Source organism: Acartia tonsa, chromosome 11, assembly GCF_053477335.1.
Source record: "Acartia tonsa isolate MP-2025a chromosome 11, ASM5347733v1, whole genome shotgun sequence".
NCBI classification, from domain to species: domain Eukaryota; kingdom Metazoa; phylum Arthropoda; class Copepoda; order Calanoida; family Acartiidae; genus Acartia; species Acartia tonsa.
The window spans coordinates 5,514,957-5,587,045 of record NC_137270.1 but is presented as its reverse complement, the minus strand read 5'-3'; the positions used below and the strand labels follow the sequence as shown (position 1 = coordinate 5,587,045).

The following is a 72,089-nucleotide window of genomic DNA, read 5'->3' as shown; positions in this document are numbered from 1 at the left end:
GTCGGAGTTCTCGGCTAGGAAGAAAATTCAAGACAGACACTGACTCTGCTGCGAGAATCCTAGTCGCTTGGACGGACAAACGGACAGGACGCGGCCGCTTACCTAACGCGACGGTTTTCAAACGAATGGCCGGCCCTTGGGAATTACAAAGCGGTCCCTTGACATTTCGAGTCCAAACATTTTTGCGCTCAAAATCTACTTTTGCTTTGTGCTTAAAAGAAAGTTGCGCAACATATGACTCGACGGAATCTGGTTTAAGTTCTAAAAAATCTCGTGAATGGTGCACATTACCATTAGCAAAATTATCTTCAGCTTTACATAATTCTTTAACAGTGGGTTTACAAACATTTAAGGCACTACTATAGCTACTTATTTCTGCGTTCAACTCCTTGAAGGCTCGTAATGAAACACTTATCTGAGGGTTGGGGGGCGAGTGCTCCCCCGGCGGTTTTCCAGACCGCCTTTCGTCTTCTGAGGCACTTGCAGTCTCGGAGTCGATGGATTGTACAAGCGGAACTCTCGTTTTCTTCACGACTAATGCCGCCTGCACTGGTGATGAATAATCCAGGATCCTGCGGATCTCCTCGACCCACTTGCACCCAAGGTTGATGGGGGTACGAAGCTCAGGTATAACCAAGGCTTCCTTGATGTAGCTAGGACAGTCATCTCCCAATATGACACTGATGTTGTAAACGCGGCCGATGACGTCCATATCTCCGCCATTCGCCGCTGTTCCTACTGTTAAATCGCAAGGAACGATCGGCAGCTGTAACTTCCGGGCTAACTCCTCATTTACGGCGACTCCTTCGTGCAATTTATTACCGGTATCGATGAGACCGTAGGTCCGCACGGTCGGTCCTTTTGCACGCAGGCTGATCTTAACCATGGCCCGGGCACCTCGTCGTCCTTGCATCTGGTTGAGGGTGGTAGGGTCTACAGCTGCTGAGGAACTCCGCCCTACCGACGGGAGCCCTCTCTGCCATTTTTTGAATTCTGGCTTCTGTGGCCAACTGCTTCCAGACAGTTGACATCTCCATAATATTGCGCTTGGTCGTCATCACCTACGCCACTGTCGTTGTCTCCAGGGTCATTGGCACGCATCTCTCGCACGGCATTGTGGGCACGGTCTTGCTGCTGCCTGCAGCGTCCATTACCGCTGGCGTTCTTCTCCTGGTTCCTCTTGCGCACGTTCGCCAGCCTGTCCTCAGGGATAGTACACGTCTTCTGCCAATGGCCAGGCGTGCCACACCGCCGACAGTTACCTTTCGGCTTGTCTTTGGTGGCACCGCCCGTACCTTTACTCGCTTGCTGCTTTTTCTTAGGACAATTACGCGAGTAATGGCCATTCTGGTTGCAATTGTAGCACTTGACGCTACTGTTCCCATCTCCGACGGCGTTGACCTCCATGTCCTCCGTGCCATCGTTACGATAGACAACACAGTTAGACGTTGCGAGGCCATCCATGGAAGTGTCCTCAGCATCTCCATGGTGAATGAGCTGACGTTGCGTGGCAATTTCATTCATGATGGTGGCGCGTAAAACGGCCATGCTGGTGATTCCAGGTAACTGGCAAAAAACTCTTTTCCGTACCTCTCGATGGCGTAGACCAAGGGTTACCTCTTTTCGGAACTGTTGAGGGTTGCGGTTGTCCGGGGAATAGGCTTTCAACCACATCTGCTCTTTCTTAGCAAGGTAAGTCTGGGGAATCTCGTTCTTGCCTTGCGACAACTGCTTATACGCATCCTTGTTGATGTCTGAATCCGAAGGTGCCAAAAAGATGGCGTCCAGCCTCTCCATGACTTGGTCATAGCTGAGCGCATCTTGGTTGTCGGCGACTTCTCTGGCCATCTGGAACGCTTCCCCTTCGAGACTCTGGATGTATTGGCCCTTCCTGCCCTCCTGATCCGATGAATGGTGGCGAGCAATTTTAAACGCATCCTCCATTCTCGTCTTGTGACCGTCCCAGTCCTCTCCTGCACGGTTACAAAAATGAGGGAAATTCTGTTTGTTAAGCTTCCTACGCTGGTTTTCCAACCAGGTATTGCCCAACGCAATGAGCTGAGCCTGCTCATTTGGCGCTCCTTCCAGCTGAGCTGTTGGATTGCCCGCTGCAAATTCAACTGTTCTAGGTCGGCAGCTTGCGCCATCGTTGAAAATTAACGAAAGTTCTTCAAAATTTAAAGAAAACTTTACCAAATTGGTGCTCCAAGCGTCAGAATGGTCCCACACTGGTCTCCAAACACAGTATTTCTCGTCCTTTCTGGCCTCAGTTCTCATACAAACTGTCTGGTTGCACACGATCGTCTGAAATTACCGTAGTTCCTCGGGGTAATTTCCACGTAAATCTCCTGTTGAGCACTTAGTTGATCCAAACACAGCTGTCACCAGTTTCGCTGTAACGGATCGGACGTTCTTGTTGTCTTTTTAAAAACCATGATAGCCTGCCTCGAGCGGTGTGACGGCACTACTCGTTGAGTTGGTAACGTTGCGGCTGAGAGAATACAAGAGCGAAGCGACTCGTTCCCTTTGTTGAACGTCTCCGATACGCAAAGAACACAACTATTCACGAGTACCCACAGGGGATTTATAAGTTTCTGGATAATTAATGGCAGCTAGTAATAGCTGCATAAAAATTAGGAGTTAATACTCTACTAACAACTGTTTCTGCGGAACTGATATATTTTTAATAGACAAACATAGTTTACACAAATTAATGAATACATATATACATATAGGAAAATTACAGAGTATTGGAGGGCGTTTCTGATCATACAGGGATGGCTAGGGATACACGTAGGTCTGCACATGACATTTAAGCAGGCCGGAGTGTATGTTGAGTTTCCCGAATAGTCACGTTCAGTTGTGCCGGGGAAATCTCCGTGATGCATTGAGGATGCCGTCCCTGGATATCTGGAGCCTTTCTAATAAAAGTACAAAAGTTAGATATCTCCTAAAAACCTACACGCGTAGACTCAAAAGGTCAAATGTACAAATTTATACTGCGCATAAATATGTATTTTGATTTCTTGGAAAATTTCCAGAGCTCACATGATAAAATCATACAATTTCACAGAATATAAAAAGTACTAATGTTTCAAAATTTTAACTCAAGATCCGTCATTTGTGGGCTTAAAAATGCAAATAAAAGTAAAATCAAAAGAGAAAAATAAATGCTTTAAAATGCTACTAATTTCATAAAAATCTGTCCACTCGTTTAGGATATCGAAAATGTCATTCTGCTGTATTTTATAAGTTTCTCAAGTAAGCCCCACTACACAACCCTTTAATTGGACGACCTATGTCTGAAAATCAGGGGTGTATAATCTGCAAATTTGACCCTGCTAGGGGGGTGGGGGGGGGGGGGGGGGTAAAAGAAATAAAAAAATATGTGGTTGGGGGAAATAAAATGAACATAATCATTTTTCTCCCCTATTTGGAATAAACAAAAACTAAAAGAATAGTTGAGAGGGGGGATAATATGAATAAAATAAAGAGTTTTAAAAATATTTTTTCATTTTATCTCCTTCCTGCTGAAAACAACTAGGAGGGGAAACAAAATAAAAAATTTTGCAGCAGGGGAAAAAAATAATCTTGTGCAAAATATACACCCCTGCTGAAAATCCTAATAACCAAGGTTGTAAGTTTCTTGGCCCAGGCATTCCCCCTTCTCTAACGATTTTTGCCAAAAGTGGGTATCAAAAAATAGGTATCATACTATCAATTTAATCATGTAAACAATAACCATTAGATCAATTAATCCCATAATAAATTAATTGACCGATCAGTCAATCGTTCGAACTCAATCAATTGAATTTTAAATATATAAATTATCAATTTTAATATTTTGACGTGTTAATCTCCAAAGATATTTTTCCTTGTATTAATTTTTATGTCTATCTATCTATACTTATTGGCATATGATAAGATGAGTTTACTTCAAGCCTGGATGAGATAGTATGTTGTGTGACAAACTTTATGGAAATATTGAACTACAGCCTCAACTTTTACTTCTATTGCATCTTTAACAAGGAACAACAAACTCAATAGAATAAATATATCAGAAATAGATTGATACAAGGCAAATGAATTAAATATATTTTATCCTATATACTAATATTTTATGGGTCCGAATTTTAGGTTTAAAATTTATGAAAAGAGGGCTATGAGTATCAGCTTCCCTCGTTGACTGACTCCTTTCATAAGAAATGTTGTATACTTATATTAAAGTGCCCCTAGAATCAAAGCTAAAATAGTATATTATTGTATATGCTAGATAACATACCTATGATTTCTTAATTTATGGTAAATCTACTAATTTACTAAATATAAATATTAAAACATAAAAAGGTTTTTATAAATCTTGTGTCTTGTTTTTATCATAATTATAATACCTCTATTTTATGTAAAATTTTTGAACTTATATTTCTTCATCAAGGCTTTTCAAAGTCATGTTTGGAAATATTTACTTAAATTTACAACAGGCAGGGTCGCAAATAGGATATCTAGGGAGTTCTTTTTACAATTAGGTTTGGTGAATATTGATAAACTCTCAAACCCACTCAAAAAAACCCTTTTAAGTTTTAACTTTGATTTATTCATTTTTATGGAATACAGTTACTGGTTACAACAGTTCATTACATTTTACATGGTTACATTTTCCTTGTTCAGAATCCCCCCCCCCCCCTTTTATTTATTGAATGAAATAAAAATAAGTGTTAGGGGAGAGTTTTAATTTTGTTTTATTCTGTAACTCAGGATAGATAAACTTTGGTGGTTCAGAAAACAAACTTCCTGCCAAACATCTTCAATTTTTTTTCTCAAAATATTTGACAGAAATTAAATAGAGGTAGAAAAATGACAAAAGTTAATAACTTTATTACTTTAGTAATGTTTCAGCGATCTATATATTGACAATATGGCATTCAATAAATTTAGTCATGGATGAAATTTTATCGAGATATGACATATTTTAAACACATTTTTTTGAGTTTGCTTGCGGTCAGGACATTCAAAATACCGTGGAGCAAATGTTTGATGAACTAAAAAGAAAACTCAGAGCTCTGTGGTGTATCTCTAGTTATTAAAGTGTTTTCTCCAGGGCTCGGCAGCCGCGCTTCATAAGCGTCTAAGCCTTAAAATTTAAATTTTTGAAATTAAAAAATGTTGATTTTCTTAAGGCTTACCGGCGGCTTCCGAGCAGCTTCCGAGTACTGATTTTCTTCTATGTATATTGTACATATGAATATTTTTTATGATTACAAATATTGTTAATAAAAAATTGATAAATTAAACATACAAAAATCAAAGCTAAAAAGTAAATACATGAAGATATTGTAAGATGCCTGTACAAAATTTTAGAAGCAGGGCTTTCCTATATTTACGTTCGGTTATTACAAATGTAGCAAATACCACTGATCGTGATTCTTTGGCTATGGTCAATTTATTGAAAATTGTTGCTCTATCGCTTATGGGACCTAGGATAATGAATCAACATCACTTTCATGGCGCAACCTTTGTCTGGAAGTCCTTACTGTGCGCATTGTAATGAGTTGCTAATGTTAGTCCACCTTTTTCTATCACTATTATAGGTCACTTTTTCCTCCAGAGTTCCATAGATTCTCCCTCCCCGACGCCAAGCGGACACACATTAGTAGCAATTAGTGAATAAGGCCAGGGATCTTAAGGGACCAGATAATGTCTGATAATTTGATGTACATCCCCAATGATGATACATAAAATTACCCCTTCTGTAGATTACAATTTGCGGTTAAACTATTTGAACACTCAACTTAATAAACCAAATTTACAAAAGTCCTCAAAGTTGCTAAGCCAACAAATAACAAAAGTATTGTAAAACTTTGGGGACTAGTGTAATAAGCAGCACATTTTTATAAACAATTAGAGAGAATTTATAGTAAATTTTTTTTCATATATTCAAATTTATCATTTTTTTTATAGTTGAATCTATCCTTGAAAGGGTATGGATTCTGTCTGATTTATTATTGCAGATATAGGCACCAATCTCGGTATTCATTCACTCCAACAAATTCTTATGAATCAGAAGCCATGATTTAGCAAATAAATTTGAAATTGATTAAAATTTAAACATTTGTGTGGCGTGATCTTGGCGTATAACTTGTTTTGTGCTTTAACTCAAGATAAGTGGGTGAGAAGTATTTTTATTTTACCTTGTTCCTTGAGGAATTTGATAAATAATCAGTAAAGTTTTATTTGAGTTGATATGTATAATATAATTAAGTTTATATTGAGCAGAAAAAAGATCTACTTTTAAATAGCAATAGTCCTTTCTGTTTAAAAAAAAACAAGGATGACAACATCCATTAAAGCGAAGCGCTGAAACTGTATGACAAATAAACATTAACACTTGAGTAAAGTGTCAGAACTGAATAAACAGAATATAAATGTATTAAAGTCGAACGAAACAAATTTGTAAGTAGATCTGTTGTAAACTTCTTAAAAACATGGTATTGTTTAAGGACATACTTACATTTTAGGAACTTGATTATAGAGATGCTTTGCTTATATCAAAGTACTTTTTTATCCTAGGAATCAGAACTCCACAAATCAGACCAATCGGATAGTTTAATCACATAAAAATTTGTTGTTAAAAAAGTTAAAAAGCAACATGTTTAAAATGAACGTACGGGCTTTCTAGTAACGATTATAGAGTTGTTTCGCTTTCTTACTTCTACCTAACTCTTATAGGAATCATCATACAAAGTTTAAATTAAAGTTTAGGACAATTCTAACATGCCTAAATTAACGAAAAGAACTATCCGTTACGGACGTAGGACCCTTTTTAATTATAGAAAAGCTCCGCTTTTAAAAATACGAATACCATTAAAAATAAAAATTGGTATGCATATATGATGTTGTATTTAAAATTATCAAGAATTATTATAGTATAGTAGAAAAGTTTTTAATTGTCGTCTTCCAGTGTTATTATTTTTAATTAATTATAACCTTAAAATAAAACTTTGATTGTGTATCACTAAATATAAAGTAAGAGGATCTAGACCGCTGAACCAATATGGTTCTCTTTTACACTATAGCTGAGAAGGCTAATGACTACTAAGGGGAGGTTATCCCAACCATTCTAAGAGAAATCACCCCAAAAAAATGTCTCCCCCCCCAAAAAAAATAATTTTACATTTATAAAAAATGAAATTAAAAATGGTGGGGGGATGGGGGGGGGGCTGTAGACTCCCGCTAGTAGATTAATTAACAACAACAATATCCAAAAAATAAAGTTAAATCAAATTAATTAGAAAAAGAGACGGGCTCTTATCGACAATTGTAGAGAACCAATGTAATGTGTATTGCATATTGCCATTCTTGTTAAAGAGGGGTGTGTCTTTGGTTACAATTTTCTTTCTTTGTTACTTTCAGGGATCTAAAGGAATAAGGGATAAATTGATGTGAATCTCCAATGATGATACACAAAATTAAACCCTCTGTAGATTACAATTAATGGTTGAAACGTTTGGACACTCAACTCAATGAACCAACCAATCATATTTCAATAAAAATCCCCAAAGTTGTTAAGCCAACAAATAAGAACACGTTATAATAAAACATTTGGGACTAGTGTAATAGAAGGATTTATTGTCTTCTTCCTTCCTGGTTACTTTACATAAATAAATGGGAATTCAACTATCATGCACATAGCGCGGTGGTGTTAATACCTTACAGCAAAATTTTCGATATATGTCAATAACTTTATCTTGCCGAAACATTTGGGAAGGCTCTTCATCCCAGAATAGGATTAATCAAAAATAATAATTGAACAACAGCGTTAGAAAGTAAAAATAAATTTTGCTGTTGATACAAGGACGATAGAATACAATTGTAAATGTGAGGCTATTTGTCAGAAACTTTTTTAGAAAAATGTGGCTGCATATAGATGGATACATGTAAAAAATACAAATAAATTGGTGTGAATATAGCTAAAACTATGTTAAGTCTCATGCCTTTAGTCCCTATTAAAAGATTGTAAGCAAGGCTTTAAACGCTACACGTTTCTGGCGCATAAACACCCATAATGTAGAAAATATTTGCTTTTAAGAAATGAAAAGAAACATCATCTCTAGATGATTAATTTGTTGGCAATTTCCTCCATCTTAATGCATCACTGAATTATTGTCTTTTTTTTAGTAGCGAAGCTACTCTGTAGCTCACAATACCGGTTCGTCCTGTTGATATGTATATTCAGCGAAATAACTTTCCCCTGCTGTTATAAAAAATAACTAGCAGCTATGCCCCTAGAGGCCTCTAGTTGCACTTCAAATGTTTTTTTGTTAAATTTGAAATATCTAATTTGAAAAATGATTTGCATTCAAGTATCTACGCAAAAGCGAGAATATTTTTTAAAAATTATTTTTTTTTGTGATTTCTCTTGGGAGGGTTGTGGTATAGTTATAAACCTTCTCGGTACCTATGAAAACCCGATCCTTTGGTACAGACAGACAAACAAACAAACATACTGTTACTTTATTTTAATTTGATTTTATTTTTCCTTACATTTTCTTTTAGGGTTGTAAGTAGCGAACCTACTCTATAATTCACTTTGTCTAACCGTCAGTCAGCCAGTCCGTCCATCCGTAAAGATATGGGGGAAACATGATTTTCTCGGCTCCTATTCAAGATAGACAGCCGCAATTTTTAGTGAAGATTTCCATTATATATGCCCACTTAATATATAAATTGTTTTGTCCATCTGTCTGTTATTAGGGGTGCTAGATCGATTCCTAGATTTTTTTTGTGATTTTCTCAACTCCTTTTCTAGTTAGATGGCTGAATTTTTCAGGGATTAATCAATTTTACATTCTACATATTTTCACCAAGTTTTAATAAGATTTGGGGGGCTAGATCGATTCATGGATTTTCAGGTGTCATGTGTCTGATTGTAGCATTTATGGTTGTTGTCATCCATTGTAAACTTTTAAAACAAGCACTTTCCATACATGCCGAGAAGAACTTAGAAGCCTACACGCGGTGCATCTGTCAGTCCCACAAGATTGCAAAGTTCTTCGTCCACTCCACACTCTCTCAACATATCAGGAGACGTCACCAAGCCTTCATATCAACACCTTATGAAGTTTTTTCTCGCCTTACTCAACATTCTGTCCTGCTAGCCTAATCAAAATTCTACTTTTAATGGCTGGTATAGAACCTAATCCTGGTCCAACTAATCCTAACTGTCCGGTCTGTAAGAAAATCGTCAATTGGAAAACCAAATCAGTTTTTTGTACAAAATGCAAGGCTTGGTGTCATGTCAGGAAAAAGGATAACTGCAGTGGACTGAAGAACCACCGTGACTATAACAACACCTGGAAATGCCCGCCATGTCTACAACAACAGAATATCATACAGCCTGAACCGGAATTTATAGATTTCAAAATTCTTCTATTTAACTGCAATGGGTTAAGAAATAAAGTAACAGAAATTTTAAACTGGATGAAAAAAAAGGAAATAAAAATCGCTGCCTTTCAAGAAACTAAATTAAGTGAAAAAGTTCAACTAAACGATCTTGGGGATTTTATTTTAATAAGAAAAGACAGGCTGAAAGATACTGGTGGAGGAGTAGCTTTCCTCATTCATAAGAACATCAGTTTTCAAATCCTACCCAACATAAATGACGAACATGCCGAGTATCAAGCAATTAAAATTAACAACATCCAGATTATCAACCTATACATACCACCCACCGGAAGTTGTGCAGCTGGTTACACACCATCTCTCTCCAAATTTCTACCTACATCTGATGCAATAGTTGTTGGAGATCTTAATGCACACGACACCCTTTGGAACTCCTCTATTCAAGATCCCAGAGGCGCCGTTTTTGCTGAAGAAATTGGCAACTCTGACTTTGGAGTTCTAAATACAGAAAAAGCAACCAAAGTCCCCACAAACGGTCAGCCTACATAACCAGATGTTAGCCTGGCCAGCTTCTCCTTACTACCTGTATGTGACTGGGACACTGAGACAACTTTCGGATCTGACCATTTACCGGTAATCATATCTGTTTCAGCTAGAATAGAAAAATCATTAAGTGAAAAGAAAACCTTCACAAACTTCAACAAAGCTAAATGGAATGATTACACAAAATTAACTGAAGAGGAATTTTCCAAATATCCTGAACCAACAGATGTTTATGCTGCAGAAATTAAATTCAGAAAAATTATCAACAAAGTTTCAAAAATCTGCATCCCCTCAGGAAGAATAAAGGAGGTTTACCCTGGAATTCCAACTGAGGCTGCCAGAAAAATGGAACTTAGAGATACACTCAGAACATCAAATCCTACCTCTGAAGAAATTTCAAGGTTAAATAACGAAATTAGCTCCCTTATTTTTGAACATAAAAAAGAAAAATGGAAAAAAACCGTTGAAGAAATAGCCCCAAATTCATCAAAACTTTTCAAACTTATCAAACAGTTAAATGGAAAAAATAGCGTTTCTGGTAATCAACCCATCAAATTCAAAGGTAAATACATATCCTGCCCAGCTAAAATTGCCAACAACTTTAACAAACAATACTCTGCAGTTGTACATCACAAAAGCTCCAGATTTAGCAGAATTGTAAGAGATAACATCATGAAAAATAACCTGGAGACTCCAGAACTTCACACAGACGAAGCTACCAAAGAGGCCATTAAGAATAGCAAGGCCTCCAAAGCACTAGGCCCAGATAAAATGTCAAATCTTCATCTTAAACATTTGGGACCTTTTGGTATTAACTACCTTACCAAAATTTTTAATTTGTCTGTGTCCTCCAGCCAGATTCCAGCAATCTGGAAAAAATCACTTATTGTTCCTCTGCCTAAACCTGGAAAAGACCACAGTGAATCCACATCCTACCATCCTGTTTCTCTGCTCTGCCCTGCTATTAAGATTTTAGAACGACTCATCCTCCCAACTCTTGATGAACACCTTGAAGTACCATCTTTTCAACATGGTTTCAGGAAAAACCACTCAACTGTCACTGCTCTTCACGATTTTAACAAAGCTGTCACAGATGGCTTTAACCTAAATCCGCCGCCTGACAGAACAGTTTTGGTACAGCTTGATTTATCCAAGGCATTTGATATGGTTAACCATGATAAGCTAATCAATGGACTCAATGAAACATCACTACCGAGCCACATCAAGAGATGGCTAAACTGTTATCTCAGAGGAAGACAGTCCTGTGTTCAATTTAGGAATAAGAAATCATCCTCCAGAAATGTCCGTACTGGAGTCCCTCAAGGAGCTGTCTTATCTCCACTTCTTTTCAGTTTTTACCTGGCCAAAATTCCTCTCCCTCCCAAAGGAATTGAAATTGTGCAATATGCAGACGACATTTCTATATATGCGTCTGGAACTAATATAGATGCCTTAACTAGTCAGATTAATGTTTACTTGGAAACCCTACTTAATTTTCTGGAAGAAAGGGAACTGCTAGTATCACCAGAAAAATCCACAGTAACACTATTTTCGCCGGATACCAAAGATTATAAAATTCACCCTAAAGTCTTTCTCAGAAATCAACTTGTCAGATTAGAAAACAAACCAAAGTTATTAGGAGTTACTTTTGATACATTACATAAATTTTGCCATCATATCCAAAATGCAATTGATAATGCTAAGAAAAAAATCAATATTCTGAAATGCTTAGCTGGCACCAACTGGGGCTGCGATAAAAAAAACAATAATTAACACCTATAAATCAATCTGCAGAAGTGTATTGGAATATGGCTGCCAGATTTGGGCTCCTATAATTTCTCCCCATCTCTGGAATAAACTACAAATAATTCAAAATCAAGCACTGAAAATTGCCACTGGATGCCTAAAAATTGCGAATTTGGACCACATCCACCATGAGACCAAGGTTCTACCTATTCAACCCCACGCCACGCTACTGACCAAACAGTTCTTGCTAACCAACCATCTACCTGGACACCCTGGACAAAAACATCTTGACAGACCACCACCACCAAGAAATATGAAGAAAACCATCCTTCACTATAAAGACGACATTCAACAATGCCTACCAGTAGTTGATAAACCCAGCCACAAAGCTGGACTAAAACATCTACACACAACAACAGTAAACAGAACTATTGCCAATTATGCTGATAATAGAGTTCTGAAACGGAAAGCACCACCTCTAAATACAGAGGAAGAAAGTCTGCCCAGGAAAGTCCGTACAGAATTATCCAGACTTCGGTCTGGATTTAGTAGAAATCTGAATGACTACAGAAACAGACTTGATCCAACCATACCTAATACCTGCCCACTCTGCAATAACTCTCCACATGACGTAACTCATCTCTTCAACTGCCCAAACAATCCAACAACATTTACCCCCACAGATCTGTGGAATAAGCCTAAAGAAGTGGCTTCATTCCTGCAACTTAATAACGAGACTTGATGACAATCCTGATACAAGAGAGAACGTGGCTACAATCATCATCATCATCATACATTTTATGGATTGCATTTTACGCCTGACGAGTAAATGTCATTTTATTTTATTAATATTAATTCTACCAAATTATTTGCAAAAATGTCTCTTTCTAATTTACTTTTATTTACAAATAGAATCGCATTTTCGGCAGGGATCTTAAGTGATAAGACTATGGCCGATAAATTGATGCAAATCCCCAATTATGATAGATAAAATTAGTGGTCAAAACGTTTTGACACTTAAATTAATGAACCAACGAATCAAATGTATTACAAGTCCCCAAAGTTGTTTAGGCAACGAATAATAAAACGTTAATATAAAGCTTTTGGGACTAGAGTAATAAGCAACCTAATGTCCCCTTCCTCCCTGATCTTCAAGCATCCCATAAGAGTTTTGTGAGAAGGGGCAAAAATAGTCGATAAGAATGTAAAGGGATATATTGATAGACGTACAGACAAGCCCCAGTTATAAAGTAGCTGCGCTACTAAAAACAAAATTCTTGGTAACTCCAAAATAACGAATTGTCTCTTTGTCCTATAGATAAAGATTTACAACTTCAGATATAGAACAATAGAATTTTGATTCCTAATGTTATTTGTCATACAGTGTTACAGTAGAATACATAGCTGAGCTATTATTTTATTGTAATGTAGTACTACCTCGATAAACGTCTTAGGAAACCATACAAAATGAGCATTTTTTTTGCAGAAATCTAAACATTTTTGGCAAGAAGTAAAAATACCTAACCCAATCAGTAGGCGTCTAGGCTTTAACAAGGACATTTATGTTTATCAGAGGTACAGCTTGCAAAACAATTAAAAATGAATTGAATTAAGGAGAACTTTTCATTACACAGTGCTACCAAAAGGACAGTAAACTGTAATAGATCTAAAACTACTAGGATACCATGGTAAAAGGTTGCTAATTTACTTAGAGAAAGAATGTCTGTTTGCGAATTCATTCTTAAATTTTTACAGTTGTTATGACTGGGATTTCTAAAGTATTTTCGTCGCAGAGGAGGAATTGAAGAGCAGAAATGAATAAAACGCATTGAGTCAGATATAGATTTTTCCAAATATAAACAAAGCTTTTCTATTGACACCTACATTTCATCAAATTTAAGGGTTAAGGATTATATAGAAATTTTAAGAGCAGTTAAAGTTTATACATTGAAACCGCTTTTTTTTGCCAGCCGCGTCTGTAAACCGCAGTCCAACCATGCAAGTAATACAATCTGCAGAAAAAGTTGATTACGTTAGACGGCTGCCGCAGCCGTAAGTAAATGAATAATCAAATAGACTTTATTCAAAATTCAAAGTCACGATACAGTAAAAGTGTCGAACTATGACGTCAGAAAAAATTAACAATTAACCAATGAGAGGCCGCTATATATTTTACCATTGTAAATACTGGCTTCTCATTGGTTAATTGTTATTTTTTTCTGACGTCATAGTTCGACACTTTTACTGTTTTCCAAAGTCACTGCCGATTTTGTATTAACCTTGAGGATAATACTAACGACTGCACCCCTAGTTCACTACCCACTCTAAATAAATTGTTCAATAAACTTATTCCAACCCTTAAAAATTGTACTTTTTTGTGCAGAAAAGAAAATTGTAGGTGAATCAGAAGTAAATAATTTTGCTTAATAAGACGAAGACCAAACTGCATAACTTTTGCACCACTTTTGACGTCATATTCTCCAACTTCTTTCTCATCCTCCTCATTTTATGACATTACAGAAATAAAAAGTGACACAAAAGTTATGCAGTTTGGTCTTCGTCCTTAGTAATCAATCAACGATTTCTAAGCGGCAATGATTAAAATTATTGCTACTTCTTTGTTGATATTTTTTAGCTTTGAATGAAATTGATTTTTGGCTAGGTCTACAAATTCCTGAAACAAATAAAATTTGGTCAAGTTGTTTTATATTTATGAGATTATAATACTTTTTTTTGTAAGTTGGCTTTGCATCAGATAAAAATATGTGCATTTGTAGATATCCTGATGCATTTTATATATATACTAGCGGTTTCGCCCCTAGCCTCTAGGGGCTTTGCCCCAAGAGGTGATAAAAAAGGACAAAGGAAATCTTCAGCAAAAAAAATGGAGGGGATTTTGTTTTTTTGGGGGGTTTGGGCCCCGGTGTCCCAACCCCTTAGAAAGTAGCCTAAAACCACCACAGGACCAGTAGGTATATTCCCTGAAGAGTAGAATCCGATCGGTTCAGTGGTTACCGAGATCTTAAGGGACGAACAGACATACATACATCATTCTACTTTGTATTATAGATTAATGTGGTTTCAATTCTTGGGAATCCCTTTTATAATAGGCTTTGAGGGTGTCATCAACCCTGTTAAGTTAATTTTGGAAGGCTTTTCCTTATTTTGCTTCCTAAAGGTTTTCACCCTTCTTACAAATCATTGTGCACGCCACTGATGAACTAACATTGTTAATTAAATAATATACTCAAAGATTAATTTATGAATTTAAATTTTTATTCTCGATTCTTTACGATATTCTTGTATTCCTAGTTAAGATTCAGCCTTGGAATTGTACTTAAAGACGCGACGTGAAGACACGGATTGGACAAGTGATGCAGTAAAATAACCATTTCTAAAACGAAGAATTTAATACATTGAATTGGTCCTTAAATTCCATTATATATAAATAAAACATCCCTACCAACCATCTCCGCATTGATGTATAGGTTAAATTTTACTCTTTGAAGATGATAAAAGTCCCTTCACAGATTATGACGTCATACGAAAGAATAGCCAATGAGAGCCCAGCATAAATTTTATACTGACCAATCATTAGCTATTCTATCGTATGACGTCATAATATAAGGAGGGACTTTAATCGTCTCCTTTTCTTTTAACAAAATTACTAATTGAACAGAAAAAAGACAAATTTTTAAAAATTTACAAAATTAGTTAAGATACCATTTATTGTGTGTCATAATTTCCACCAAATGTATCAAAGTTATAAAGGACCCAAAGTATTCGAAAGCTAATTTGGGTACTTTTGTAGAATCATGATTGATTAGTTCCAATCAAATAGTGTCCAAACTTTTTCATCAATATTCTTTCTCTACAGAAGTGATAATGTTGTTTATCATCTTTTGGCTATAAAATGTTAAACGCCAATTGGCTTAACAATAACATCTAAAAAGTAATATACTAAAATTATAATAGCTATTGTGTTTTTTTGCTGATTTGCATGATGTTTCAGATATATGGTAAATGCAGATGTAATGACACACCGCCATTTTTACTGACAGAAGACCAGAATAGAAGGCACACCCTGTGAATCCCCAAATCAAAAATACCAAAAATTATGAGTAATAAAACTTAAGGTTAAGATTATAATTAACAAACATAAAAAAGATACAACAAAAGAACTATACCAAAACTATCAACTATTTGTTTGGGCGAGTTTTAAGTTATAGAAATTAATTTTCATTTCTGCAAGATGAATATTTTAGAAACAAGAATGAGATAGATAATTTCGTATTTTTATTTCATAATATTTAATTAGTAAAAAAGATAAATTCAAAAATATGCCAAAATTATTTAATAGAAGATTACTATTATTTTAAGGCATCCGCCGAAATTTTTTTGAAAGTGTTAATATGTTTGTAAATCTTATTTGTTTGACAACTAAGGACTTTTATTCAATTTGATTGGTTGGTTTAATAAGCTGAGTGCTCAAACGTTTGATCCACTATTTGTAATCTAGAGAAAGGATACCTTTGTTTATCAACATTGGGGATGTACATTGATTTATCAAGGATTGTCTTTAGACAATTGAGTCGCAAGTATGAAAATAAATGAGTTGCTACACTCCTAAGAATTGAATCTCATTTGATGCATTAAACAGCATTTAATCATTCATAGAAAATTTATTATGCAGCTTAGAAAGCAATCACCAAGGATGATAATGTCAAAACGTAGCGCTAACTACTGACTGGTAGACCCAAGTAAAAGAGTAGCTGCGCTGCGAAAACAAAATTTTTTTGAAAATGAAACCATGTAGGTAAAGTGTATGACAATGTTTTGTTTTTCCTGTAGAATATACTTTTGAATACGCTCCTAGAGGCCTCTAGGGGGCCTTGAGGTGTTGATGAAAAGCCGACCTCCCCCTCCCCCCCCCCCAACTTTCAATTGTAGCTTTAAAAGAAAAATCGCCTAAAGGGACTTTTTGTGATTTCTCTTGGGATGGTGGTTTTACCTTCCCCTAAAATAGCTATAACCCTACCCCGTACATATAAGAAGCTACACTGCAAAGGAGAACCATATCAATTCAGCGGTTAGCGAGATCTTTCGGTGCAGACAGACTAACAGAGATCCTGAGATTTAATTATTAGAATATATATCCATCTCACTAAAAAAATGCATGAACCATGTTCAACGTCAAGTTTTAGTAACCTTACAAGTATTTAAAGGGACACTCGTATTTACTTTTGCATATTATTTTGTTGTTATTGAATATTACCAAAAAAATGAATTCAGGACCAACACTTAGCTTCTTTGAAGTATTAAATTAACATTCCGAAAGGTATTTTTAATAAGCAATAAAAAACACTCTGTAAAATAAGCTTTATATAGGGACGTTTGATTTTAAAATAATTAACAAATTGATTAATTTTAACTTATTTAATTTTTTTGTTTATAAAGTTTCACTTGACACAATGTAATAATAATAATCTTTCTAATGGAAAATGTCGAATTTGGGTCAATTCAGCATATGTTGTAGAATAGTTATTTCTCGTATCGTATTATAAACTGCTTTCCGCGGATATAGAATGTACAATTATAAGATTAAAACTAATTTTTTAGCCCCGTGGTGCCGAAGGCACCGGCTAAAAAAACTGGTTTAAATCTTATGATTGTACATTTTTATATTCGTAGAAAACTGGATATAATACGATGCTAGACATAGTTTTTTTCGTATGGATGAGAACCGGTTCCTATCCACCGGATTCGAATGAATACGAGAAATAATTTTAATATCTTAATTGCTTGATGTATAAAAAAATTCAAAATAGTGTTCTTTAAAACGTCAAGAGTTTTACCAACAATTTTGTATTATCTTTCTTCGTATACAGTATCTGTTATAAGTGTCTAAAGTGTATGCCAAGAGATTTAATACCATGGTGAAATGTACCTTCAATATCCAATTCAATTAAAAATGACAATACCTTCAACCTCCCAACACGACATCCCATAAACTAGATCTTGTGGAGTTGTTTCTAGCATTCTAACATTTGAAGCGAACTGGAATACATAAAGCTGCGCCCTAACATCTAGGGGCATTATATTCGTAGGAGTAGGAAAGTGCAGAAAAAATGCATAAAACCATCCCTAATTATAGTCCTATAGTAAGCTTCCCAAAATGGAGAACTAGAGATAATCAGTTCAGTATTTATCATTATGTTAAGTTAAAGTAAAAAGTTTGGTTATTGACTGCGGGGTAATCATTTACATTTACCTATCCTAAAATAACCTATCAAAAGCTAGTGTGAAAATACAACTATACCACTTAAGAGGCGATGGCAAGAAACCAACAATCATATAATTAGCATGGATGAATGCTGAACATGAATATTTCTTTGAGAGGCAATATATTGGTGCATATTACCAACAACGGGAAAATGTTTGATCTTAAGTCAGACATAGATTCATGTTTGCCATTGATCTGACATTTGGGATTTCTAAACTAAAAATCCAGGAACAAGAACAAGTTTTTTTTACAAGTGAGGTATCTAGAGCATGACAGACAAACATCTATAAACAAATTTTGTATTTCAATATTCTTTCTAAAATAATTAGTGCAACTTTAACGAAGCTCTTTATAGTGCTTATAAAAATGACCAATGATAGGTCAATACACAGACTTAATTATCCATGCCAGGCCAGTATAAATTTACCTGACCAATGGTAGGCCAGTATGCCATCATTATTTTTTATAGGATATATAAAAAGCTCCGTTTATTTTCAACAAAATATGAAACAAAATTTCTATTATAAAAGAGTTAAATAAATGGAGTGGGGACAAAACACCTAATCTAAAAAAACCTAATTTTAAGTATATCTTAAAACTGTTGTTAAATATATTAAACCGGCTACGCCCCCTAGAGGCCTCTAGGGGCGATTGCAGTGCAGAGGGAAATTCAAATAAGTCTTTGGGGGGAGGGGGGGGGGATTGAGGGTTCATGACCCCCCCCCCCCTCCAGAATTTCAAAGGTTGAAGGACAAGGAAACAAGTGAATTTTAATTTCTTTTGGTTTCTTTCCTAACCATCCCCCATTTTTGTTCTAGTTTGATAAAGAAAGATTGAAGAAATATTAAAAAACGGAGGGGGGGGGGGATTTTTTCAAAGGGTGATTTCTCATTGGAAGGTGTTGGTAACCTCCCCAAAACCTTCCCAACCCTATATAAACCATCCCATGACATACGGGAAGCTTCATTGTAAAAATGCAGGGGCGTCCAAGCTTTTTTTTTGGGGGGGGTAAAATTTTTTAATGGGGGGGTAATTCGTTTTTTGGGGGGTAAAATGGCGCGCGAAGCGTGCCGCAAATTTTTTTTACCCACCCCAAAATTTTTACCCAGGGGGTAAAATTAGCTTGGGGGGGGGGGGGTAATTACCCCCCCTGAAATCTGGGTAAAATTTCTGGGGGGAGGGTAAATTAAATTTTATTAAATATTTAGTATTAAAAATGCGCGCGAAGCGCACATACATTTTTTTTGTTAGAGATTTTTTATTTTGGGGGGGGGATATTTAGTCTAAGGTTGGGCCAGATAGTTTTTTGGCCGGATACCGGATATCCGGCTGATTTCAAATGCCGGATATCCGGATAACCGGCCAAATTACTGGCGTCTTATTATATAAAACTGGCGGCTACGCCCTTAGAGGCCTCTAGGGGCACTTGAGGGGGGGGGAGTTAAATTTGATAACCATTTTTTTTATTTCAGATTTAAGAAAAAAAGAAAAAAATTGGGGGGTGGAATTTTTTTTAGGGGGGGGGGGCTGAGGCCCCCTTATTTTTATGTTTAGTTGAAAAGTAATATTTTTTTGGAGGGAGTATTTTTTTCTAGAGGCGATTTCTCTTGGGAGAGTGGTGGTACCCTCCCCCAAAATAGTTATAAACCTTCACAGGGACTATGAGAAGCTACCCTGTTTAGGAGAACCCAATCGGTTTAGCGGTTAGCGAGATCCTTCAGTACAGACAAACAGATAGACATCCTGTTACTTTATTATAAGGATTCAGGTTGAAACTTAAAAATTATGTAACTATTAAATGATCTTTCTTCTAAGCAATTAATCTAATAAACTATTCCTACCCTCAATCCTGTTGGAGGATTGGCGGGGAGGTGGCATTGTACGCATGCCCCCCCCTGTGCATTTTCTGTGTATAAAAGGTCCAGAGCTATAATTAAGTGACTTTCGAAAAATGGATATGACACATTGTTGAAATTGCTGAGAGTTGGATTTTTTGAATACCTCATTCCTGGCGGGCACAGGATGCCAGCAAACCTGGCAAGGTCATTCAGGTAAAAAGTAAAAACATTTTTTTAAACTTAAACAAAGCATTTCATGTTATCAAATACTTAAATATTCTATAGTCGTACATCCTCATTTGAAATATAGGTGTTCAAGTCGATTTCAGGTTCCAGGTATAGTCCTGCAAGTCCTAAACCTCCAGGTCTCTAGAAATCTTAAAACGGTTCATGTGACATCAATTTTTTACTTGGCGACTTCAAATTTTAAACTTGGGCTTTTTATATGTCTTCATGACGTATTACAATTTCATAAAATCCGTTGCTGTTTACCTGCCGACCGCAAGTTGCGGCTGGCAGCTGCCAAGTACTGCTGCCCCCGCCAAAATTTATGTTTTGAGATTTCTAATATAAAAAAAGATAAGATAAACATATTCAGAAAAAATTGTTCTTCTAGCTTCAATAATGAGAAAATTACAGCCATTTATAATTTAAAAAGCAGAAATTTTTGTTGTAAAATATAAAATATTATATCGCCGGATATCCGGCCGGATAGTTTCAATATCCGGTATCTGGCCTTACCGGATATTCGGCCCAACCCTAGTATATACCCCCTTAAATTGATTGTTGGGGGTAAATACCCCCTCCTAAATGGTTGGGGTAAATCTTAAATGGGGGAAGTAAAATACAAAAATTTTGGGGGTGCCTACGACACCTCCAAATTCGTTTGGGGGGGGGGGTAATCCCCACTTTACCCCCCCACCCTTGGACGTCTATGTAAAAATGAACCATATTGGTTCATCGACTAGCAAGATCCTTTAGCAATAACAATCAGCCAATTGGATTAATGTTATCAAAATTTTAGGTATATTTTAGTGAAAATATTTGATATTTTAGAATTAGGCATTTCTAAATTAGGCGTTTAGATAGTTTAAAATTAGGTGTTTTTAAATTAGGCATTTTTAAAATTAGACATTTTTAAAATTAGTTATTTTTAGTAAGGCATTTTTAGTTAGGCGTTTTTAAATTAGGCATTTATAAATTAGGTGTTTTTAAATTAGGTGTTTTTAACGTAGGTGTTTTTAACATTAGGTATTTTTAAACTTAGGTGTTTTTAGTTAGGCATTTTTAGTTAGACATTTTTAAATTAGGTGTTTTGTCCCCACTCCAAATAAATCATCTTGCTTTTTTATACTTTTTAAACAGAGAGGCAACAGTGACTAAACAAAATTTCATCAAAATTGCATTTTAAATAAAATATTTTTAAGTTATCATTTCCTGTTTTTGCATCAAATATATAATCTTAAAAGAAAAAGTTTTTTTTTTGTATTATTTTGGTCTGAAACGAAAATATGGTAATAGCTTACAAGAAACCAGTTGTGAATTAACAACCCCCTCAGGGGACGCCCAAGCTTTTCATTTCAAGTTTGGGAAAATGAGGGGTTGCAAAGGTTTAAGGGAAATAATCTAACGTAATTTGATAAATTTTGAGAGGTGTAAAAACTCTTTTACAAACAAACAGACAAAAATAATACAAAAAAATTCTTCTTTCTGTACTTTGTGTCATAAGGCGGAAAATTTATTATTTAACATTTACAGCCTCTTCTACAGCTGCGGCTGCCGGTCCTTGACCATTTCTTTTTTATATACATAGATGTATTAAGATGTGATAGAGATAGACCACGAAACAAAGAGACAGAGAAAAAATAACAATTAAAATTGATGGCTGAGCTTTTATCTATGAGTCATCCTTGTTTTTCTAAGAAGCAGTGTGTTTTTTTTAGGTTGAATACCTTGTGGGTTTTACTTTTCTTTATGTAAGAAATCATGAATTAAGGGATATTGCCAATGAAAATTCCTTTTTTATTTGTTGATAATAAAATAATATTTGAAAAGAATTAATACAAACTTGTGCGGTATAGACTTTCTCCACAAGTAGCGTAGCAACAAGAAGAACAAAAAATTAAAATATTTTCATTAAAAAGAAAATAGGTATAATACATAAAGAAACTGTATTAAAAAATGCTGGTATTACTCTATTCTAAACCTACGTTACGTCATATAGATATCTAAATGCTTGCTTATTTTTTTCAAGCCATATCCCTTATTTCTGGTTCTTAAGCCGGCTACGCGCAAAGATTTCAAATCTTTACATAGGCAATTTCTAAAACAATTCTGTAAAAGTAAAATAACAGCATAAAATCAGTTTAGCTAACACAAAATTGGTATGTAATGAAAAATCCTGGAACCCAAATGTAAGTGTCTATATATCTAAGCGTTGGTGTACTTAGGGCTCAGTAGGCCGGAAACCTTCAAACATGAAACATCTTTCAGGCACATATATAATATTAAAATCGTTCAAAAAATCATTTTGTGAAAAAGGAAATTTGGAAGATTTGTTCTTGGTCATTTGTGATATCTATAAAAAAAAACTTTTCTATGAAAAGGTTCTGTTTGTTTATACGTCGGGAATAGGTTTATTGCAACAATAATCTATCAAAAATAGCATAACTTTTACTAACATATGGATTTGATAGTATTTGAACTTGCCATAATACCAACATAACTCAAATAATATTATGGCTTCAAATACATGGTGATATTAAAACTAAAATTTTTTCAACAGGATCTTATAAATGAATTATCTGTTTATCATAAAACTTGGTATTATTGTTCATCGTTCGATTTGTCAAAATCCTTTAGAAAATCTACTCAATAATTTTGTGTAACTGAAAAGTCTGTAAGTCCATTTATAGGCTTTTTTAAATGCAAGTATGATTTAATGATGTTAGTTTTGATTGACGCAATATGCAGCGCAGCAAACAAATTTATAATAATGACATTCCATTTAAAATTTTAAAATTGTTCTCTTTGTTGAAAATCCAGCTATTAGTTTTTACATTTAATTAGTCACGGAAAATCCAAATTATGTTTCATTTTTAAGATTCAAAAGGAAAATGATGTAATTTTTTAACTGACTTAATTATTACATTTGTTAATTAGTGAGCCAATATTTTAAGGAAATCCCATTATATATTGTTTAACAAATCCTCAGATAACAAAAAAATCATAGACGTCCAAGGGGGGGGGGGGTAATGGGGCGATTACCCCCCCCCCCCCCCCCAACGATTTTGTGGGCACCCCAAATTTTTTTTCATTTTACCCACCCCAAGCAAATTATACCCTCGGGGTAAAAATTTTGGGTTCGCGAGCCATTTTACCCCCCCAAAAAGCTAATTACCCCCCCCCCAAAAAAAAAAAAGCTTGAACGTCTAAGAAAAGAATATATGATTATCATAAACTTTTCTTTAATTCTGTCCATCCGTCGGCCAAATTTAGGGGAAACGTGATTTTCTTGGCAATTATTTGATATAGATGGCTGAACTTTTCTGCTATGAGCACTTTTAAAATTCACCTAGTCCGTTAATTTGGAGGTAAAGCTCTGGTGTTTTCAATTTAAATATTCTCTTCTGCTATAAAGATTGATGTTTATTTAAAAGGGTTTCTGACCAATGCACGCCTACTTAAGTCACATTTATTATTAAAACTGCTTTTAATCAAGGAGGGAGGGGAGATTGGGCTGTTTATTACACTAGAACCCAAAGTTTATAAAAACGTTTTCTTTCTTATTGGTTAAATTATCAAATTTGGGACCTTTAACTGAATTTTGATAGGTTGGTTCATAAAGTTGAGTGTCCGAACATTTCAACCACAATTTGTAATCCACAGAAGAAGTAATTTTTTTTGTATCATCATGAACATCAATTTATTGGCTATTATATTGTAATTTTAAACTAAATTTCTCTTAAAAATCTTGATTATTTAATTTTCTTATTTTACTTTTAGTTTTTTTAAAGTATTACCACATTTGCTAAAATCAATTATATTAGCAAGTTCTTTGCAGTCTATGTATTTTTTACCTTGGTTTAGCTGCGCCTTTTATAATGTACAATACTGTCTAAGTATAATAATGAAAAATAATCATTCTTTAAAATTTCATAAAATTTATAAAGTGAAGCAAAATTGTACATGTGTGATTTGATATGTTCGTTCAAGTAGAAATTGAACGCACATAAAATAATTTCTTTTTTTGTTGTCAAGATTTCAAAGAATTTATAATAAATATTTAACTCAATAATTAAATGATCTTTTAAGATACTGATGTAGATTGTTATATTGTTGGATGTTAATACTTTTTAAAAGGAATATCTTTTACATTCCAATTCCAAGCAAAATATTAGCTTTGCTGAGCTTATAAATCCAATAAAAGAACTTTTTTCTCTTCTCATTTTACCCTACTATTAAAGTAAAAGAGTAGACAAAAAGGGTCTCCACCACTTGGGCCAGGTTGTTGTCTTGATTACACATTTATACATATACATTTATTTTATCCTACAAATAAAAATACTGGTTCTAGTTATGAATTCATCAACAAAAACCATCTTAACTTTCAAATTGCGCAAAGTGAATTATTTCCATACTTTTTTACAATTATTCTGGCTTTGGGGGATTTCCTAAAGAAGCAGAAAACGCATCCGGGTGACGGGTATAGAGCAACCAACTAAAAGTAATAATGTATAGATTTGTAATTGATCATTCCTATGAAAAGAATTGGATGCTTTTTAGGGGCGAGAGTGGAACTCAAAATGCTTAGTCAAGCAAATAACTTTCATTTGTTCTAAAGTAAATTGGGTTGTGGTGGTTTTCAATGAGCATTTTTTTTACCTTATGTAAGGTTAGGTTATATTGGTTACAGGGTAGCCCAGCAGAATAGATTTCATACAAAATTTAAAAAAGAGGAGTAAGTTTTAAATAATCATTTATTTTGAAATTCGAAAAAAAGAATCATAATATAAACTTATCGTATATTATTATAGACAGTTGCTCGCAGATAGGAAAAATGTTGGATGTTCATTTTCATCTTGATGTAAATTTGTTTGTTGTTAAATTGACAGGAACCGTAATTTGAAAGCATCACCAAGGCGTGAGTTGTGGTTAGACATAACAATATTTCTTACAGAGAAGCTTTTATATAATATAATGGATCCGTTGATTTTTCGCCGTTTGCCCTAAAATTGACATGTTGAGCATGGTAACTTTTTTCAAAATATATCAAAATAAGAGAGGTGTGAGGTTTTTCCTTTGTTTGTTTTTGACTCTAGGCGAGGTTAGGTAAGCTTATATTGGTAACTAGGTAGCCCCTTTGGGTCAGGGCCCACTCATATTCTTGATTTTGACAATTTTCCTTTAAATGGGTGTAGGCAAAGGTGAAAAAAGTATTTATACCTTGTGATTGCTACTACTTATCATTAGAAAAAAGGTTGTCAATCATTAGTAGTTTTCTAGGTTCGTGTTTATGGATTTTGTCATCTTGTCAACTTGTAATAAAAAAACAAGGATGATTATATTTTTGGTAATGTAGTTAGTTTCAGCTCAATTTTTAGATTGGGATTGTTGAAATTTTAGCCGTCTATCTTTATTAGGACCGGAGAAAATCACGTTTTTCCCAGAACGTTATATTCGTACAAACAGACAGACAAATATTTTGAATCATTGGGTATTAAATGACTTTAAAAAGAAAAAGAAAATAAGTTTCACATATACAATGACATATTTAAAAAAAAAATATTTCCTAATTTGGATTTTAAAATGTACTAATTTTGGAAATGCTACACTTTTTGAAAATGAGTTATTGCTTTAAAAATGAAAAATGTACAAATTTAGGAGTGGTTTATTTATTTGTTTTTATGGCAGGAAAATCATGTTTCTAATATCTAATACCAAAAGTAGCACTTTTAAATAGGAATCGGCAGTCGCGCATTTTTAAAGCGGCTTGAGTTAAAGTAAAGTTAGAATCACCATGGCTTTTTATCTAAATTCAATAACTATTTCGTACAAAATTTTACAAAATCAGAAGCCTGGATAAAATATAATTTAGCCGACGGAATATTGGCTTTTTGGGCGGCTGCGCGGTTGTCGAGCTCGCGCCTTAACTTATAATGATTACGTCCGGTTTCATACTTTTTATTGCTAAATGTTGTCAAGTCATCTTTCAAAAATGATATGGTTGTTAATTATCCTTTTCAAAGATTCTTTTCGGCAACATTTTTAATTAAGAATTTGCAACATTTAATTACCCCTTTGATTGGCAGAATTTCACACATAAGAATTGGAGGAAGATTAAATCATTGAACAATATTTCAAAATGTTGTTACTTATACAGTGTGTTTTTTTTTATGAGAACTTTTTTAAAAGCAATTTTACCCCACTTATAGTTATCAGAATTTAATGATTAATGGCTTATTTTCTTTGTTTTTTAAGGCAATTAATAGAACAACAAAAAAATATTTCAGTTTTTAGTTAAAAAGTACAGTAAAATCTAAATTTCAAAACTTAGGTGTCAACATATAAAAATGGTTTTAGCGCATTTTTCTTAAAAAAATGGATTTTCTGTAGTCGACGTTGGGGGGCCAGTTCTCCCTCCCTGGTTGAGATATGACCTTCAACCTTTGATATGTTCTAGTACATGTCCCTAATAGTATCTGTATACATTTTTAGCTCTATATCTCAACTTTGAAGTGTTTAGCAGCCATTCTTGCAAAAGGTTTTACTGTACTTTTTAAATAAAAACTGAAATATTTTTGTTGTTGTTCTATTAATTCCCTTAAAAAACGAAGAAAATAAGTCATTAATCATTAAATTCTGATAACTATAAGTGGGGTAAAATTGCTTTCAAAAAAGTTCTCATAAAAAAAAACACACTGTAGTATTTCAAGTTTTCAAGTAAAACACAAGTGAGATTTCAGTCTGTTTTTGTATGCCCTTCATGATCTCTCGAATGAATGTTTTCAAGAAAATTTAGTATGTGTCCAGGTTCTATTTTTGGAAGGGGGACTACGAAACCCGCCTAAAAGAGAAGAAAGATTTATCTAATACTTTAAAAATAATAGTTTGGTACCTAAAATTATCCTTTTAGGCTAGGATTGCAGCCATTAGCAACAAAACTAGGAAGAAGTCAATTCATTCTTTAATTAAACCAAATGATGACAAAATTATATATGTATTTGTGGCTAGGTCTAGTTATCCTCCTGGCAGCCAGCAGCTGTACAGCTGACAAACCATTCTGGTGGATGGGCAAAGGAGCTTTCGGTGGAGGATCGAACTCAGTAGCCACTGGAGCAAATAATGGGGGTGGTGGCTATAACCAAAATAACCATCAGGTGAGATTTAGTTTTAGTTATATTGGAGCTTATTTTTTGTTGTACATTTGTTGAAGTGTATTTTTTAAAAAGAAAAAAAGAGATAATTATGAAAAAGTATTATCCCTAATGCAGCTAATGCTTTAAAAAGGTATAGTCATCTTACAATTCTATGTTGTGCGCCTATTAATTAAACTATCAGTCGAAAATTAAACAACCAGAAATTTATTAAGATTGTAGGCTTTAAAAGATTATTCTGTTCTTTCTTATTAGAAATGTTGTAGGCTTTATATTGCTGAGATATAATGGACATAATTGTCTTTGTTATAATTAGAAACTATCATCATTTAGGGAAATAACAACCAGGGCTTCCAGAATGTGAACAATGGAAACAATTTCCAGGGGGCAGGCAACAACTTCCAGGCACCAGGCAACGGATTTGCTGGCAACAATGTACTGCCAGCCACACAAGGACTTGGTGGCAATGCTAATGCCAATCAGGAAAGAAACAGTAATAATTTATTATTAAAAACATACATACTAGAAATTTAATTTTTACAATAGCTTGTAAACTTACTTTTTAGCTACATTTATAGATTTTTTTTATAATTTTTAAAACAAAATTAAATCTTTGAAATTTCACAAATATGTCAATTTATACCCTTATAAAGTTTATAGTGCCTATAAAAAATATGACGTCATACAATACAATGGCCAATGATAGACCAATGAGCAGACTAAATTACTAATAGCAGGACAGTATAACGTCATTTTTTTATAGGTACTATAAAAAGCTTCACCCTCTTTTTTATTTTCATACTAATTTTATTATAATGATAAATTGGTTGGAAAGTTATTAACCCTCTAAAAATTACTTTAAATGTAGGTTCAACCGATCTTACCCTACCTACCCTTCCTTATTTACCTTAATTAACCTCTTTTAAAACGTAAAAGACGTTCATAGGTTCACAAGAATTGAACAATTAAGATATTACTGTTTCAATAAACAGGGCTCCTGTCCTGCGGTAAACCAACTACCTTCTGCTGAAGCTTGTTCTGGACGGGTATCTAACTGCTGGAGTGTAGGTAAACTACTTTTCTATTTCATTTGAATCCAAATCTAAAATATGATATTGCCATTATCTTTTCCCTTTTAATGTCATATAACAAAAGAAAAAACTTTGATGATATAATTTTTATTTTTGTAGGACAGCCTGATGTAGATTGTCTGAACGATGCTCTGTGCTGCTTTGACGGTTGTGCTAATGTTTGCCAGGGAGCTGGACCTATCCAGCAGCCTGCACAGCCTCCCACACCTGTTAGGCCAGCTCCAGGTATAGATAGATGGATAGTTTGACAGGTAGCATGACCTATCAAAGAGTATGTGTATGTTAGGCTAGCACCAGGTACAGATAGATAGTTTGCCAGGTAGCTGGAACTATCCAGCATCCTTCACAACCTTCTACAAGTGTTAGGCTAACTCAATATTGATAGATAAACAGGCAGATATATCAAGTTAAGGTTAATCAGATTGCTAGTAGACTAGATAGAAAAGTCACCTTTAGAGATTACCCAATGCCTTTGACCATTCTTATAGTCTTAATTAATTTAGATTTTGATTTCCTGAAATTCCCTTAACATTGCTTACCAGAATGGCATATAAAATAATTGTTAAACACTTGCAATAAATTTGAAATAGGAAACAATATAGCTGCACCAATCCCAGAACCTGCACCTACTTTTAATCCTAATGAAGCACCCATTTTTGATGCTGCTCTTAATGAAAACTCTATTCTTGTAAATACTCCTGTTGATCCTGTAAATACTCCTGTAGCTACTCCTAATATTGATCCTGTAAATACTCCTAACGTTGATCCTACTCCTATATCTACACCTTCTCCTACAGCTATAGTATATCCTACTGATAAACCAGCTTCTTATCCTAATACAGGTACAATAACTTTATAAGAAAACTTACTCCTTTTTGGGGAGTTTTTCTTTTGTTTTTAATAAGCCAAGGAGGGGCTTAGGAAAATGCCTAAGGTAGATTTTTTTAGGGTGGGGGATGGGGAGTCTTTTTGCACCTCCAACTTAAATTTTTGGGTAATATTCATTTACCGGGGAGGGAGGGGGGGGGGGGGGGGTTTAATTGTTCAATTCAATTTCAAGGTCTTATTTGACAGATTAACATTAAGCTACTGTATTATTTAAATCTAATTTAATTTAGGAAACAATAACAACTTCGGAGCAGCTTCCGGTCAGCCTGCAGTACCTGTCCAGGCTCCTGCACCCAGGCCGGTACCGGCACCTGCTGCACCCAGGCCAGCACCCACTCAACCTGCTCCCAGGAAATTATCCTTAATAAAAAAACTTCAGCAAAAAGACTCAAAGTTTTGCACAAGTTAATTTGGCAGCTAATTGTGTTGAGCGGCTTAGGTTTGGCTGCTCTCAACTAAAAATTATGTTCCCAGCTGAATTTTGTTGAAAAGTAATCTTTTGCTTGCAATTACATACAAATAAGCCGCAGAGGGAGGCTTATAAGCCGCTCGTTTTATAATAAGAAAGGCTTATTGGATAGTTAATAATTTGCGTAGCTGACTGGTGGATTAATTCAAATTTGGTATGTGAAGCTCAGGCTCATTTTAATACAGCTGAATGATAAGGCTGTTTAAGCTGCATGGTTGACGGCTGCTGAGATTTCATTAGTTACATATGGTTATTAGGTTTGTATATAACAGTAGAGAAAAAATTTATTAAGGCTAACTTTACCTTTAGACCCACTCCACCCCCTCGTCCAGCCAACAACTTCAACAATGGAAATAATAATCAGGGATGGAGACATTTTTAAAGCGAAACATGACATTATATCCAGAAAAGAAAAACATTTTTTAAGTTTTAAGTTAACCTAGGTCCTGGGATGGTTTTATGCTATTTATTTTTCAAATTTTGTCTGCCCTTTTCTTTATCTTTGTCTATATGATAGAGTCGCAGCGATTAATTCAAAAAAGCATCATATTTGTTTATTTGTTTCTATAATGAAAGTTTTCCATGGATTAAAGCCTCTTCAGTATAAAAATTGTAATAAAAATTAAATAGAAATATAAGAAGACGAAGAAAGTCCCTCAATTACGTCATAAAAATGAGGGATTAGGAGAGGAGGAGTGGGAAAGAAAACCCCTAAAAAATTGATAAATAATCTCTCGTTTTTTTGACGTAACATGCTGATTTTTTTAGGGACTTTTTTCATCTTTGAAATATAAACTTTTTTTTATTCATTTCATGAATTGTTTCGTTATAAATGAAATCTTTCTTAAAATAGTTTGGCAATAATAATCAGTTTGCTGGATCTGGAAGTAATAACAGACCTGTACAGACACAAGGAATGTATTAAGAGAAATTTGTCCCCATTATTTTTTTAATTAGTGGAATCTAAATTTGGTCGAGCACACTTTTAGCTTTTAAATTTGATTTTTTAAGTTTTAACTTGATTATAGAATTCTAATAAAACCCATACATTTGTTTTATATTAAGATGAAGTTATGTTAAAAACAATATAAAATAATCAATCTAAATCTTTAGATTATTTGATTTCTATGAAGGATTCCTTAAACCCGACTAGAGGGCCAATACAAAGCTTTACAAAAAAAATCGAAAATTAAATTTAATCTTATTAATCTCAAAAGTTTTACGGTATTGATTGAAACAAAAATTTAAATAGGATGTCCCCCAACTCAAAAAGTTCCCAAAAGACTCAATAAACACAATAAACTTTCAAAAATACACAAAAATCAGGAAACAACAACAACCAAGACGCATCTTTGAAACCCTACGTGAGCTGTCCCAGCGCCATGAAGTGTGTCCCCAGGGTCAACTGTGACTTCAATGGCGTCATGACCAACGATGTCCTGAATCTTACTCCAGAGCTGGAGATGCTAAGAGTACCACTTATTCCTTGTGTTAACAGGTACAGAAAACAGGCCATACGGACGTTTATTAGTTTCAGAGCAGATACGCTTATAAGAATTGAGAAAGATTAAACTACATAACTTTTGAGGAAGACGATTCCCTTTTCTCCCATCTCTTTTGAAGATCTTCCTCCCTTCCCTTTTTCTTTTCCCTTTATATGACGTCATATAGGAATCGTCTTTTTTTCAAAAGAAACACAAAAGTTATGTAGTTTAGTCTTTCTCATAAGAAATATTTATTTTTTCTAAGTTGGACTCTTAATTATAATGAAATAAATTTTTTTAAATTGCATCAGTCAGCAAGATACTTTTTTTAAAATTGTTATTCAGATTTACTCATATTTTACATTATATACAAAAATGTTAAATTATTGTTGATGCAGTATTTGTTGACTTTTATTGTTATCTTTGTTAGCTATTTTCAAATTAAAATAGAAAATCTTCCAGAACTGAATCAAACAAAGACGACATATATTCATATTTTTATTTCTAGAGAGAGAAACAATCAAGTTGATGTCTGTTGTAGAGATCCAAACTACCAGGTTTTAATTATATTTTTTACAACTTTTGATTATTAGAATAGTCAATAAAACTATTCAATGAAATACACCCCCATTTACAATTAAGAATATGCAGGGATTAAGGGAATTGACACCCTTCTACACCCTCTACCTAAACTAAAGCTAGATTATGTCTAGGATCCCTGGCCCAACATGCAGGGAGGTATGGGTAAGGGAAATGGCAATGGCAATAATGGCAACAATCAAGGAAATAACTTTCAGGTAAAACAAGTTTAGCATATCTATTATGTAAAGTAGTAAGGTTTTTTGTCTGAAATATTTTGATAAATATTGAACCGAGTTAGGTTTACATATTAGGGGAAGCTTCGCATATGTCACAGGATTGTTTCAAGCTATTTTTCTTATTTAGAATACAGAGGACCTGGTCATAAAGCTTCATATATAGCTTCACATATGTGTCGGGATGGTTTTAGACTGTTTTAGTTTAGGATTTATGTCTTATGTTGACTTTAGACTATTTTGAAATTTCTCCTTAGATTCTAGGGGTTCAGTCGCAAGTATTCTAAATTCTATTCAAGTATGTTGGGTTGGTTATTTCAATAAGGACAAGAAAAATAAAACTAATAAAGAAATCACGAAACCTCTTTAGCACTTTACGTTGTAATGGAGTGATATACAGACAGACAGACCTAGCTCAGCAATAAAGATGCTCATCTGCGCGAATAAAAGCTGTTAATCTGTTTGGTCTACAAATTTTTTGAAAAGTGCCATAGAGTGCTTAAATGCCATCTGTGCTGATATGGAACACTGTCACTGACTTGGTTAAGAAATTTTATAGAAATATACAAAATGTTTTATTTTATTATTCTAGGGCAACAATGTGAATCCTGGTAATAACTTCCAGGTAAAAAAAATATGAATTATTGCAGGAGCGTCCAAGTGCAGGGGCGTCCAAGCTTTTTTTTTATTTTGGGGAATTAAAATTTTTTCATACCCTCCAAAATTTTTACCCCGGGGGTAAAATTTGCTTGGGGGGGGGGGAGGTAGGTAATTAGCCCCCCTGAAATCTGTTGGCAGGGGTAATTTTTCCCCCCCTCCCAAAATTACCCCCGGGGTAAATTTTTTTTTGGGGGGTAATTTGAATACTATTAAATATCTACTAGTAAAAAATCCGCGCGAAGTGCGCTTAATTTTATTTTTTAGGGATTATTTATTTTTGGAGGGTATTTACCCCTCCCCAAATGGTTGGGCAAGATAGAGGTAAATTTTAAATGGGGGGGTTAAAATAAAAAACTTTTTGTGGGCACCCCCAAATTCGTTTGGGGGGGTAATCCCCAAAAGAATTACACAATTATTATAATGATTTATTGTTCAGGGCAACAACAATTTCCAAGGAGCCGCTTCCAACGACAATGATAACAACTCCGCCATCGTTCCAAGGAAAAATCAGAAGAAAAAGGGATATGGAAGAAGATAAAGTGTAATTAAAACCCTTATTAATTTGTTTTTCATAAAAAAGATAATTATAACTGCTTTAACTATCAAATATAAGAAAAAATAAATCAAAACTCTCATTTTTTATAAATTTGAAAAAAAATATTATTTACATTAATAAATCGATTCTCAAGGAAAATTATTTAATCTGATATTCTGTGATTTTTCTCTATGTGTTATATATAACCATTTACAAATAAATGTTAAATTAAAACTTTTTTGTCTTTTGTAATATTAAACAAGGATGACAGCATCCATAAGTAGCGAAGCTCAGAAATTATGAATTATATTATGAATATATTTACCATATACCAGTGTCATCCTATATATTTGATGAAATAGGGAAATGACGAAAACTTCAAAATCACGCAATCTTTAAATCACGAAAAATTAAAAATCTAGGAATCGATCTAGCACCACAATATATAAAAAAAAATCTTAATGAAACTTGATGGAAATATGTAGACTATTAGCATATTCAATCCCTGATAATTTCAGCCGTAAATTTTGAATAGGAATTGAGAAAACAATAGAAAACCTAAAAATCTAGGAATCGATCTAGCACCCCTATGAAAGAAAAAACGTAACAAAACTTAAGGAAAATATGTAAAATGTAAATTTAAACAATCCCTGAAAATTTCAGCCCATTATCTTAAAAAGGAGTTGAGAAAATCAGAAAAACATGAAAATGTAGGAATCGATCTAGCACCCCAAATGACAGACGGTTGGACAAAACAATGTATAGAGTAGATGGGCATATGTTATAAGAATCTTCACTAAAAATTTCAGCTGTCTATCTTTTATAGGAGCCGAGAAAATCACGTTTCCCCCACTTTGTCTCAGACGGACGGACAGACGGACAGACGGACGGACATTTCGAATTATAGAGTAGCTTCGCTACTAAAAATAAAATAAATTTTAAAATCGCAGGCTTTGCTAAAGTTAAAATGGATAGGTAGGGGCTGTTTATACCATGGGTGCCCAAAGTTTTATTTCAAAGTTTTCTTATTCGTTGGATTAACATTTTTAGGGACTTTTATTGTCGTTTTGATTGGATGGTTCATTAAGTTGATTGTCCAAATGTTTCAACAACTAATATTAATCTACAGAAGGAATAATTTAATGTATCATTATTGGGGATTCACATCAATTTGTGAGCCATTGTCTAATCCCTTTAGATCCCTGGATAAAACAAGTTTTAAACAATAAATTTACCTGCTACCAAAGAATAAATGTTACAAAAAAGACATTGAAGGAAAGATACATTAAAATATTCCATTTAATTTTATTAAAAACAAATATACAAGATTAAAGTTTTAAGAATGCTTTGGAAGCCTGAAAAATAAATCAAAATTAAGAATATTAAAACAAAAAAAATATGTATGGGTTTATAAAATTATAATTTTACATTGTGATTCGAATACAAAACAATGTTTCTAAAATTTACCTAAAAATTTGAAAAATGTAAATAAGTTACATACTAATTACCTACTTATATTTCATGATTGAAAATATAAAGTTATCATACCAAATTTATGATATGTAAATAAATGTCTTTTTTAAAGAAGATGTAATAAACTCTTTATTAAATAATGATATATATACATTTTTCAAGTATTAATAAGTTAAAGAAAATGGGTAAAAACGCAGGGGATAAGAAACTCAAAGCCAGGGTCAATCGCAACTTTCAGCGGTCATTTTAGATAATTTTGAGAGTGCAAATAAAGGGAAGGGGGGGGGGGGTAGATATATTTAACATACATATATTTTCTATTATTCTCTACATAACAAGGACGTGAATATCCGTCTGTAATCAGCTGTTAAAGACTTAGACATAGAAAGTTAACTTTAAAACAGTGGTGTAACTAAAACGAATAATTTAGATAATGTTAATGCAATAGATTTGCTATTGTAACCCTATGCATCTCTGTGTTAATGAACTATGTGTGAATTTATGTTCTAGTCTCTAGATGTATGGGAATGTCTGGGGAGTGATGTACATTTTTAACAAGAAAACAGAGTCAAATAGTATCAAATGAAATGAAATATGCAACATATAGAGTAGCTGAACTTCAAATAAGAGGGAAGGAGAAATATTTAGAAAGGCAAAGAAACTCAGGGAAACAGTTTTAGGCAACAATATAATAGAATATATCTTTTGGGTGGAGAGGAAAAAAAGGGAAAAATATGACTTCAGATATAGGGAAGTGTAATATGTTCTTTCAAAATTGTAAAAATTGTAATTTGAACAATTTGTTCCAATATGCACGTTAGTATATTTTTTTTATAAATGTCACTCATAAAGACCTGAAGTCTAAAGCCTTTAGGTTCTCAATGCTTAGGAACCTTGCCGTAATAATTGTTTACGTATAAGTACCTGTCCTCAGGAATAAGGTATAACCAACAAGCAAAATAAATCTAAAATAATATTTGGGGGGCAAATGGAGAGGTCGTCAATTTTACGATGTGTTGCCCCCCAACGACAGCTGAAAAACACGTATAGGTTTCGTGATTTTCTTCCGAATTAATTTCGTTATTGGTATGAGCTGACCTGTCCCATATGATGGGGGCCTTTTTCGTCTGTTAACAAAATTGCTTTCTGCTATTGTGTACCGACTTCGCTGTGTTAATATTTCTGACGTTCTTGGCTGATTCTCTTATAAATCTTATCTAAAGTCGGCACCGGGTCTCCACCCTATTGGTGGGGTTTCATAAGGATTGTGTCCCCTCTATTCTTTTACTTTAACCTTACCATCGTTTAAACACTTTTTTTTTGCAGGATTGCATGAACATGTTTAAGGTTGCTACAATGGAAAGTTGTGTCAACTCTGTATTCATACAGGAATCCTTAAACAGTCTATATCAGGTCGGTTACATTAATAATTGTACTTTTAAATTCAGTTTTAGATATTCAATTTTAAGTGAGTTAGCCAGTAGAATATTTTAGTGTTATTATATCTATTTTATTGTAAAAGATAGTTTTTTAAAGAAATATATAGGCTTTTCATTTAAATTTATGACACAATTTCACGATTTTATAGACGTTGTCAGTTTTTATAAAAGTAAATTTTTATTATTGAAATCTGTTTTATTTTGTAACATAAGAATTTTATATAAAATTAAATTACATTTTGAATCCCTATCATGAAAAAACGACGGAGTATTTAGCAACCAATAATATCTCGGAAATTAAAACTTTGTCAATTATAAATGACATCCAGCTCTCAACTTACTTTGTCCGCCAGTCTCTCTGCAATGCTACATTGGTTTATTGTAATGTAACAAGGATGACAACATCCATAAAAGCGAAGCACTGAAACGGTAGGACAAACGGACATTAACACTTGTATAATGTCAGAACTGAATAGTCAGAATATAAATGTATAAGAATCGAAGCAAAATTGTAAGTAAAATTGTTGAAAAACTGCTTGATACAGAATAATGTTTATGGACATACGTACAACTGTAGGACTTGCTTATAGAGCTGCTTCGCTTATAAAATTGTACTTTGTTGTCCCAGGAATCAGTCTACCAAAAATCAGATCAATCGGATTATTAGATCACATAAAAATTAGTTGTTAAAAAAGTAAAAAAAATCATCATGTTTAAAATGGACGTACGGACATTCTTGTAATGATTATAGAGTTGCTACGCTTTTTAAATCGTACCTAACTACTACAGAAATCACCATGCAAAGTTAAAAATCAATAGGAAAATTCTAACATGCCTAAATTAACGAAAAAAGCTATCCGTTACGGACGGACGGACCGACCCTAATTATATAGAAAAGCTTCGCTTTTAAAAATTTAGTTATTTTCTATCTCTTAACCTTTTATTTTTTTCTTCTCCTTTATTATGACCACAGATCATCTATATAGCTTTCTTAGTCCTTTTAATCCATCATTTTTGTGTGGCTTATTGCTTATGAATTTTGTCATCCTTGTCTATAGAGAAAAAGAACAATTTAATGAGAGAGATAATTGAATAAGGTTTGTGCTAAATTTTTGCAATACTTTCGGAATCAAGTAAATTCACAACATTCCAATTTATTGGGGTAGAGAAAATATTATTCTTTAAAATAAAGCAGTAGGCATTGTCTTTCCATTATGATCTTACTAAACATTAAAGCGAGTGAAATATTGTTTTTTTTAAATCATTTTTCTCATTTTCGCCATAAACAAGCCTTGAAAGCCACCTTTAAGTTGCAAGGCAATCAACAAGTCATAGCTTAAAAATCTGTTTGATGACTAAACCTTTTCCTAATGTAATATTCCATTTTATTTATGTCCTGGTGGAGGATAATTGTCCGAGATCAGGGGTTTGTTGGATCTAAGGTTAAATAAATGATTTGATTTGTATCATATTTAGGCTGCTAAACTTGTTTAAATTTGTTAGTGTACACTCACAGTTTATCTGGGGCTGCTGATATAAAATGAAAAGAATTACTTTTCTCGTATTCATTTGAATCCGGTGGATAGGAACCGGTTCTCATGAATACGAAATAGCTATGTCTAGCATCGTATTATATCCAGTTTTCTACGAATATAGAAATGTACAATCATAAGATTAAAACTAGCTTTTTTAGCCGGTGCCTTCGGCACCACGGGGCTAAAAAAACTAGTTTTAATCTTATAATTGTACATTCTATATCCGCGGAAAGCCGTTTATAATACGATACGAGAAATAACTATTCTCGTATTCATTCGAATCCGGTGGATAGGAACTTTTTTAGCCGGTGCCTTCGGCACCCCGGGGGCTAAAAAAACTAGTTTTAATCTCATAATTGTACATTCTATATCCACAGAAAGCCGTTTATAATACGATGCGAGAAATAACTATTATTAGGTCAAGGTCCCTCTCAATAGATTCTCTAACTGGAATACATAACAACGTAGCAATCACGACTTTCTGTCCCAAAGTATTGTTTTAGAAATTATCATACCTATCCCAAATTTAGTTAGTAGATTATTACTATGAATTTCTTTAACTTAAATATGCTATTCTATTTATTGACAATACATGCAACAAAATTCAACATGACAGCTTGTTTTTATGCTGCTACTGCAGGGATATGCTACTGTGATGATCATAATAAAATTGTGCATCATTGTCCCTGTCTTTGATATGTGACAAGCTTTTTCAAGCAACATTTTTTTTGGCAAAATCAGGAAAAAGCTTTTTGCAACATTCTTCGGGTTGATTAAAATGCTAACTATTTGCAAATCAATCATTGCAATTTAAACAAATCTTTTAGATCTAATTTAATTGATTTTAATTGTTAAAAGAACTTAAAATAAAATTGTTTTATTTTACTGTCTGATTGCTCAATGAACATGAATAGTAATGTTTAAATCTGATTTTTTGCAAAATTTTGTGATTTAGGAGACTTTTACCTGCTACCCCAAATATTATTTGAAACTTTTGCTTATTTTCTATACATTATTTCTGTGTATTAATGCTCAAAATGTCACATTGAGCAAGGAATAGATAGTTTATTTTTTCCTTACCTATGCCTGGACTGAGCTATTTAAAAACGGATGTACTTGCCCTTGTTATAGAAAAGCAGTGCCTCTAAAATTGGTTAAAGCTAACGCGTTTATTTATTATGAACAAAAGCGTGCATAGGGTTTTGTCAGTGGGTGTATTTTTTGAATGGGTGAAAAGGAAAAGCAGGCCTTTTAATCTAAAATTGAGGGGTGTATTAACACCCCCCATACACCCCATTTTTGTATGCTATGATTGTTTTATAGCTAGAACGGATAGAAACGAGTTTTAAAAATTCACAATTTTTCGTAAATCTAAAACTATAAATTAAAAATAAAAATTTGATGGAAAAAAATGTCATTGAGACTAAAACAATTTAAAGCAATATAATTTAGAAAAAAAGAACTTCATTATAATCTTAGTGTATAATATGGTGAAAAATAGCTTTCTCAAAATATGTTGCTAGTGTTTAAACTATGTATCTCTAAACGCGAATCTTATCTTTGAATTTGGTCTGTAAGTTAGTGCTACAGCAAATTTACTATACCCACCTATAAAAGAAAATTCTCAGTGGTTTGTGTTTTATGATTTTGTTAAAAATATTTTAGGTTCTACTAATTTTTATATACCTAATAATCATATGGTGTAATTTATTAGCTTAGCTTTTTTGGTTGTTGTCATCCTTGTTCTTTGTAAGAAAGAAAAATTGCTTTGTTATGACGTAATTCTAGGGGAAAAAATCTTTTCTCATAACGTAACAATGTTTATGTTTTGCTATAAACTGGATATTTTTAGTCAATGTCACAAGAGTTTCTTTTTTTCGCACAGTCATGTTATGAATTTGTGTTTCTTATGCCTTGTTGTATCAATAACAGCCATACATACGTTGTATACATGTCATCATAGACGTCCAAGGAGGGGGGGTAATGGGGTGATTACCCCCCCCCAAAAAAAATTTTTTTTTTGAAATTTTCAATTTTTACTCCCCCCCCAAATAAAAAAAAATGCCTCTATGAAATAAAGATTACCCCCCCCCCAAAATTTTTATTTTCAAAATTTTACCCCCCCCCCACAAAAAAAAAAGCTTGGACGCCCCTGCATGTCATACCCTTTTTTTTATTTAAACGACAATTTTCAGAGATTTTAAGATTAAGACAATAAACTATTAATTTACTTACAAATATAAATTATTAGTTTAAAAGTTTGAACACTATATGATGGATAATGTCAACAACTAAACTTCCAAGTTCAGTTTAAATCAAATAAGTATGATTTAACTTTAAAATGATAAAAATGTTTTGTTCATGTGAAGGAAACGAAGTTGCGGGTTTCGTGGTATTTTCACATTAGCTTTTGAAAGGTTATTTTAGGTTAGGTTTTAGTTAGGTAAGGTGATTACCTCGCAGGGCAGGACATAGGAGAAAGGCTACTGTGAAAATATGACGAAACCCGCAACTTCGTTTCCTTCACATGACCCAAATGTCTTTATGTTTCAGAATGGGTGATGTTAGAATGCCTACAAACTGGCGTAAGCCTAGGGTAAGTCACACATAATAGATTTATTACAATAGATAGTCAATCAGAAACAATACTCATTCCAACTTTAACATATCATAGCGATAAAATTCTAGTTTGTTCATCCAGTAAGAGGGGAGGGGATGGGGTTAAGTGTTAAGTGGGAGGAAGGAAGCGTTTTTTTTAGCCCGCTTCAAGTTTTATTTCATTTGAGAACATGAAAATCTGGTGCAAGGATCATGCAATAATATATTAATTTAATTGGGTATTAAAATGTTATATTCATGTTATTTTTCAAAAATTGTTTTGTTAAAGACAAAAATGCTAGAAATATCTGAAATGAGTAAAAAATACTTGATTTAAGACTAAAATGAAATAAAATTTGATTTAGTCTCGCATCTATGATTACAACAGAGATTTTGGGGGCACCTACTATCAACCTATGCTGAGCTATTTAGATTCCAAGGTAAATATTATTTTGGAGATACCTACTATCAACCCATGCTAAGCTATTTAGATTCCAAGGTAAATATTATTTTGGAGACACCTACTATCAACCCATGCTAAGCTATTGATATTCCAAGGAAAATATTATTTTGGAGGCACCTAATATCAACCTATGATAAACTATTTAGATTCCAAGGTAAATATTATTTTGGATTACCCTAATATCAACCTATGCTGAGCTATTTAGATTCCAAGGTAAATGTTATTTCAGAGGCACCTACTATCAACCTATGCTGAGCTATTTAGATTCCAAGGTAAATATTATTTTTGAGGCACCTACTATCAACCTAAGCTAAGCTATTTAGATTCCAAGGTAAATATTATTTTGGAGGCACCTACTATCAACCTATGCTGAGCTATTAAGATTCCAAGGTACACAGTGGGATCTTTTGCCAAAAAACGGGACATTAAGGGTAGACAAAAGTAAACATCAAGAAAAAAGCTTGTATTTGACAAAATGATGTAATTTCTTTTGCTTTAACTCAAAAATAACATAAATTTTGCTCCTGTTAACTTCTAATGTGCATTTGGTATGTACGTCTTGCTGTTTTGGAGGAGCGAAGCTACCCTATTTTTAAAAAATTAAAACTTCATAACTTTAGTTAAGATAGGAATATTTTAACAAAATCAACGTCTATGTAAATATTTCTTCAATGCAAACAATGTTTGTGAACATGAATATAGCGTCAGGTGCACCCAGTTCGAGTCCCGGCATTTTTAGGTAGGTCCAGTGTAAGTAAAATAGGACACTTATAAGGCATGTTTTCAAATGTTTTTTTACAGATATAAACAACAATAACATAATTTTCAAAACACTTTTGATTTTGTGTTAATACCTTTATTCTAAGTCTAGCTATCTTCATTTAAATTTTGTATAAGAATATAAACATATTACTAATATTATATTCTCTCTCAAACGTATATTTCTCTCTCTCTCTCTGATACGTATATAATGTTTTTGCAATATTATAATTAATTCGCACATTTGAATTTCTGCTGGACCAAAACCAGTTAGAAATACAAATTTTTTTAGAACACATGAAATTTAGCAAATTTAATTACTAAAATAAAATTATTTATAAGTCATTTTTATTTAACGACTCCTTTAACCCTTAAATGTCCATTAAAACCGCGAGAACGGCAAAAATCGTTAAAAATCTCGCCAACGGCGGCAAATAACGGGGTAACGGTTGGCCGGAGGCAAATAATGCAGAAGTTAAGAAAGTTCCGCCTTAAAAAGTTAGAAAACATTGCAGAGATGACTTTGGGCTCTAAAATGACTCCTTCCCCCTCTAACGGGGGAAAATTTGAAATTAACAAGAACAAAATTGTTCAAACCATGCAATGTAAAATGCTCAATTACTCAAAAACGGACAAGAGGCCCCAGGTTGTGAAAACTGTTTAATACACAATACATGTTGTATATTGATATTATTATTGCAAAACCCGGGGCCTCCTGTCCGTTTTTGTGTAAAATGGAGAAAACTGATTTTTTGGGGTTAAAAATCTTAATATTTTTGGTGAAATTTTCTCACAAAATGTCAATTTACACCACCAAAAAAATATTTTTTTAAAATTTTTCTTTAATTAGACATTGGTACAGGTATCTGAAAAGTACCTCAATCAAAAATTATTTTCATAAGATGAACATAAATGTATTTTTTGTTGCTTTGAAAAAATTGTGTAAAAAAATCTGGAAAATCATCAAAACTGAAAAGAAATTTTTCACTACCTTTTTTAAAAATGGCATAAATCCGCCAAAAATGAATATTTTTTAAAAATTTCTTTTCTAGCTGTCTACTTACAGCCATTATTAATTCCTAGGATAGATAAAAGTCAATTTTAAATTTTTTGGATGTCCCGATTTTTTTCAAAAGATCCCACTGTGAGGTAAATACTATTTTGGAGGCCGCTACTATCAACCCATGCTCAGCTATTTAGATTCAAATGTAAATATTATTTGGAGGCAACTGCTATCAACCTATGCTAAGCTATTTAGATTTCAAGGTAAATATTATTTTGGAGTACCCTACTATCAACCTATGCTAAGCTATTTAGATTCCAAGGTAAATATTATTTTGGAGTACCCTACTGTCAACCTATGCTAAGCTATTTAGATTCCAAGAAAAATATTATTTTGGAGGCACCTAATATCAACCTATGCTGAGCTATCTAAATTCCAAGGTAAATATTATTTTGGAGTACCCTACTATCAACCTTTGCTAAGCTATTTAGATTCCAAGGTAATTATTATTTTGGAGGCACCTACTATCAACCTATGCTAAGCTATTTAGATTCCAAGGTAGATATTATTTTGGAAGCACCTACTATCAACCTATGCTAAGCTAATTAGATTCCAAGGTAAATATTATTTTGGAGGCACCTACTATCAACCTATGATAAGCTATTTAAATTCCAAGGTAGATATTATTTTGGAGGCACCTACTATCAACCTATGTGAGGTATCTAAATTCCAAGGTAAATATTATTTTGGAGGCTCCTACTATCAACCCATGCTAAGCTATTTAGATTCCAAGGTAAATATAATTTTGGAGACACCTACTATCAACTCATGCTAAGCTATTTAGATTTCAAGGTAAATATAATTTTGGAGACACCTACTATCAACCCATGCTAAGCTATTTAGATTCCAAGGTAAATATTATTTTGGAACAACAACCCAATGCTTAAGCCAAAATTGTGTTAAAGAGGATTGTAATCTCACCCTGGCAAAAATTAAGAAAGGTGGATAACCCCTCTTTTACAGGGGTCAAAACACCTACTATAGCGGCCAAGGGGGTTCAGGTAGTTTTAAAAGTCACAAAAGGATGTTTGTTTGTAAAATTATGTAGGGTTTTTTTTCCCCTGAACCCCTCCAATATTGGTTTATGGGAGGTATATAACATGGGAAAACTTTGTAACTTTGTGTAAGCAACTTGCTTCAGCAAAGCCCTACTAAAATGGTTTAGCCGATCCTTGTTAAAATTTTTTTTGTATCTAGGAGAGACAAGGAATATTTTTTGAGAAGCCAACTGAGAGGATTCACTTCCCTGACAGTGCCGAACTTAGAAAGAAGGACAGGTGAGGGTTTTTTCAGTAGCGAATCTGCTATATAATTAGGGTATATTGGTTCGTCCGTATGTCTGTCAAGTGATGATAACGCCCGCTTGCCTGTCATTTTTCAGTCAGTGAAGAAATAAGAAAGATAAATAAGGAAATAATAATTTTAGCAAGGCTATATACCCGTACAATCGTCCATCTGTAAAGTACTTTATTCAGGGATGTAGACAGCATCGGACTGTAAATAACGCTGTTGCCCAAAATTTTATAACCATGCTGTCTTAATTGTTGGCTCCAAAATTTTTGTTACTTGAATGAATAAGATTAGTTGGTTTCAAACTAATCAAAATTTTTTAACCAATAAGATTAATTTATGAAAGAAGATCCTTGATGTTAATTGAAAAATTTCTTTAACAGTTTATTGTTATTTTATTTCAGAGATGAGGTGACCAACTTCCCTGATATTGACACCTTTTTGATCAAGGTAAATTCATACACCATTTTTTTTTATAAAGTCGATATAAGAACTGAAGAACATTGCAGCTGCTGGCAGTTGAAAGCCAAAACTTAAGCCTAGAAGTAGTGTTTATAAAAAGACAAGACAAATTTTAGCTATTATTTGTGTTCAAAGAAATTTAAAACCACAGCATTTAACAGATGCAAATTAATACTCAAGACAGTTATCGGTAAAACTTTTTTTTTGTGTTAGAAAGGCTAGCTAATCGCAATTGGAGTTTTAAAAATCTTTCCTAAGAGTTAAAGTTAAAGCTTTAACCTAACCAAAAATGTATAGATAGATAGACAGACAGACAAACCCAAGATTATTCAGGCTATTGGATTTGTTATTACTTGGATCTTACACCAGATAATTTTGTACTCTATTTAGTGAAACTCAAAGCTGGCTAAAAAAAGTAAACCTCAATCCACCCCCTCTACCTCTGAATGAACGCACTGACCTATAAATGATGTCCATGTTAGCAACCTAAATTGGCGACAATTTAACCCTTGTTATAATATCCACATATATTTTATATCCATTTTCAGGCCTATGCCCAACAGGCTAAGGAAATGAACTCTGCAACAGGTAAAGAACAACCTAAAAGACAAACATTTATCATTTTTACCCTTTATCAGACAAAATTCAATTTGCAGGAACAATTTTATACTTTTTTTTATTAACCCTTCTGATTCGGAGGTATTTTTATCAATTTGTTCTATATAAATCAAATCAAAACATACTTTTTATTATGACTTAAAAATTAGAAAGTACATTAGTAGAATTTTTATATCATATCTATATGACAATTGACAACAACAAAAAATCAACTTTTTCGTTGATGCTTTTTTATATTCGCTAAATGGATTTTCGCTATTTTGACCCCATGACGCTTTTATATTGACAAAATACTTTATTCTTTAATAAAAAATAGCTGGAGCAATTAAAAATGCTTTTCATAACTTAAAAAGGTTGTAAAATTTAATATTTAAAAATGGTGTAAATATTTAAGAAGTAGAAATCCGGGATTTTGGGGGCTTTTTAGATTATTATTTATAAAAAGACGTTATAAGTATAATATTATATCAAATGGACGCGCTTTTCAAACAACCCTTTGATATTAGATAATTTTTCCCCTTGACTATTTTTATGTATGTATTTGCTTTATCTAAAAAAATACAGATGTACAATATATAATTATATGTAAAAAAATGCAATCATTTTTCAAAAATGTTTTTTTAAGTGAGTGACAGTTTAGCTAATGCTCATAGTATTTTTTATTATATGTAGTACATCTGTATGCTAGTGATTATATGAATGTGACCCCCTTTGTTTCAGCCCATACTCAGGCCGTGATGTTGAGAAGCAGCAGGGACCCCGCCACCCTCAATCCTAAGCTTACCTCGGCCATGCTCAGAGATCATTACGTCAGAGAGATCAAGCTTATGAAGGTGGGCTCTGTCAACAGAGCTTACTAGCAAGAAGGACAGTTTCATCATACAACATCCGCCACCGGCGCCATTTTGAAATCAGCTGATTTGGCATCAACAACAAAATTTGGCGCCAAAAATTATAATTCGGCTCCTTTTTTTCAAGCAATCAAATTGGCGCCATTTTTAATGTGTCAAATCAGCTGATTTCAATTTCTTCATGTAAAATACAGGTGTATAAACTTGTTAAATCAGTGAAATTGTCATGTCCTCTATTATGTCTTGTTACTGCATGTTTAACATTCTTTGTCCTGTTTAATGCTTGCATGCTTGATCATAGTATAGCTTTATAATGCACAATTATTTCATTTCAGGAAAATAAAAAGGATTGAGATGTTGATAAAAGTTAACATTTATTATGTTAAAAATGTCTAGTATCTCTAGTTATATAAATATTTTATTTCTAAAAAAAAGTTAAACGTTATTATTTTGCTTGCTTGCTCTTAAAATTAAAGTTTAAAATTTTTATTTGTTATGAATGTTATTAAAATCTAAATTCCTCATTTGATATTAAGTTTTTATCCCTATCCTATAAATCAAATTATAATTATTTATTTAAGGGTCTGAAAAACTAATGGGCGTTTCAAATAGAACCAAGGGTTGAAATTAGCTGTTAGCTGTAGGTTATACCACAACATAGCATCATACTCATTTAAAGAAAGCTCTGATTTTAAAATTTCTTAGACACTTTAAATAACTGACCTCCAAAAGTAATTATCTGGATTTATTTTTCTTATTGGTTATACCTTACTCCTGCATCTAGATTTTTCTTTACTTTGAAAGTTCAAATATAATTTCATAAAAAAATGATTATTCCCAATTAACCATTGAACTAAATCCTCATTTGTCCAATAATTTGATGATGTCCAATTAAAAAACCTCAGAATTTGTACTGATCAAGTGCAGAAACCTAACAAAAGAATTTATGTAGAAAATGGACTGTAGTTTTATTGTAACTTTATTTACAGAAATCATAAGTTTTAAGAACATAATTATATTTGTATTAAAAGCTATTGATCCATCTCAACCTAACATTACTTTATTAAAATAACATCTTTGTACAGGCCAAATTATATTTTTGTAAATCTTTATATTCTATGATCAGGTTTCAGTTCTTGAACATGATTCAACTCTGAGGTCCTTCAATGTCCAATTTAATTTAAACTTTCCTCCTCATAACTTTCAAAGATGAACAATATTTAGCACTTATTATAATAAAAATAATTAGTTTGTAATGCTACATTGGACAGAAATATCCTTGTGTTTCCGTATCAAAAGGAATAGCTATTGTTGGACTTATTTCTTTGTAATTTTTTTCAAAGAAAGTTATTATATGAAAATGTCGTGTTGATGTTCGTATCCGTTTTTGTTAGCTCTGGTCTACTTGATAAGTATTGTTCATCTTATTTAAAGTTAAAAGACAAAATTAATTTAAATAAGATTTTTATGTAAACCTAATATTGACCGATAATAACCTCCATTTTTATAATTTTTAGTAAAAGTTCGTACAAATCTGATAAAGGGCTGGACCTCAATGAAAAGTTGTCCTCATATTGTGGGGGACAATGCCCAAACTCATTATGATAATATGAGGTAAGTTGACTCGGTTTACCTCAAGTACCTAGTCTAGCGCAAAAATCCCTCTTTCTCCTAATTTTGATTAGATAAAGAAAAATATGGGAGAGGGGGTGATTTTTTTCTGAAAACTGAATAAAAGTTTCTTTTGAAATAAAGAGACATCTGGTGTTTTAATTTGGAAACACAACTGTTAAAGAGCCATCTATCTTTCATAAATTAAACAACGATTAAGGCTGTACAGAGACGCGTAGTGTGAAGCATCTAAACTAAATTTTGTGTAGGCTAGCTAAAGGAGAGGCTCCTGGAAATTTTACTTTTCGTATTATGACTGCTGCTAGTAAATTTTTGTTTAATTAAGACAATAAAACTAGCTGAAATAATTCAGACTGCTAAATTCTATAATCTTATCTTTTTTCACAACTAAAATTGACTCTCTCCCCCCCCCCCCCTTAATGTGTTACCTTAAGAGCCATCTATCTTTCATGAATTAAACTACAATTGAGTCTGTACAGTGACGCCTAGTGTCAAGTTTCTGAACTATTTTTTTCTAATTTAGGCTAGCTAAAGGAGAGGCTCCTGGAAGAACTCAGTGCAACTACTACATCAACCAACTAAGCACCATGAAGGTAAGCTTTTATAAGCCATTTTCATCAGATGCAGCTGGAAATTTATTTTTCGTATTATGACTGCTGCTGGTCAATTTTTGTTTAATTAAGACGAAAAAACCAACTGCTGTAATTCAGAATGCTGAATTCTATATTCTTACAGATATGCTGAGAGATGCTAAGCATTGATGGATTTATTATTACTTGGATCTTACATTTTCTTGTTCTCTTAAATAACGATTTCCCTGTTTAAACCCCCTTACCCCATCCCCTCCTACTGGATGAGCAAACCGACCAATAAACGAGTTCCATTTAGCAAGCTGATTGACTGACAATTTTTCCCCTGTCATAATATCCACGTATATTCAACATCCATTTAAGCATCTTAATAAATGAAATATATGATTAACAAGGATGACAACATCCATAAGTAGCGAAGCTCAAAAATTAAGATTGTATATCAGGAAAAAAATACTATAAAGCAGTGTCATATAATAAATATTAATATTGGTAAAATAGGGAAATCATCACACCTTTAAAATCACGCAACCTTATAATCACAATGTAAATATTAGATGGGCATATATAGTGGGAATCTTCACTAAAAATTTCAGCTGTCTATCTTGAATAGGAGCCGAGAAAATCACGTTTCCCCAAATTCATTAATTACGGACAGACGGACGGACATTGTGAATAATAGAGTAGCTTCGCTACTAAAAATGTAAAACTTTACTTGAAGAGTACTTTACCTTGCTTTGTTCTGAAACCTTTAAAACAGCATTTTCAAAACGAAGTTGTACAAAGTAATATTTAAAAAAATCTTTTAGTTAAGTTTAATATAGTTTAACTATAAGTTTAATACTTCTTAAACGAATTAAACTAAAATTTTGTATTATTCACAAAGTAGTTAGTACAATATTGTAATATTTTTTGCAGCAAGTTTTATCTATAATAGAAAGTATGAAAACGCGTAGCTAAAAAAATGATAAAAACCTACAAAAGGATTTAGAAGCAATTAGAAAATTTTGAGAGGTTTCGTGATTATCTCTTCAAAAAAATAACCGAAATTAATAGAGAAAATAAAATTAAGTGTACCAAAATGTATAGTTTGCATTTGTTTCTAATTTAAGATAAGAAATTCCATAAGTTATTGGGCCAAATCTTTCTAAAACCTAGTTTGCATAGGATGAAAGTAGTATGTAAGACATAGATTTGACCTATTGTCTTTTAAGATACAAACGGATGCACCCCTAGCATCTAGGGACTCTGTCTTTAAAGAGGTAGGAAGGGAGTAACAAAATAGCCTAAAATCATCACAATCAGTTCTGTAGTTTTCGAAATCTTGAGGTTCAGACAAAAAAGAATTATTTTATATAATAGGCTAGGTGCACCGTATGTAGAGTCAAGTAAATGACTAGTTTTAGGTGAGCGGAGTATTAATTTAGAGAAACCTTTGAAGAAGAATAGTTATTTCACGCATCGTATTATAAACAGCTTTCCGCGGATATAGAATGTACAATTTTATATTGCAGAAAGCTGGATATAATACGATGCTAGACATAGTTTTTTTCGTATGGATGAGAACCGGTTCCTATCCACCGGATTCGAATGAATGCGAGAAAAGTATTTCCATTATTTTAGGTTGGCAGGGACTGGAGAAGACAGTGCAAAGAAAACCATATGAAAAATGTCTATTCAGGTAATGTAGTTGAATGTAGATCTAACCAAGAAATTCAGCAGTAAACACGCAGGTATAAGGTATAACCAACAAGCGAAATTAATCTAAAATAATATTTGGGGGGCAAATGGAGATGTCGTCAAATTTACGATGTGTTGCCCCCCAACGACAGCTGAAAAACACGTATATGTTTCGCGATTTTTTTCTAAATAATTTTGTTATTGGTATAAGCTGGTAAACACGCCTTCTCATGAAGAATCCTATGGCATAATATTTCAAAATAATTAAACTACAATTCTATACTCTTGAAAAATTATATTGTGGTAGAATTTTTCCTATATTAATAGTCTTAGGGCCTATAAAAAGGGGATGGATTCAAAAAACTGTTTCCTGAATGACTTCAAATTAAAAGAGTCCATTATTCTAACTTAACGTACTTCTTTGCCAAAAGTTTTCAAATTAATCCCCTTTTTTATAGTCACTATAAAGGTCTTCTGTTTTAGGTGACTTCACCTGGGACAGTTTTGATTTTGGCGACGGTGGAGCCCCCACTGACGGAAAATTCTATGATCCTAAGAGAATTGAGGTGGGTAGTACTGACAGATAAACGGATATTAATCAGCCACGAGTAGCTACATACTATTGAATGTTCGTTCATTCTCTTTTTTATTTGCATGGCTCACAAACATGTCTCTGGTACACAAAGTCTTATGAACTCGTTAACTAATTCGTTGGCTCAAAAGGTTAATGCACTTTTATCAAATTTTCATAAATTATTCCAAACAAGTAGTCAATAAACTCAACAGTCCATAATTTAAATCTATAGTAGTGGTTATTTTACACTCTATTACGATCCAAGGTATGTCTGAACTTCTTTGTTAAAATAAAAATAACATCAATATCTTCCATTTAATTGTTAGATTATTATGGTAAAAATTATATTTTAGAGCATCGTTGGATCTATCAAGTTTGTCAACCCAGAAAGAACTATTCCTGTCATATAAACCACCGCAAAACAAATCTTCAAAAAATGATTGTAAAAAATCTTCGAAACCCATGGAAAATCTTCTAAAATTATAGAATTTATATTTCATATCTAATATTGTCTGAAAAATACTTTAAGCTAGCGCAGAAATATTACTATAATGATTAAAAATAATACATTAAAACTTATTTATTTCTATCTGTAATAAATTGTATGTACACCCTTTATCAGTTTTGTAAATTAAGGGAGAGGACAATGAAAGTTAAGTTAATCTACACTCCTACTTCCTTATATGGCAGAGAAATTTGGGAGAAGAATAATTAATCAGCCATTGTCCTATCCCTTTAATCCTATTTAATATATGTTTTCTCTTTTGTAATAATAAATATGTACTCAAATATAAAAATGTATTTAAATCTAAGATCATGTAACTTAGAAATAAATGTTTATAGGTCTAGTATGTTTTTTTTTGTTATATGAAATAGGCTTCTGACAATTCTTGGAAAGATTCTCCTGATTAATAAAATTCTTTTCTAAAACTCCTTTTGTCCGTCCGTCATTCTACACGTTCATTCACAATTTTAGTATAGTAACATGAATATAACTTTAATAATCACGAAACCTCTTTACTAAAAAAATCAATCTTTTTAGATAAAATAATGTTAGGTACTTAAAAAACGTTTGAAAATATATATTTTTTTAAACTTAGTCGTTTCTAATGTTATAAACCTTGTTTAATTTTAACTTAACATAACTTTTACATATTGAAATAATTATCATCTATAATAGTAAAAGTTTATTATATGCATTAAAATGCAAATGAACTTTTATAATCGTATACTCTTGGAAGCGGACCTGCTATATAATTAAGGCTAAACCATAAGTTCGGCTGTTTGTCAAAGCTTTTGTCTTTTAGTTTGCAGTTAAATAATTGTTAACTTATCATTACTGCGCTACTTGCCTTAATTGGCTTTCATAAAATGCATAATTAGTTATTTTCTAATTATACTTGAATTGATATAGAATGTACGTGGATATTATGACTGGAAAAATTGTCGTCCATTTAGGTTTCTCACATTGACATCATTTATTGGTCAGTTCGTTCATCCCATAGGAGGGGAGTAGGTGAGGTAAATGGGTTGGATGCGGGGTGAATTATCGTTATTTTAGCAAGCTACGAGTTTCACTTTATAAGAGTACATGTTAATCTGTTGTATAAGATCGAAGTAATAATAAATCTATTCATTGATACTTTAAATTTACTCCAAGTTGATCTCTTGTATGTTAAAGATGTTGCAGATGGATTTTCATTGCTTCGCTACTTATGTACAAAGTCATTCAGGTTTTTTCATCTATAACTTATGGTTAGAACCTTAAAGATTTTATATATATCTCCAAAATTAACATAATTTGACTTTTTAAAAGAAGTTATAAGGTCAGTGCATCAATGGCGGCCACAGGATATGTGTAAAAATATATTTTCTCGTATTCATTTGAATCCGGTGGATAGGAACCGGTTCTCATGAATACGAAAAAACTATGTCTAGCATCGTATTATATCCAGTTTTCTACGAATATAGAAATGTACAATTATAAGATTAAAACTAGTTTTTTTAGCCCCGTGGTGCCGAAATACGAGAAATAACTATTAAAACACTTTTTAGAAGTAAAGCTTTTCTGTAATTAGAATCGGTCCGTACGTCCGTAATGGATAGATATTTTTGTTAATTTAGGCTTATTAGAATTGTTCTATAGATCTCAAACCTTGCATGATGATTCCTGTAGTAGTTAGGTCCAATTTAGAAAACGTAGCAACTCTGTAATCGTTACCAGAATGTCCGTACTTCCATTTTAAACATGTTGATTTTTAACTTTTTTAACATAAAATTTTTATGCATTATATCATCCGATTGATCTGATTTTTGGAATACTGATTCCTAGAACAACAATGTACAATCGTCTCTATAATCAAGTCATAAAATGTAAGTATATCCTTAAACATTTTCCTTCATGTAAGCAGTTTTCAATAAATTTTCTTACAATATTGTTTCGGATTTTATACATTTATATTTTAATTATTCAGTTCTGACACTCTACAAGTGTTAATGTTAGTTTACTGCCTATCGTTTCAGAGCTTCGCTTTTATGGATGTTGCCATCATTGTGTATTCAATGCCCTGACAATCGTAAAATATTTATTGTTTGGACATATCAAACTTTTGAATTATTTATGAACTCCTGTTTATGTAAATGACTTCTTTATATTAAAGTTGCAGAAGGTCGCAACTCACAAACAATTCTTTGCATATTTAAAGTTAGAATTTCCAAATGCGCCCTTATATATATAAAAACTGGTAAAAAAAAGACCACCAACGTAAAAAAAAGGGGTTGGTTTTGACAGGTTCCTTCAACCCATAAATTGTATAATGAAAGAAGAATACTTTTTATACATTTTTAAGAATAATTAGGAAAAGATGTCTGTCTGAAAAGATCCAAAAATAGTTATCCTTAAAAGGATTTTAGTAGCAAAGCTACAGCATAATTAGAACAAAATTTTGTATAATTATTTATATTCTTAAGAATGTAGATATAATATTATTAGAATATTGTTATGTGGATAAAAAGTCAGTCGTTACCACTTTATTCAATGCTTTATCCTATTATACAAAGTAGTAAGCGTTTTTTGTCTGTCCCGAAGGATCTCGCTAACCGCTTAACCGATATTGTTCTCCTTCTTATAGGTCCTGGGAAGGTTTAAAACTATTTTTTGGGAGTTTGTCTTCACCCTCCTCCCCCCCCAAAAAAATATTTTTTTACTCTTTTAAAACTCAAATTTTAAATGATATAAGGACGACTTTTTTCCCCTCCTACCTTGAGTGCCCCTAGATGCTTCTAGGGGCGCTAGTAGTCCACATATTTGATGGTTTGATGATGGTCATAAGGCTATTTATTACACTTTCTGTTTATTTGAAGGGTTGATTTAATTTTTTTCATATTTTTAAAAATCACCAAACTAACGCACCAACATTTACATTATGATTTTAAAAGAATTTTGCGAAAAAATAATGCATTGATTATAATTATCAAATTATCTATCGAAAGATTTATAAAGAAGAATATGATGACAATCTTTTTTTCTTTTTTCTACTCTTAAAACTATAAAAATCCGCCAAGCGATTGAATGGTTATATATTGTTATCTGATTTTTAAAAGTCTAGATTATGAAAGATATAATTGTTTTAAAATAATCTTATAATAGAATATCTAACCTAGAAACGTCATTAAACTTGAAGTTAATTCATCAAATGTAATTATATCCCATTTTTATTGTTTTCACTCTCCTTTTTAACCAAACCCCAATACCCCTTCCCTTTCCCCACCACCTCTTTCACCACCTCTCCCTGCTTCTTTGAAACCCAAGTCGCTAGTTTGTCTGTCTGAACTGACCGCTATCGTGCATAATATCAAATAAGGTCAAGTAGTGGTAGTAACCTGTTTGCTTAAAATAATGCGCTAAAAATAGATCTAAATATTTACTTAATTAACAGGTCTAAGACTAACTAAGTATTTATTAATTTCGTAACTATTTAAAAGTGCTATGCCCAGTTGGCAGCGTCTAAGATAAAGAAAAGGTTTCTTACCTCAAAGTTTAGTTTTTGATTCTATAATAACAATGACATAATATGAGATATACGTCTCAACTACTATTAACCCCAGTAAAAACTTCAATCTTCTTCATTTTAATATTTATTTCCAAATTTTCGAAAGAAGGCATCTTTCCTCATCAGGGCATTCAAAGAATTATTTTATATACAATCAAACAACAACTGGCATATTATACATCTCATCCAGGCATTTAAATTTTTAACATTATTTATTTCACAATAACAAAATAGATACATTTTTCTATATCAATTCTGACTACACTATGTAAATGTGTTTAAATTACTCGTACTATAATATGTAATTTTCCTGTATATTTTTTTAAGAAACAAAAATTAGGTAGTTGGATTGTTATTCGTGGGGGCGATTGAGAACCTTACTTGATATAGTTATTATGTATTAAACCATCGCGTTGATTGATTTTAAGTTAAAATAAAATTTTAGGTAATCTAAATCTATTTCCTTTTAAACAAATGGACTTTATCTTAACTTTAAAAAAAATCAAATTTAGTAAATAACAAAGATGCCAACATCCATATTAGCGAAGCTGAACAAATCCATCAGTAAGAAACAGAGCAAAAGAAAAATTGGTAATATCCTCTTATAAATATTTTCCGACAGAACCATGAACTCTGGCCGCGGCGCTCGGCATCCTTGCCTGCCTAGCCGCAGCGCTCGGCCCCCTTGCCTGCCTAGCCGCGGCGCTCGTCCCTCTTGCCTGCCTTGGGGGGTGGATACTCAAAGAGGAGAACGCCGAAATATTTTGAGTAATCTCAAAATTAGTGGAACAGAATATTTTTTAGCAAAGTACTCTGAACAAAAAGGTTTTATTTAATATGCTGCAATATATGCTTTAAACGGTATGATTAATATATTCATAGTAACTCTTATAGATGTTTGGCAGATAACATTAATTAGATATCGTCTTAGGAATTATTATTTAAAGAGGTGGATTCTTTTAAAAAGTGTGTTCGACTAATCGCTTAGTGGGGCAAAATTGTTTTGTGATAAATCCACCAAAATCACATTAAAAATCTACAAAAAAATAAACAAAATCATATAAGGGTTATATATGAACATAAGACTTTATTTAATTTTTGTAGATTTTTTATGTGATTTTGGAGGATTTTTCACGAAAACAATTTTGCCCCACTAAGCGATTAGTGGGGCAATTTTTTTAAGAATCCACCTCAGGTTAATTAATAGTATACTAATATTCCGTTAAAACATTATTAACCATTGCTTACGAGCAGACGGCCATACTAACTATAAATATAGAAAGATTAACTTTAAATAAAATCAAAGCATCTATGATTTTTCATTAGATTACAAGAAGTCGAATTTAGAATTTGGCGTTTAAATGGACAAATGGTCAGATCGTTCATCCAGTAGGAAGGAAGGGAATGGGATAAAGAAGGTGGAAAGGGGGAATCGTTATTTTAGCCCGCTGCGAGTTTCACTTTAGTGGAGAACATGAAATTCTGGTGTGAGATCCAAGTAATAATATTTCTCGTATTCATTTGAATATAAAAATGTACAATCATAAGATTAAAACCAGTTTTTTTAGTGGCACCTCGGGGCTAAAAAAAACTAGTTATCCTTAACCCCTTTTAACCAAATCAATCAAACCCCACCCACCCAACCCCCCCTATAGAAATTTGTTTTAATTGACTTCTACCAAAACCACCCCTAATCCTACTAATCAACCCCATTCACCAGGTATTTCAAGGGATAAGACAATGAATGATAAATCGATTTACAATTACAATACGATGTATACAATATACATCCAATTACAATAAACAAAATTAAGGGTTTTTCAAACTAAATTATTGGTAGAAAACTTTTTACACGAACCTAGTAAAAGTGTCTGACGTAAAAAAATTAGCCAATGATAGGCCAGTATACACTGTAATTGACCAATGGTAAAATTTATAGTTGCCTCTCATTGGCTAACTTTTTTTACGTCATAATCAGAGTCAGACACTTTTACTAGGTTCTTTTAACACTGAAATCTTGTACAGTCTAATCGAAATTTAGAATAAGTTCCCAAAGTTTTTAAGCCATCAGAGAAAAGATTGGGGCAAGTATAAATTACAGACCAATAATCCCACCATCCCTGCATTGACTGACTGCCTTAATTTTCATTGTTAAGATTTATATGTCCACAGAATGTAACAAAGTATTTAGATTAAGAATCAACATTACTTTTTATGCTATTATTTCATCATCATAAGACATAAAATCAACATACTCAATTTCATTTAATACAACAGAGTCGACATTATTAATTATGTTTCTTACAAAATTTTGAGTACTTTTCGCCTATCTTAACCCTAATCAAATTTGTCTTAACAAAGATTTGATGCTTAGCCTTTTAAGATTATGTAAAGGATTGTTAACGTAAAATATTTTCCAATATGGCTTCGAAACCGTTTAATATTTGCTGGATTATAACCGGTCCGCAGCCCTACTGAAAAAATCATGTATAGCAAATAAAAAATATAAAGTTGATGTCAGTTTTGTTAGACCGGTCTTTCGCCCCCTCGGGGCTAACAAAACTTATTAAATATTTTTCATTTTAATATCCGCGGAAACTTCTACAGTTTTGTAAGAACATGTACGAAGAAATTACTTTGTAATATCAGATTTGGCTTGGCTGGTAAGTAAAACAAAACCTTTTAGTTCACTTTCCTTGTGCGGTAATAACTTTGTGGCGTTTTTACGTTTCAGCAACTTTTATCTTTAAACCTTACCTACTGTTAAAAAACGTTGCTAATCTATAATTTATGTCTACTTTCAGTCGAGGAGATGGGTTGAATATCTACTCAACAAGTATTATAACTGAAGACTGCTGCTATGTCAGATGCGCGACATAAATAGTAAGAGTACGAGGATTGCCTTGGCCAAAAACAGGCGAAACGCAATACCATGCATAGGTACGACTTTCGGACAAAGTAAATCTGACATTGAAAAAATCATTTAGATGTTCTCTTTTATTTTGTATTTCTGTATAAAACTTTGCTATTATTTTTCTCCATTATAGCCCAAAATCTACTTCATTGTAAAAACACAAGTAGTATTTCTGCCTTTTGGTCATTACGTTAATGAATCAGTTAATTTTATTTATCTAAACTAACAATAGAAACAAATCAATATTTGTTAATAAATTCTAATTTGGGTATTTTGACAATTTAGGAAAAGCAAATTAGGTTTCTATAATAGAGGGAAAATGTAAAACATTTTTGAGAAATCTTATAAAAATGTAGCAAAAATACTAAAATACTTAAAAACAAATGTTATGTAATAGGATTAAGTCGATATTATAACAGCATATAAATTAGACAAAAATATTCATAACTCATTTGCTTAACCTAAATCAAAATACCTTCTTTTAAAAGTTGAACAGCATTATTAAAGTGATTTAAAAAAAACATTTTGTATAAGTGATAAAATAATCTAAAATGGTTGGAGAAAAGCTACCCATAAGGTCATTGTCTTACAGACGATTGGTAAGTAGAAATGTTCATTGCTTCTATTTTTAAATATCGAGTATTTGCTCTAATGATTTTTCTTTCAAAAAGTCAAATGCCATATAAGTATAACAGTTGTTATTGGTTTATCTAAGGATTTGAAAAAACTATTCATCGCAAATATCGTATCTCATTTAGTGGTTTTATGACAATATCTGCTGATAATTTAATCTGTTTATTATAAACATTCAATTGACTGCTATTTTATGAATGTTTTTTGTCAATAATTAATCAATTCTTTTGTTATTAGAAATTGATGGTGTAAGCCTTTATTGCTATGCTATTATATACACTATTTTTTCGTACGTATCAATATACGCAACATATAGTATAGTCTTAGTAGTAAGCAAAAAAAAATATTTAAAAGAACAAACTAAAATTTATAAAAAAAAAGCTGAATTTCAATCATTAATGTTCTTTTTAAAGCGAAGCTTTATCTATAATACAAAGTAGAACGATGTCTGTCCGTCTGTCTGTCCGTCTGTCCGTCTGTCTGTCCGTCTGAAGCTTAAGATCTCAGTAACCACTGAACCGATTGGGCTCTACTCTTCAGGGAATATACCTACTGGTCCTGTGATGGTTTTAAGCTATTTTCTTGGGGGGTGGGACACCCCCAACCCCCCCAAAAAAATGAAAATACCCCCCCCAAAAAAAAAAAAATTTTTTTTTACTTTTAAATCTAAAATACGAAAAATTAAGTTGATCAAACCTAGCAAAGCCCCTTCTATAATACAAAGTAGAACGATGTCTGTCCGTCTGTCTGTCCGTCTGTCCGTCTGTCTGTCCGTCTGAAGCTTAAGATCTCAGTAACCACTGAACCGATTGGGCTCTACTCTTCAGGGAATATACCTACTGGTCCTGTGATGGTTTTAAGCTATTTTCTTGGGGGGTGGGACACCCCCAACCCCCCCAAAAAAATGAAAATACCCCCACCCCAAAAAAAAAAAATTTTTTTACTTTTAAATCTAAAATACGAAAAATTAAGTTGATCAAACCTAGCAAAGCCCCTAGAGGCTAGGGGCGAAGCCGCTAGTTATTTATAAAGTCAGTCCGTAAGTATAGCTATTATTGTTAATTTAGACATGTTCAAATACTTGTCATGGTGATTCCTGTAATAGTTAGTTATGATTTAGATAACGTAGCAACTCTTTAATCGCTACCTATCATACCGTCTGATTTTACATATAACTTTATTGTATGGATGTTGTAATTCTTGTTAATGAAAATTGTTTATCACTGATTTTTAAAAGCAAAGCTTTTCTATAATTAGGGTCGGTCCGTCCGTACGTCCGTCCGTCCGTCCGAGATAGATAGCTTTTTTCGTTAATTTAGGCAGGTTAGAATTGTCCTATTGATTTCAAACTTTGCATGGTGATTCCTTTAGTAGTTAGGTACGATTTAGAAAGCGTAGCAACTCTATAATCATTACCAGAATGTCCGTACGTCCATTTTAAACATGTTGATTTTTCTACTTTTTTAACAACGAATTTTTATGTGATTTAATTATCCGTTTGATCTGATTTTTGGTATATTGATTCCTGGGACAACAAAGTACTTTATTATAAGCGAAGCAACTCTATAACCAAGTCCTAAAAATGTAAGTATGTCCATAAACATTATCCAGTAGCAGGCAGTTTTTCATCAAATTTACTTACAATTTTGCTTTGACTTTTATACTTTTGTATTCTGATTATTCAGTTCTGAAACTATACAAGTATTAATGTCGGTTTGTCCTACCGTTTCAGTGCTTCGCTTTTATGGATGTTGTCATCCTTGTTTTGTCGTTATTTATCTAGTGAATACAGGTTTTTATGATGTAAAAAGTTCTTAGAATACTCACTCAATTGATACCAACTTCTAAATAGTGATAGAAAATGAATTACTCAAGATCAATTATTGTACAAATAAGCGAAGCCAATAAAAATAAATAAAAAAAAACTTTTTAACGTTTTGGAAAATTTTCCGTTCTTTTAGGTCCTTAATTATGAAAATCCCCGAAATTTTTTAGCTGTCTTTGGCCCATTTGATTATTTTTATCTAAGCTATTTTTGATCAGAGAGGGAGGGGACATTTGGCTGTTTATTACACTGGTTCTCAAAGTTTTATAATAACATTTTCTCATTAAACAACCTTGGGAATTTTATTGAAATTTGAATGGTTGGTTCATTAAGTGTCCAAACGCTTCAACCGTGTAATCTTAATCTATAGAAGAGGTAATTTGGTGAATCATCTTTGGGGATGAACATCAATCTAATGGCCTTTGTCTTATCCCTTTAGGTTCCAGATTTTTTTTATCCTTTTTTATGTTTGCAAATAAAGCAATTGGTTTCTTGGCCTTTTTAAGGGATTAATTTTTTTTATATTATAGAGTAGTTTCGTTACAAAAAAAAATACATTTTGTTCATTGACCTCTGTAAAGATTAATTGTTTTGAGTTAAGCTTAAATAGGGAAAATAAAAGGGTTAAAATTACTTCTTTCGCTCCTTTTCTTCTTAACAGCTTAATTTTTTTGGCTGATCTATAATTCCAATGTCCCCCCTCCCCCGTTATGTATTATTTCATTTGCGGAAAGGGATATTTTTGACTACACTTAAAATAGACAGCTGATTTTTTTGTGTGTCTATTCTCCAATAAATTTATAATATAGATGAATAACCAGACAACTACATGGATTCCCCTGTTAAGGACCTTTTTCGTCTGCTAGTAAATTGCTTTCTGCTCTTTTGTAGCGACTTGGCTGAGTTGATATTTACGAAGTTATTCGTTGATTTTTCAAAGATCCAATTGAAGGTCGGCAAAGTTTCCTTGGGAATGGGACATGGAGTTATTTAACCCCTCCCCCCTTTAGTGTTTTGCTTTAATTATTATCCTTACTAAAATTAAATCTACCAGATAAATTACTTTGTAATTACTACAAAGCTTAAACAATTGAAATTTATATTGGAGAAATTTAATTAATCGGCTTCACTTTAATATTTGTTAATGAAGATTTCCCTTCATTTGATGTATATTAATTTCCAATCTTATACCTGTTGGATTCAAACAGCTGATATGATACTTTTTAAATATAGTGGTATTTATACTCCTACTCATATTTAATTTGCTTGTCAATATATGTAACTACAAAATATTTCTGTGCTTCGCTCAATAAAAACATAATTATCCTTGTTTTTTTCTTTCTTTCAATATAGCAGCAGGGTGCCAAAACGGGTGGCTAGTGTACCCTAAGGTATTTCAAGGATACCAGCATGTCAGGGATGAGACAATTGATGATAAATTAATGTTTACCTCAATCCTTTTGAGTCATTGTTGTGAAATAATTGTTTTTAGCAAAGATTGCAAATCTAACTATTCACTATTGCCCCTTCAATCCACAAGAAGAAAAGATTTGTTTAAATTTAGAATAAATAAATTGTCAATTTAATGTATTGTAGGCGAGATTTATTGCTTTAAAGAAATATAAGCTCGAATAAGTTTTTTAAAATCTTAACTTCAACGTGATGTCCTAACATGTATAAATGACGTCATTTTTTATAAGACACTATAAGCTGCTTCTTACAAGGCATTTACCCTCCTCTTACTAGCATTGCTAGCTTCAGGCACAAAAGAAATAGGTAACAATGTGATTTGAACCGAGATTTGAACCTTTCACCAGGACAAACTGCGAATGAAATGGACGTCAGAGACATAATTTTAAAATGTTATGTGAATGCTATTATTTCGGCTTGTCTTTGAGTGCATAGAAATACATATGTTGATGACAAGGAAGTAAGTGTTCATGAATAGAATTGTAGCAAATCTGTATTAATAGGATTAAAATGCATATTTACACAAAGAAAAACGTCTGATTAACAAGTGTCCTTGTTGGTCAGGGTTCCTACAATGAATCTCAATTTTTTTAAAAGTTTTAACATGGGAATATATTTTAATATAACAAAAATTAAACGTCCATAAGAAGTAGAGCTACGCCCCTAGAGGTCTCTATTGGTACTTGAGGTTATGATGGCTTGAATTCGACCCCTCCTCCCATTTTTTTAGTTAAAAAAAGAAGAGGGGGGCTTTGGGGTGTTGGTACCCTCCCCAAAAATAGCTATAAACCTTTCCACGACCTATGAGATGCTACGCTGTAAATGGGAACCGTATCGGTTCAGTGGTTAGCGAGATCCTTCGCTACAGACAAAAACATCTAACTACTTTATATTATAGGATATAATTTCATTCATTTATCTTTAAAAACAACAAAACAAAAACTCAAAATCTTTCCATTCCAACACCTTCCCCCTCTCTCTCTCAATAGTTTTTTGTAGAACATATCCGACAGACTGACGAACCAAGTTTGTTTGTATACTACATGCAATTTGGTTAGGCCAGTTTCTAATTTTCAGGGATCTTAATATAGGTTCATATCAGTTTATTCGAAAAACCTTTTTTTTATAACAGGTGTTATCTATGGTTAGGAACATATAACATATATTCTACTCTAGATTTAAAGCGTCTTGTTGAGAAAAATAGCTACTTGAGTTGTTTTGTAACCACCAAAGGTAGCTAAATATTTACTTCACGTGGTCTATTTGTGGTATGCTATCACTATCGCTAATTGGCTTTCCGAAAAAAAATTATCAATGAAATAAATGGAATAAATTTTAAAAATAAATTTTGATTAAAAAATCAATTTAATAAATATTTGGTATTGATGAGCATTGATAAAACCACTCTTCCCATTTAAAACAAAAATACATTAAAAAGGTGGGTATTTTTTTTGCTAAATCCCTAAGGGGGGGGGGGAGGCTAACCATGCGGGGCCATCAAGTACCAAATATTACCTAACCTAAGCTGAACCTTAGTTATAAACAAACTAAAAACTATCCCCATCAAGCCTAATTAAAAAAAATTTGAAGAACAATGGGTTGGGGGGCGGGTTGGTTTTAGGCATTTGTGTGAAAACTCCGATTTTAGCAATAAATATAACGTAAGGGATAGGACACCTGTATTTTTGTGTGTTTATAAATGTGTATCTAATCCTGTAAATCTTGGAAAGATTATAGGACAGAATTATCCACTGGTTCTAGAAATATTATTACAACTTAAAATCACAATACAGCAGATTTGGAACAAACTTTATTATAGACACATACCCTAGTTGTTTAATCTGAAATCATAGGTTTATAATTGCATAATACATGGAAAATTGCTATTAGAATTTGCCCATAGTAATCAGGTTAAGAGTATTAAAAACGGAAAATCTTAAAAGTGGCTGACATTAAAAAAAAAATGTTTAATAGAAAAGTCTTTAGTTTTCTTGCTCGAATAAAATGTGTAAGATAAAAAGTGAAAAATACTTTTGGTTTTTGATATAAAAATAGTGAACTTTGGATGTTATACCTAATTACCTTATTTTTGTCTGAACTTCTTACTAGAGAAAATAGGAAAATGTCTTATCAAGTCTCCTAATTTTTACATAGGGTCAAGAAATGTCACCATAGATTCATTAATCAAATTTGTTTAAGTGTTTCCTCAAACCTGTACTAGAATTTTTATTGAAATGAAATGCTTTATATGTTATCTAAAAAAGAAATTCTAAATGCAATTTAACTCTAAAGTTTTCCCAAAATTAAAAAAAAATATTTTAAAATATATTTGACTATTTTCTGAGTCTTTTTTTAAAGACATTGTACAAACAACCATACTGTCTCAAAATCGAAAATGGGATGGGAGGCATAAACTAAAAACAAGGATAACATGTTCCTTAAAAGTAAAGCTTAACAAAACAGGCGGATAATCGAATCTTGACAAACATTATTTATAAAAATTTCTCATAAAAATTAAATACAAAAAATTGTTTTATGCACCAATGTTTTTTTGAATGAGTTAAAGAGAAAATTATTATTATAGGGTGCCTAACAGCCATAGGAATAAACATTGCAAATTCCTGTTATTAAATCATCTATGTACATAATCTAAACATTTATATTCCTAATATCTAAAGCATCTAAGTTTAATATGTAAAAATTGAATTATTAGTAAAGTTTATAAATTGTTAGGTACATTTTTAAAATTTGTACCTACATTTAAAAAATATGTAATGTTTCAGGAATCGCATGTTTAAATCAAGAGGACAATTCCAACATATTAAGATTAACGATCGAAGAAAGCTATACATTACGGACAGCCCTACCCTAATTAAAGAAATGCTTCACTTTATGGATTGAAATGTGTTTACATATTTTATTTATAGTCTTGAAAACTATCTTCTAGTATGTTTAAAGTTTCATACAGAAAGGGGAAAGAATAGTTATTTCTTGTATCGTATTATAAACGGCTTTCCGCGGATATAGAATGTACAATTATAAGATTAAAACTAGTTTTTTTATCCCCGGCTAAAAAAACTAGTTTTAATCTTATGATTGTACATTTCTATATTCGTAGAAAACTGTATATAATACGATGCTATTCTTGTATCGTATTATAAACGGCTTTCCGCGGATATAGAATGTACAATTATAAGATTAAAACTAGTTTTTTTATCCTGGCTAAAAAAACTAGTTTTAATCTTATGATTGTACATTTCTATATTCGTAGAAAACTGGATATAATACGATGCTAGACATAGTTTTTTCGTTTTCATGAGAACCGGTTCCTATCCACCGGATTCAAATGAATACGAGAAAGAACATTATAACTCCCCCAACCCCTCTTTTTACCCCTCCTCATTTATTACTAATGAAAGGTATTTCTTTAATACAATTAATAATTACTAATTCAAATTATGGACCTGTGGATTCGCCAAAGCATCTAGGGGAGGCCTAATACTAATAAGTCCTAAACCCAATTCCACGCAAAAAGTTAAATTTGATAATAAAAAAGGTCAAAAACCACTAAATTATGCTTCTCTAATATGGAAAGCTCATTCGCCTCAGCTGTTAACAGAAAAAAAGCTAAGTCTAACATATATGATGATCAATTTTATAAAAAATGTAGTACAGCCACTCTATAGCTATGGTCGGTTTGATTGTTTGTCAGTCTGTATTATAGAGTGCGAAAAAATAGATTTTCTCATCAGCTATCAAAGATAGAACCCTTCATTCATATAATATTAAGTTCAGACTTGTTTTTGCTATTCAAACATTTGTTGCCTTGTAAAAACGCTTTACACTGAGTCTGTTAGTTGACCGTTGGCGTTCAGTTAGTTATAGATATTCAAGGCAATAAGACATGTGCACATTGACAAAATGAACTAGAAACAAACAAAGAAATTAACAACAAACAGCATTAAAGTTAATCATTAAATTTATCCAGGGGTATGAAACTCAAAATAGGTTTCTTCTTAATAATAAAATACTAATTAAGATGAAAGTTATTTTTGTTTTATACTTCTAAATTGCTACTTTTTTTGGCGTGTATGTGATATACAAATGAGGAGGATAGTTATGAATAGTTAATAAATCCAATTAAAATAATGATCATTTCCTTATTATTCAACTAAATTGAAGTTTTATAATAAGTATCTGTATCGTATCTTCATAATTGGTAAACTAATAATCAAACATGAAAGAAACAAAACTATTTGCAGATGGATTGCCAAGCTTCTATATTAAACCTTAATAAAATTTTTGTTTGTTTTCTTCTTTTATCTATGAATACATATTGTTTTTTTTTGTGTCTATGTAATGTTTAGTATTAAAAAATATAATATTGATGATTTTATTTATGAATACAGTATTTTCAAAATTAAGTTTACATCTCTTTATCCTTACTTTCGAAGGGGGGGATTTAAAAAGGAGGTAATGCCTACGAAGGGGGGGTTAATTTAAAAAGGGGGTTGCCTAGGCCTACGAATAGGGGGGGGCGGGAATAGGAGCGGGATAAGGAAGGGGGAAGGAGGCTTCTTAAAAGGAAGGGGGGAAGGAGGCTTCTAAAAGGAAGGGGTTAGGAGGGGTCTTTCTTATAAGGAGGGTTCGAAAATGGAGGGGGGACTTTGGATAGTATTTCAAAAAAGGAGGTAGAAATTGGGTGGGGACTCCAGAATGGGAGGTAAAGTAGAAAAGATTGGGAGAGGGTTAAACAGGGCTGCATATATTTGTTTCATTTTTGTACAAAAATAATTTAAAAGATTATATTGACAAAAAACTTCTTCAAGTGCAATGATTTTAAAAACATTTTTATGTTAAGTATATTTACCCTGAAATATAGGGGTCAACTTGTTTTAGGGGATATGCCATTACTATTGTCAAAATTTGGCATAAAGAAAGTAAACAGAAATTTGAGAACACTATGTTTATAATGAAATGCAATGATATTCCCTTTAATAGAAGACATTGGGGAACCTTGGCACCATGCTGACACTCTGAATTTAGCGTCTTAGACTACATCGGCGTAATACTATAAAAAATGAGTAGTAAAGGGTGAGCAAAAAAAAATGCGTAGATTTTTAAAATTTAAATTGCGCGGCTTGTGTTAATAGTAGAAAAATGTTACGCATACCATTAGAACCGCTACGAAGTCTATTTTTAGGAAATATAAAAATGATTCCTGTGCTAAGCACAGTTTAGGAGCTACGTGTTAAAATGTCCCACCTGACTTAAAACTTGACTTGCGAGTAAACCTCCAAATAAAAAAATAAAAATAAACCTTTTTAAAAACATTGTTTAAACTTTTCCTTTAAGGTAATATTTATTCAAACAAAATCTACTAAATAAATTTTAAAAAATCGTGGAAAATCTATTGCAAAATCATTTCTTTACAATGGATTCAGCAACCAGGAACCAAATAAAGCTTGAAATAGAAACTTACTTGAAAAAGTATCCAGAAGCCAGTATTGCTGAGATGAGAAAATTTTTGATGTCTGGATCAGCATCCCAGGTTTGGAATAACCTCAAGTATTCAACAAGATGTTCATTTCTAGAACGAAATTACACTAAATGTAAAGCAACTGGATTATCCATCAAGCATAGAGGATCTAATGGTCGTAAGAAAACACCAAAGAGTGTAAAGAAAAGAGTAAAAAAATTGTTATTGAATAAAAAAACATGAGGCTTAAGAAAGGTTGCTGCAATTACAGGTGTTTCTTATTCAACCACCAGAAATATCCTGAAGTCATCAAAAGCTAGACCATTCCATAAATACCGAACCCAAAAAATAAATTATATTCACAAAACAAAGAGAGTTCAATTTTCAGAATACTTACTGAAACGTTTTGGTTCCTCTCCCAGGAATGGAGGGAGGTGGCAACGATTGATCAATACAGATTTTTCTGCCAAGATACGCTGCCACCCCACCAGAAATTCAAAAAATGATGTTGTTTGGGCAACCAGTAGAAATGAAGCTGGGGATCAACTCAACCAGGTGGAGGAAAAGTTTTCACCTGGGGAAATGATCTGGGGAGGATTAACTGCTAAAGGCCTGATTCCATCTGAAAGCCCAATATTTGTCAGTGACCTGTACAAAGAATATGAACCTCCTCTACCCAAAGCAGTTAACGGCATCATGTATGCTGATTTAGTCAGAAGTAAGGCTAAAAATGCTGTTTTAGAACTTTATCCATTTAATATTTCCATATTTAATGTAATTTATTGTTATAAGATAAGAAAAATAAGATAAAAAATATCATTTTGTAATGCTTTAATTCAGTCTTACTAATACTTAAAGTTTTAATTATTTACTCGCAAGTCAAGTTTTAAGTCAGGTGGGACATTTTAACACGTAGCTCCTAAACTGTGTGTAGCACAGGAATCTTTTTTATATTTCCTAAAAATAGACTTCGTAGCGGTTCTAACGATATGCATACCATTTTTCTACTATTAACACAAGCCGCGCAATGTGCATTTTAAAAATCTACGCATTTTTTTTTGCTCACCCTTTAAATTTCTGAACTTGATGACTATATTCATTTTAAAAGATTATTGTTAAAGTATTGTACTAAATTTATAAATTCAAATGAGTAGGGTAGCTTCTTTTTAATTTGAGTTTATCCGACTGTCTGACAAAAAACCAATCCTTAGACACCACAGCAAAATACTATCCTATTATCTGTAGCTAAGGATCTCGCTAACCGCTGAACTAATATGGTTGAACCTTACAGTGAAGCTTCTTAAATGTCCGGGGAAGGTTTATAACTATCTTGAGGGAGGGTATTTCCACCTCTGAAGAGGAATCGTCCCTAAAAAATTATATCCTTCAAAAAATTAAATAAATTATATTAATATTGTACTGCTGTACTTGTTATGGACACAAATATCTTGAAGTGATGTTACACTCTAGTAATAAAAGTCTTTAGAAACCGAATATTAAGATAGAATTTTCATATTGAAAAGATTCAATGAAGCAGAATATATGTTTTTACTTTATCAAAAAAATATGTTCATAGACTGAAAACACATTTCTATTGTCTATTTTATAAAAATCAAAATCATAAATTTGTTCTGTTTTTTTTAGGAATAAACCTGATATTTTCATAAAAAAAATCAACGCATAATTGGTAAAAATATAAATCTTAGCTGTTTAAATTAAACGTTTTTTTTAATGCGTCTAGTAATAAATTTAGGCTGAATTCGATAATTTGTAAAAGACTAGAGTTGGCTCGATATAATTATCTCCCTATTGGCTAGTTTTCTATATGCATATCTATTTCTCAATAAATCTATTTTCCTCACCCGGCATTACTATCTAAAAGAAAGTAAATATTTAATAATTTAAATGATTTTTAAAAGATTTTTTTAAATTATATTTTTTTCTTTACATTACCATCACCAAAGGGTTAATGATGATGATTACAATTTTAGTTTAATATTTGAACACACAAAATGTCGCCACAATCGAATTCTTTTAAAACATAGTTTTCTTAAATTTATCATATTATAAATTTAAATTTTCTTTTTTATGATTAGACATTAAATACATCAATATAAGGTAAATAGCAACATGAAATGAAAAAAATGAATTTATTTTTAATAAAGTAAAATAATGGGTCTTATCGTTCTGGGCAATGAGAGTTTATTATGGATTATTGGAGCACTATGAGTTTTAATCATATATTCCTTGGAAAACTTGAGCTCGTTTATAGACATTTATTTCCTATATAGATCTGACATGGATCTTGAAGCAATTAAGCAGGCCGTTTTGTACATGTTAAAAATTGGAAGATTTCATTAAATAAAAGTAATCGCAAATATACTTAGTAAATAATAGTATTGACTAAATTTAGCATGGAGGGAGGTGACAATGGCTATTTATTACACTGGTCTCAAAAGTTTTATAACAACGCTTTATAATTCGATGGCTTTACAACTTTGGGGACTGTTTATGGATTTTGATTGGTTGGTTCATTAAGTTGAGCGTCCAACTTTGTAACCAGTAATTGTAATCTACAGCAGGGTCAGCAGGGTTTATTTTGTGTATTATCATTTGGGATGTATATCAATTCATAGGCCATTGTCCTATCTCTTTTGGTCCCTAATTTTAGTTAATATACATATGATTTAAGTCTTTACTTTCCTTTTGTTTAAAGTACTATGGTTTTTTTTAACATTGTAATGATTGAGTTCTTAATATTAGGAAAGCTTCACATAGCTTTCGGGATAAGATTAGATTATAATATTTCTTATTTAAAGTCTTAGGATGAATCAAATATACTATAATCTTCTGTAACTTTTAAAACTTTAACAAATCTATCAAATCATTCAACTTAAAGTAAATTAATTTGAATCAAATGTACAAAAATCAAACCAACCCTAGCTCTAAATAATATATCCTTACTGAATTAATACATGTAATATTGTAACAACGTACGTAAAAATTTGCGTAATAAATGTATGTAATAATAATTTATGGATAATTCTACACAAAAACATGAATGACAACATACATTAGATGGACAAACAAACATTGACAAACATAGAGTGACTGCACAAAAATCATTATTTTTGAAGGACTTTTTTGGTAACTAATCTTTTTAGGTTGTACCTAACTGCATCAGGAATCATACGAACGGACAAACCTTAATTACAGAAAAGCTTCACTTCTAGTAGCTTTAGATACCTGTTAATTGTTTATAAAATACTAGTTGCCTCCCCCCTAACCCCTATGGGAGGGCCGAGTAGGTTAAGAAAACTGCCTATAACCAACCCAAGTTATTTAAAAATCTGCACTGAAAAGTACAACCTATTTGAACCAGCATTTTCTGTGATCTTTGGCTGCAGACAAATCTTTTTTACTATTTTATTATATAGGATAGAGCCTTTGATTAACTTATGTGTTTTTATGGTTTAATTTTACTTTAGTAAACTGAAACCATAAATAGCAAGAGAAAAAAACTTAAGTATTTATGACATATAACAAGGATGACAACGTCCATAGGTAGCCTAGCTCTGAGTTCATATTAATCTTCGAAATCTAAAGTCAAAATCCTTTATTAGTAGCGTAAAAGGATCTTTGTGTATCTTTCTGTCTGTCTGTACTGAAGGATCTCGCTTATCACTGAACTGATATGGTTCTTCTTAACAGGGAGGGGGAGGGTAACACCACCCTCCCAAGAGAAAAAAAGAACCCCCCTAATTTTTCTTTTCTTTTTTGAACTTCAATTGAAAGTGGTGGTGGACTCCCCACCCCCTTCAAGAGACCCTAGTCTTTTCCATTACCAACTTATCGACATGGATGATTGTAGAGTGGCTGCACTACAACTAAGATTTTGAATAGTCTTCCTTATTTACTTATTTATTATGGAAAAAAAATGTTGAAAAGAATTGTTGCTATTGTGTTGTGTATAGGAATATCTACATCCTAATATTTTAATGACCTGACCCTGAATAACATTTAATCCTTAAATTTTACAACAATATTCTACTTTTTATCTTCTTTTATCATTTTTTTGAGGTTACTAAAAGTGAAGCTTTTTCACAATTAGGGTGTTTCTTTTGTTCTGCAAGTCTGTCTTTTACAGGATAGCTATTCTAGAGAGTTTAGGCATCTGAAAAGTAGAATAAGGATTCCTGCAATAATATGGTGCAATATGAAGCACTCAAACTCTATGATCATAATTTTAAATGTTATAAAATATAGTCTTCCTACATTTGATATGATTGGTATATAATTATTTTCGTTTGGCCGGTTTATGAGCTTAATTTTTTTGATATTATTCATTCTTGTTTATACACAATTCTAATGAAATTAAAGCTTATCTACATTAAAGATCTTAACATCCTTTCAAGTCTCATAGATTCAATTTATAATCCTTTTTTATGATTTACTCTTACCAGTGATCTAAAGGGATAAGACAACCGACGATAAATTGATCTACATCCTTAATTTGATAAATAAAATCAAAATCTACAAAATTTTAGACGCTACTAGTTTGGGACCAACTAATCAAATTCAATAAAAAGTATTCAAAGTTTTGAGTAACAACTAACAAGTTAACGTGGTTATAAAACTTTAAATTTACAGTCCAATTGTCCCTCCCTCCCAGGGTATCACCGTCAGCTCTAAGTGAACAAGGATGACAACATCCATAAAAGCGAAGCACTGAAACGGTAGGACAAACGGACATTAAAACTTGTACAGTGTAAGAACTGAATAATCAGAATATAAATGTATAAGAGTCGAAGCAAAATTGTCAGTAAATTTGTTGAAAAACTGCTTGATACAGGATAATTTTTATGGACATACTTACATTTTTAGGACTTGATTATAGAGTTGCTTCGCTTATAACATCAAAATTTGTTGTATTAGGAATCAATATACCAAAAATCAGATCAATCGGATGATTAGATCACATAAAAATTTGTTTTTAAAAAAGTAAAAAAAAAATTAACATGTTTAAAATGGATGTACGGACATTCTGGTAATGCTTATAGAGTTTCTACGCTTTCTATATTGTACCTAACTACTATAGGAATCACCATGCAAAGTTTGAAATCGATAGGACAATGCTAACATGCCTAAATTAACGAAAAGAGCTATCTCTCTGTGACGGACGGACGGACGTACGGACGGACGTACGGATGGACGTACGGACGGACCTAATTATAGAAAAGCTTCGCTTTTAAAAACTGACGGAAAAATTAGTTTAAAAATGTGATATGCTCAATTTACGTTTAGTAAACATCTAAAAACAGGACAACGAAAAAGCTACTCTGACAAGCAAAGAAAAAAAGGGAATGTACAATATAAATGTGAGCACATCCCCCTTTACAAGGGTCTAAAACCCTCCGATACACCCCTATATCCTAAAAAGGAAAGTATTTCCTGAATCCTGTATTTACGCAATTTCTGTAACAAATTAATAAAAATTTTGGTAGGACTTACAAATTTATATTCTGCTTATTATGTTTGACAGTCTACAAAATTTATTGTTTG

General features: G+C 32.5%; 2 protein-coding genes across 2 annotated transcripts; both read left to right on the top strand.

The window, feature by feature from the left end:
* Positions 1-22,179: 22,179 nt before the first annotated feature.
* On the top strand, positions 22,180-33,171 carry LOC145332867 (uncharacterized). The gene is made up of 14 exons (XM_080177956.1): positions 22,180-22,302; positions 27,043-27,188; positions 27,519-27,669; positions 28,179-28,253; positions 28,376-28,501; positions 28,867-29,118; positions 29,395-29,515; positions 29,943-29,997; positions 30,487-30,550; positions 30,963-31,131; positions 31,626-31,674; positions 31,831-31,914; positions 32,525-32,557; positions 33,029-33,171. Exons 1-14 carry the CDS (start codon positions 22,287-22,289, stop codon positions 33,128-33,130), a joined length of 1,443 nt encoding a protein of 480 aa, XP_080034082.1. The 5' UTR covers positions 22,180-22,286; the 3' UTR covers positions 33,131-33,171.
* Positions 33,172-35,966: 2,795 nt separating this feature from the next.
* LOC145332536 (uncharacterized) lies at positions 35,967-51,002 on the top strand. Its single transcript, XM_080177534.1, has 11 exons — positions 35,967-36,013; positions 40,128-40,170; positions 40,538-40,612; positions 43,655-43,734; positions 44,152-44,197; positions 44,758-44,797; positions 47,196-47,292; positions 47,834-47,903; positions 49,524-49,581; positions 50,064-50,146; positions 50,508-51,002. Exons 2-11 carry the CDS (start codon positions 40,129-40,131, stop codon positions 50,562-50,564), a joined length of 648 nt encoding a protein of 215 aa, XP_080033660.1. The 5' UTR covers positions 35,967-36,013; position 40,128; the 3' UTR covers positions 50,565-51,002.
* The last annotated feature ends 21,087 nt before the right edge of the window (positions 51,003-72,089 follow it).

Bases quoted from the DNA above. Each gene is read 5' to 3' on its own strand.
- LOC145332536 (XM_080177534.1), top strand. From the start codon at position 40,129: ATGGGTGATGTTAGAATGCCTACAAACTGGCGTAAGCCTAGG. The intron at 43,735-44,151 runs GTGAGGGTTTTT...ATTTTATTTCAG, and splicing joins GAACTTAGAAAGAAGGACAG to AGATGAGGTGACCAACTTCC. The intron at 47,904-49,523 runs GTAAGCTTTTAT...CCATTATTTTAG, and splicing joins ACCAACTAAGCACCATGAAG to GTTGGCAGGGACTGGAGAAG.
- LOC145332867 (XM_080177956.1), top strand. The intron at 27,189-27,518 runs GTGAGATTTAGT...ATCATCATTTAG, and splicing joins ATAACCAAAATAACCATCAG to GGAAATAACAACCAGGGCTT. The intron at 28,254-28,375 runs GTAAACTACTTT...TTATTTTTGTAG, and splicing joins ATCTAACTGCTGGAGTGTAG to GACAGCCTGATGTAGATTGT.